The following is a 72,089-nucleotide window of genomic DNA, read 5'->3' on the forward strand; positions in this document are numbered from 1 at the left end:
TTTCACCTTCCATCATGATTGTGAGGCTTCCTCAACCACATGGAACTGTGAGTCCATTAAACCTATTTTTCTTCCTGGTCTTGAGTATGTCTTTATCAGTGGTGTGAAAATGGACTAATACAATAAATTAGTGGGGTACTGCTGAAAAGACACATGAAAATACAGAAGCAACTTTGGAACTGGGTAACAGACAGGGGTTGGAACAGTTTAGAGAGCTCAGAAGGAGACAGGAAAACGTGGGAAAGTTTGGAACTTCCTAGAGACTTGTTGAATGGCTTTGACCAAAATGTTGACAATGATACGGACAATGAAATCCAGGCGGAGGTGGTCTCAGATGGAGATGAGGAACTTTTGGGAACTGGAGCAAAGATGACTTATGTTATGTTTTGGCAGAGACTGGTGGCATTTTTGCCCCTGCCCTAGAGATTTATGGAATTTTAAACTTGAGGAAGATGATTTAGGGTATCTGACAGAAGAAATTTGTAAGCAGCAAAGCATTCAAGGGGTGACTTAGGTGCTGTTAAAGGCATTCAGTTTTTGTTTTTGTTTTGTTGTTGTTTTTGAGATGGAGTCTTACTCTGTCACCTAAGCTGGAATGCAATGGTGGAATCTCGGCTCACTGCAACCTCTGCCTCCCATGTTTAAGTGATTCTCCTGCCTCAGCTTCCCGAGTAACTGGGACTACAGGCATGTACCACCACATCCAGCTAATTTTTGCATTTTTAGTAGAGACAGGGGTTACTGTTGGCCAGGCTGGTCTTGAACTCCTGACCTCAGGTAATCCACCTGCCTTGGCCTCCCAGAATGCTAGGATTATAGGGATAAGCCACCACACCCAGGCAACATTCAGTTTTAAAAGGGAAACAGAGCATAAAAGTTCAGAAAATTTGCAGCCTGACAATGCAATAGAAAAGAAAAACTCATTTTCTGAGGACAAATTCAAGCAGGCTACAGGAATTTGCATAAGTAATGAGGAACCAAATGTTAATCACGAAGACAATGTGGAAAATGTCTCAAGGGCATGTTAGATGTCTTCAGAGCAGTCCCTGCCATCAAAGACCTGAGGCCTAGGAGGAAAAAAATGGTTTAGTGGGCCAGGGCCCAGGGTCCCTCTGCTGTGTGCAGTTTAGGGACTTGGTGCCCTGTGTCCCAGCTGCTGCAGCCGTGGCTAAAAGGGGCCAAAGTACAAATTGGACAATGGCTTCAGAGGGTGCAAGCCCCAAGCCTTGGCAGCTTCCACGTGGTGTTGACCTTGTGGGTGTGTGAAAGTCAAGAACTGTGTGGTTTGGGAACGTCCGCCTAGATTTCAGCGGACGTATGGGAACGCCTGGATGCCCAGGCAGAAATTTGCTGTGGGGGCTGGGCCCTCATGGAGAACCTCTTCTAGGGAAGTGCAGAGGGAAAATGTGGGTTTGGAGCCACCACACAGAGTCCCTACTGGGGCACTACCTTGTGGAGCTATGAGAAGTGGGGCCCCATCCTCCAGACCCCAGAATGGTAGATCTACCGAGAGCTTGCACCATGCACCTGGAAAAGCTGCATACATTCAATGCCAGCCAATGAAAGCAACCAGAAGGGCTGTACCCTGCAAGGCCATAGGGCAGAGCTGCCCAATGCTGTGGAAGCCCACCTCTTGCATCAAATGACCTAGATATGAGACATGGAGTCAAAGGAGATCATTTTGGAGCTTTAAGATTTGACTGTGCCACTAGATTTTGGACTTGCATGGGGTCTTTAGCCCCTGTGTTTGAACCAGTTTCTCCCATTTGGAATGGTTGTATTTACACAATGCCTGTACCCCATTGTATCTAGGAAGTAACTAACTTGCTTTTGATTTTACAGGCTCATAGGCAGAAAGGACTTGCCTTGTCTCAGATGAGACTTTGGACTGTGGACTTTTGAGTTAATGCTGAAGTGAGTTAAGACTTTGGGGACTGTTGGGAAGGCATGACTGGTTTTGAAATCTGAGAGCATAAGATTTGGGAGGGGCCATGGTGCAATTATGTGGTTTGGCAGTGTCCCCACCCAAATCTCAACTTGAATTGCAGCTCCCACAATTCCCTTTTGTTGTGAGAGGAACTCAGTGGAAGATAATTGAATCATGGTAGCAGTTTCCTCCATACTGTTCTCATGGTAGTGAACAAGTCTCACGAGATCTGATGGTTTTGTAAGGGGAAACCCCTTTCACTTCGCTCTCTCTCTTCTCCTGTCTGCCACCATATGAGATGTGCCTTACACCTTCTGCTGTGATTGTGAGGCTTCCCAGCCATGTGGAGCTGAGTCCATTAAACCAATTTTTCTTTTCAGTCTCAGGTATGTCTTTATCAGCAGCATGAAAACGGGCTAATACAACTCCCTATTCAATAAATGGTGCTGGGCTTACTGGCTAGCTATATGGAGAAGACTGAAACTGGACCAATTCTTTAAACCATATACAAAAATCAACTCCATATGGATTAAAGACCTAAATGTAAAACAAATGTATAAAAACTCTGAAAGATAACATAGCACATACAATGTGGACACAGGAACTGGCAAAGATTTCATGATGAAAACGCCAGAAGCAATTGCAACAAAAGCAAAAATTGACAAATGGGACCTAATAAAGTTAAAGAGATTCTGCACAGCATATGAAACTATCAACAGAGTAAATGGGCAACCTACAGAATGGGGAAAAATATTTGCAAACTATGCATCTGACAATATATCTAATATCCAAAATCTTCAAGGAACTTAAACAAACATACAAACAAAAAGCAAACCACTTCATTAAAAAGACAGCAAAAACATGAACAGACACTTTTCAAAATAAGACCCACATGCGGTCAATAAGCATATGAACAAAAGCCCAATATCACTGATCATTAAAGAAATGCAGATCAAAACTATGATAAGATACTATCTCACGTCAGTCAGAATGGCTCTTACTAAAAGGCAAAATAAAATAAAGTAAAATAACAGATGCTGGTGAGATTGCAGAGAAAAGGAAATATTTACACATTGCTGGTGGGAGTGTAAATTTGTTCAACCATTATGGAAAGCAGAGTGGTGATTCCCTAAAGAACTAAAAGCAGAATTACCATTCAAACCAGCAATCTCACTACTGGGTATATATCCAAAGGGATATAAACTCTTCTTCCATAAAGACACATGCACACGTATGTTCATTGCAGCATTATTCAAAATAGCAAAGACATGGAATAAACCTAAATGCCCATCAACAGTAGACTGGATAAGGAAAATGTGGCATATATACACCATGGAATACTATGCAGCCATAAAAAGAAAGAGATCATGTTCTTTGCAGAAACATGGGTGAAACTGGAAGCCATTATCCTTAGCAAACTAATGCAGGAACAACAAACCAAATCCCACATGTTCTTGCTTATAAGTGGGAGCTAAAGGATGAGAACACATGGAGAGAAAGAGGGGAACAACAGGTACGGGGGCCTACATGAGAGCAGAGGATGGCAGAAGGGAGAGGTTTAGAAGAAAAAGAAGAAAAGAAAAGAAAAAAAAAACTATTGGATACCATGCTGAGTACTTGCTTGATAAAATAATCTGTACACCAGATCCCTGAGTCATAAGTTTACCTCTGTAAACAATTTGCAAACGTGCCCCTGAACCTAAAATAAAAGTTAAAATATTTTTTTAAAAAATTATCCTTGGCCTAGTGCGATGGCTCATGCTTGTAATCCCAGCACTTTGGGAGACTGAGGCAGGCGGATCATGAGGTCAGGAATTTGAGACCAGCCTGACCGACGTGGTGAAACCCCATCTCTACTAAAAATACAAAAATTAGCTGGGCGTGGTGGCGTGTGCCTGTAATCCCAGCTACTCAGGAGGCTAAGGCCGGAGAATCGCTTGAGCTTAGGAGGTGGAGGTTGCAGGGAGCTGAGATGGTGCCACTGCACTCCAGCCTGGGCGACAGAGTGAGACTCCAACTAAAAAAAAAAAAAATTTATATATATATATATTTCCTTCTAGGGGGAATCTACACTGGGAATACCAAAACTCTTCATGTGAAACTCAAGATCTACCTTTGTGTGCAGCCTTATCTATGAACCCAGACTCAGAATATAATAGCCTAAACTCAGGGCGTGAGATAAGCATGCAGTTACAGTTAGCAGAACAAGGAGGATAGCTCCTTATACTGTCAGCCCTGCCCCCTGCTTCCCCAAATCGGCTTCTTTAGTTATTCTATTTCCCTTCTCTTTTCCATAAATCTCACTTCCCATTGGGGACTTTGTTCCATGACATTATTGGTCTTGGACTTGATTGTTCTTTAGATTTGACTTCAGAAAACCCAAGCCAGAGCACCTTTCCTGTACACCCACAGACACACATATGCACACACACATACACCACCTGAAAAGAGGTAAGAGTGAACAATGTATCTCTCAAGATACCATGGATTGCATCATGAAGCAAACCTGCCACAAACATGAAATGTCTTATCAGTTTTGTGTTTTATCCTAAAATGAATGTATAATTTGCATTCTGATTTCTAGCATATTAATTTTTTTCATTTTCAAGGTGGGTTTAGATTACTCAAAATTCCACTAAGTAACCTAAACAGGTAAGAGCTGAGCCTGATATGCAAAGCATGTCACTTTCAAGGTCTGGACCGAATTGAACTGAACTGATACGTGACAAATCAGATGCAGCAACCATGCAATTGCTGTTGTCTGTCTTGGTATTACAATATTTCAAGAGTCTCAGTTCCCTCATATGTAGATATAAATAGAATCAGCTTTTGATGGTGGTGGTTTAATGTTTTGTGGAGAAAGAGGCTGCTTGTTTATTTGTTTTTAGGTTTTATTTTTAGGTCAGTGTGATCACCTAGGTGAGCAGCCAAAATAACGCCAATGAGGTGGCAACATTTTCACCTTATTTTTGGTGGAAATTTTGATCAGCATATTTTCTTTCTGAGAAATCAAATAGCTTTTATTCATTTTTTAGGTCAAATGGTTTTGATCCACTGGTCAGTTTATTTTACTATTTGGGGAAAATACATGCTGTATTAGTCTCTTCTCACACTGCTATAAAGAACTACCTGAGACTGTGAGACTGGATAATTTATGAAGAAAAGAGGTTTAACCAACTCATAGTTCTACAGGCTTAACAGGTAGCATGAGTGGGAGGCCTTAGGAAACTTACCATCATGGGAGAAGGCAAAGGGGAAGTAAGCACCTTCTTCACATGGAGGCAGGAGGGGGGCGGTGGGGGAAGTACCACATACTTTTAAACCATCAGATCTCGTCAGAGCTCACTCACTATCATGAGAATAGCATGGGGGAAATCTACCCCCATGATCCAATCACCTCCCACCAGGCCTTACCTTCAACACATGGAGATTACAATTCCACATGAAATTGAGGCAGGAGGGGGGCGGTGGGGGAAGTACCACATACTTTTAAACCATCAGATCTCGTCAGAGCTCACTCACTATCATGAGAATAGCATGGGGGAAATCTACCCCCATGATCCAATCACCTCCCACCAGGCCTTACCTTCAACACATGGAGATTACAATTCCACATGAAATTTGGGTGGGGACATAGAGCCAAACCATATCACATATCAAATAAATGTATTTTCAGCAAAAAAACTATTTTAAATATGTCTGAAAAGCTAAAAACACCTAAAGAACTGAATAATTGGCCAGGCATGGTGGCTTACGCCTGTAATCCCAGCACTTTGGGAGGCCAAGGTGGGCAGATCACAAGGTCAGGAGATCGAGACCATCCTGGCTAACATGGTGAAACCCCAGCTCTACTAAAAATACAAAAACAAAAATTTAACCAGGTGTGGTGGTGGGTGCCTGTAGTCCCAGCTACTTGGGAGGCTGAGGCAGGAGAATGGCGTGAACCTGGGAGGTGGAGGTTGCAGTGAGCCGAGATTGCGCCATTGCACTCCAGCCTGGGTGACAGAGTGAGACTCTGTCTCAAAAAAACAAAACAAAACAAAAAAAGGAACGGAATAATTAAAATAATCCTAAAGAATTAAAGAAATGTGGGTGACACATGTTTTACCAAATGGAGAATATCAATAAAAAGATGGAAATTATAAAGAAAAAACAAATAGAAACTTTATAGTAGGAAAAAAATCCAAATAAAATAAAAAATTCACTTGAGGGGCTCAACAAGAGATTTGGTCAGAAGAAACCATCGGTGAACTTGAAAACAGGTCAACATAGATTAGTTACCCAGTCTGAGGAATATAAAAAAAGAAATAAAATTGAACAAGTGAAGATAACCAAATTTAAAAATGGATAATTCATTTGAAAAGACAGTTCGCCATAGAAGATATACCAACAGCCAATAAACACCAAAAAAATGCTCAACATCATTAATAATTAGGTAAAAACAAATAAAAACTACAAGGAGATGGCACTCGACACCCCCTAGGATGGCAACAGTAAAAAAGATAGTCAATAGCAAATGTGGGTGAGAAGGTGGAGAAATTGAAACCCTAATGCGTTGCTGGTAGAAATATAAATTGTAGAGACACTGTTGAAAACAGCTTGGCCATTTCTCAAAAAGTTTAGTATAAAACTATGATAAAACCCAGCAATTCCATTCTTAGATATGTATCTGAGGGAATTGAAAAGATACATTCACACAAAATCTTGTCTATGAATGTTTATGACAACATTATAATAGCGAAGAAGCAGTAGCAACACAGATATCCATTAACTGATGACTGAATAAATAATATGTGATATATCTGTACAATACAACATATTTGGCTTTAAAAATAAATGAAGGGTTGATACATGCTGCAACACGGATGAGCCTTGAAAACATCATGCTAAATGAAAGAAGCCAGATATAAAAAAAATTGTGTGATTAACATATATTAAGTATCTAAAATAGAAGTATATTAGTAGTTGTATTAGTCAGTTTTTGCATTGCTATACAGAAATACCTGAGACTGGGTAATTTATTTAAAAACACATATACCCTAGAACTTAAAGTATAATTTAGAAAATAAATTTAAGAAATCAGGATAATTCCCACATTCTCTGCAGTTGCCCATAATTTATAAACTATTTTTATTTTTCATTATTTCTTGATTATTTAAATTTTAAAAATTATGGTGAAAGTATTACATGAAAATAATTGCTAAATACTTCTATAAAGCATATATATATATATAATTATTCACTCTTTTCTCTCATTGATTTGTCCCATTTCATTGATTTGTGCCATTTGCTAGAAGAATCACTTTGTTTTTAACTGTTTTTTTCTGGTATTTACCTCTCATGTGAAAACAATATTCCTCTTGATAAATCAATTTACTTTCTATAGGATATGTTAGGATTTTTACTCATTTATACCTTATGCTTCATATTCCTTTCCTCACTTCTTCCATATATGATTGATTATGTCTAAACTTTTAGTTACATCTTTTAAAAATAAATAAATAAATAAACAAATAAATAAATAAATAAATAAAAAGTGGTTTAATTGGCTCATGCTTCTGCAGGCTGTACAAGCACAGGGCCAGTATCTGCCTCGTTTCTGAGGAGGCCTCAGGGAGTTTTACTCATGGTGGAAGGTAGGGCCAGAGTAGGCACATCACATGGCAAGAACAGAAGTAACAAGGAGGAGGTGCCACACACTTTTAAACAATCAGATCTCATAAGAACTCATTATCTTGAGGACAGCACCAAGCCATGAGGGATCTGCCCCATAAGCTAATCACCTCCCACCAGGTCTCACCTCCAGCATTAGGGATTACATTTCAACATGAGATTTAGAGGGGAAAAATACCTAGACTGTATCAGTGGTTGCCAGGGGACAGGAAAAGGGGTGAATTGACTGCTAGTAACTGTGGAGTTTCTTTGGGAGTAATAGAAATGCCCTGGCATCAGATAGTAGTGGTGTTTGAGCAACATAGTGAATATACTAACAACCACTGATTGGTAATCTTTAATATGTTAATTTTATATTATGTAAATTATATCTCAACTAAAAAATAACTATGCTTAATATTTTCAAGCCAATACATGAAAAGATGGAGATTTGACTAGAGAATTGGATTCTATTTTAACAAATCAAATAGAAATCCCAGAAATAAAAATGATTACTTAAAAGCAAAGAGGAGGAAGTGTCACACACTTTTAAACAACCAGATCTCATAAGAACTCATTATCTAAGAATTTAATATAGGGTTTAATCAACAGATTAGACAGAGTAGAGGCCAAGGTAGGAGGATCACCTGAACCCAGGAGGTTGAATCTGCAGCAGTGAGCTGTGATTGTGCCACTGTACTCTACCCTGGGTGACAGAAGGAGAACCTGTCTCAAAAAAAAAAAAAAAAAAAAAAAAAAAAAAAAAAAAAAAGAGGGGAGAGGGAGAGGGAGACAAAATTAAAAACAAAGAGAGAGAAGTTGAAAATCATTCAGCTAAAAAAGGAAAAAAGGATACATTATTCAAAAGATCCACAGTAATACCAAGTTTTCAACAAAAAATGATGGAAGTCAGAAGCCGGTGAAATGACATCTTTGAAGTGTCCAAAGAAAAAAACTGTCAATCTAGAATTCAATACCCAAGGAAAATATCTGTCACAAAAAAAGAAGGTAAAATAAAGATTTTTTTTTAAAAAAAGATAAAGAATATTTTGCTAGAAGAGATGCAATAACAAATACTAATAATCATCATCCTACTAGTAATAATAATAGCAAGTTTCTGCCCTTCAAGTAGAAGGGACATGATCCTAGCTGGAACTACATACAAACAGAAAGAATAAAGAACACTGGTACATATTTGGTTAAATGTACATAAATATTTACTGTTTAAAAAAACAAAACCACAATACGTTCTCATTTAATGTTATTAATAGGTTTTTGAAAATTTTGAATTTAGCAGGTTTTCAAATAATAGTGCTTTATTCAATGTGTCCTTACAATGTTAATGAGGGAAAAAATTGGATCTGTTATACAATGTTTCACTGGAAGTCTCAGTTTCCAAGAACGCGTTGACAATGTTACGTGAAGGCTTATTGTAAGGTATTATGAGGTTTACACTATATAAAGAATGTGTGAAGGTCCATTTAAATATATCTAGACATGAGCATAATCATTAAAAAAATTTATAACTAAAAAACTAATAAGAAGGTGGGAAGAAGATGGAATGATTAGAAAAATGAATCCAAAATAAGTCATGAAAGGAGTACACAGAATAAAAAGAAAACATAAGCTAAGAAAATAAAATGTGGGACAAATTTTTTAAAGACAGATTTAAACCCCAAAATGTCATAATTACATTATATATAAATAGACTAAGCCCAGTGAAAGTTTTTCTCACTTTAAATAAAAAGCTGGAAGTTATTAAGTTTAGTGAGGAAGGCATGTCTAAATCTGAGATAGGCCGAAAGCTAGGTCTCTTGTACCAAGCTGTTAGCCAAGTTATGTAAGACAAGAACGCAAAAATGAGAAGGAAAAGTTCTTGAAGGAAATTAAAATTGCTACATCTGTGAACACATAAATGATAAGAAAATGAGACAACCTTATTTCTGATATGGACAAAGTTTGAATGGTCTGGATAGAAGATCAAACAAGCCACAAGATTCCCTTAAGCTGACATCTAATCCAGATCAAGGCCCTAAGTCTCTTCTATTATATGAAGGCTGAGAGAGGTGAATAAGCCGCAGAGGAAAAATTGGCAGCTAGAAAAAGTTGGTTCACAAGGTTTAAAGAAAGAAGCCATCACCGTAACATAAAAGTGCAAGGTAAAGCAGCAATTGCTGATTATAAGCTGCAGCAAGTTTCCAGAAGATCGAGGTAAGATGTTTGATGAAGATGGCTATACTAAAGAATAGATTTTCAATGTAGATGAAATCGCCTTATGTTGGAGGAAAAATGCCTGATTTTAAAGCTTCAAAGGACAGGTTGACTCTTGTGAGGGGCTAAAATGGCTGGTGGCTTTAAGTTGAAGCCAACACTCATCTACCATTCCAAAACTTTTAGGGCTCTAAAGAGTTACACTACACCTACTCTAACTGTGCTCTATAAATGGAGCAAGAAAGCTTGGAAGACAGAACATCTCTTTACAGTATGGCTTATTTAATATTTTAAGCCCACTGCTGAGACCTACTGTTCAGAAAAAAAAAGACTCAAAGAACTACTGATCATTTACAATGTACCTGGTCACTCAAGAGCTCTGATGAAAATGTAAAAGGAAATTAATGTGGTTTTCATGCCTGCTAACACAACATCCATTCTGCAGCCCATAGATCAAGGAGTAATTTTGACTTTCAAGTTATATTCTTTAAGAAACACTTTTATAAGGTGATAGCTGCCATAGACAGTGAGTAGATCTGGACAAAGTAAGTTGTAAGCCTTCTAGAAAGAGTTCATTCTAGATGCCATTAAGAACACTTCTGATTCATTGGAGGTCAGAATATCAACACTAACAGGAGTTTGGAAGAAGTTGATTCCAGACCTGATGGATGACTTTGGGAGGTTCAAGACTTGACTTCAGGAGAGAAAGCAACTGTAGGTGTGCTAGAAATAGCAAGTGAACTAGAGTCAGTAGTGGCTCCTGAAGATGTGACAGAATTGCTGCAATCTCATGATAAAACTTGAAGGGATTGCTTCTCATGGATGAACAAAAAGTATGATTTTCTGAGATGGTGTCTCTTCCTGGCGAAGATTCTGTGAGCATCATTTATATGACAACAAAGGATTTAGAATATCACATAATCTTAGTTAATTAGGCAGAGGCAGCGTTGGAAAAGATTGACTTCAGTTTCAAAAGAAATTCTATTGTGGCATATCAAATTTATATCAAATTCTATTTGATATAAAATGCTATTATATCAAAAAAACCCAGGGCATGCTCCAGGGAAATTATTTATGAAAGGAAGAGTCCAATGGTGTGGCAAACTTCATTGTTGTCTTATTTTAAGAAATTACTGCAGTCACACCCACCTTCAGTAACCAGCACTCAATCAGTCAGCAGCCATCAGCCTTGAGGCAAAAGCTTCCTCCTGCAAAAAGATTACTACTCGCTGAAGCCTGAGATGATCATTAGCATTCTTTAGCAATAAAGTACTTTTAAATAAGGTATGCACATTATTTAGACATAATGGTATTGCATACTTAATAGACTACAGCATAGTGCAAACATAACTTTCATACATACTGGGAAAACAAAAAATTGTGTGGCTCACTGTATTGCAATATTTGCCTTTCCATGGCAGTCTGAAACCTAGCTCAGTATCTCTGAGATATTCTTTTAATGTGTAAGCTGCTTTCTTTTTATATCCTGTATTCAGTTTTCTGATGTACCAGGCTTTGGATCTTTTGTTGGTATTCCTCCATTCAGGATGCAATCCTTTCCTCTTGATGGTAACTCTTGATATTATAATAACTGTATTTCTCTGCTATTAGGACTCTAGTGTATTCTGTTCTCCTTTGCAAAATCTTTGATCCTTGACCCTGGCCTGTAAAACAGCAATGTTGACTTACATGTGAATTAAAAATTTCAATTATTTTCTATCTCTCTGCTATTGTCATAGGCTATTGGTGATTTTATTTGTTCTTGTTGACGTACATGTTTTCTGGGGGAGTGTATGTGGAAGAATTTGAAATTAAGTGGTCACAATCAGCCCATGGGAAACCAGAAGCTCTATTTTTTTAAGCTTTGATGTTTGAAGTTAAGAAGATTGGCGATATATCTGGAAAATCTTCAGATTGTATAATTAATAGTTTAGCATTCATGTTTTATATTATAATTTTATATCTTTGTGAAAAAATTATTTCCGAGGCTAAAACTATGAATATTTTTTCAGCAATCCTTTGCACCTAGATTTAGTTCTTCAGTATCAATTAATTTGAAGGTAATTTTGGTCTTTCTATTTTTCATATCATCTTTAATTGAAGAACAGCAAATTCACTGCGTGTTAGAAACCTAATCTCAGATTATCAGACAGATAGAATTAAATAAACAAGAAATTGTATTCCACTCCTCTTCTGCTGTATTTTATTGTTAGGTTTTTGCCTTCTATGCTATTAATGGTGTTTTATTTTTATTTATTTATTTTTTTTGAGATAGAGTCTGGCTCTGTTGCCCAGGCTGGAGTGCAGTGGCGCCATCTCAGCTCACTGCAATCTCCGCCCCCCGGGTTCACACCATTCTCCTGCTTCAGCCTCCCTAGTGGCTGGGACAACAGGCGCCCGCCACCAAGCCCGGCTAATTTTTTGTATTTTTGGTAGAGACAGGGTTTCACTCTGTTAGCCAGGATGGTCTCAATCTCCTGACCTCGTGATCCGCCCGCCTTGGCCTCTCGAAGTGCTGGGATTACAGGCGTGAGCCACCGCTCTGGGCCAATGATCTGCTTTTAACTCCTGTTTCCACATGAAAGATGTTGATACAAATGCCATTTCTCATTTTGGGGATTATTTCTTTCTTTTGTTTTCCTTCAAACATCTTTTATTTTTTCTTTTTATTTATTTATTTTTGAGAGAGAGCTTCACCCTTGTTGCCCCGGCTGGAGTGCAATGGCGCGATCTCAGCTCACCACAACCTCCGCCTCCCGGATGTTATTCTCCTGACTCAGCCTCCCTAGTAGCTGGGATTACAGGTGCCCACAACCATGCTGGGCTAATTTTTGTATTTTTAGTAGAGACGGGGTTTCACCAGGTTGGCCAGGCTGGTCTCGAGCTCCTGACTTCAGGTGATCTGCCCACCTCAGCCTCCCAAAGTGCTGGGATTGTAGGCGTGAGCCACTGCGCCCAGCCTCCTTCAAATATCTTTTTAACCTATGTAGAAGAATTGTACTAGTCACAAAGATAACTTTTTAGGGGAATTTGATTTTCATCTGAGCCATTAAAATATCGCAATCCTATATGCTTTCTACTTACAAAAACAAATCTGTCAATTAACTATTTTGTAAGAAAATGTTAAAAAATTCTCTTAATTCAAAAAAAGTCATCAACAATTTCTATAAGAGATCCTTATGTGTTCACAATAATGAACATGTATTTCTTTTTACATTTTAAAAAATTAAATTTGCATTATTTTGGCGATCTTAAAGATGATTACAAAGAATGAATAACTCTAGGTTCTAGAAGTTTTTAAAATAAAATGCTATAACCAGGATTTTGACATGATTGACAATTTTATTTTTTCTAAGGTTTATCATGATGAAATTAAAGTTTTTTATTATTTAAGAACATTGTAATATTCTTTATCACTGGAGAAATATAGATTAATCACCTGCTATATACACCAGGTCTTGTTTTAGATGCAGAAGATGTGGAAACAAATAATAAAGAGAAGAATCTTGCTCTTAAGAAGAAAACAGGGATTAGATAAGCAAATAAATGAGTTAATTGATAGATAAAATATAGTTGATTTTTGTTTAAGAACTAAAATAAGGTATAATACGAAAACATTACTGGGTTTGATTGGATGGTTAAGGTGAACAATATTCTAGGAAATGGAAACAGAAAGATGGTTAGTATTGCCAGAAGAAAGCTGGGGATGAAGAGAGTATTTTGTTTTCTTTTTAAATTTGATCATCAAATTAGATTAAATTAATATTCATGTCAACAATATTTGAGAATAATTTAAGAATCTAGTGATTATATAAAAATACTTCATTGACTGAATCATTTGTCTTTGGAAAGCTCAGTTGGCTCTTTTGGTTATGAGCTCTCTTGTACCGAATGCCAATGGCAATGTGGTTTTAAAGAAACGGTGCTCTCTTTGAATGAAATACTTCCCTAAGGATAGCTTTTCAGCACTAGCAGCTGGGTAGCTCTCTGGGTTAATGATAAGTGCTGAAGCAAGAAAATACAGTGTCTGCCTCTGCAGGCTTCCAAATGGTCCTTGAGGCTCTTACTGTGCAATGAAGAAGATAAAGTGTATGTTGCCTGTCGATGTTAAGGTCTTCTGCAGTATCTTTTCTACCTCACCATGTTTACAAAACAACATGTAAAACCATCTGCCATAGCAAAGAAAGTAAAACACTTTTCCTCAAATAAATTGCACATAAACATAATAAGATGTATGTGTGTGTATGTATGCATTATAAACTCCGTTTCTAAATGAAGGAAAAGGATATAATTTAATGTGATATGGATAATTGTATCCTTTTCTAAAAATTATGATGATGGTTCTCCTACAATGAGGAGTAGCTAGTGCTTATTGAATGAGAGAGAGCTCCATCTGGATGTTCAATGCTGTTCAAAACAATAGATTAACCGCTTGTTGGGAAGGAGTGGTTCGGCTATGCAAAGAAGGTAGGTGTAGATAAAAAGTACTCAGTGCAGCGAGAGAGGCAAATAAAAGTTAAATGTCAGAGCATATGAAGGTAGAGAAAGATTCAAAAATCACAAAAATATAACTGGAAAACTAAGGAACAGTGATATAAAATTTAAAAAGATACAGATAATAAATACAAATAATTTATTTAAGATATTAATGAAAATACAAAATTATGTGTATTATGATTTTGAGGGCTGACCACTCAAATAATAAGATAGAAAGCATAACTTTTGAAACTCTAAAGTAAATAGAATTGAACAGCAACAACAACAGCCAAAAAAAAAGAAAAAAATCAACACAAAAAGGAAAAAAGAAAACCAATAAACAGAAAATATAAAATAAAATAGCACAAATAATTATAAATATCCACTATTAAATAATAATAATGGGATAAATTTTCCTGTTTGAAGACACTCAGTTTGGGTAAACTAAATATTGATGTACTTCCCGGCTTAAGGAGACACACTTAAAGCAAAATGTGATTTAAAATTGAGTATAAAATATTGAAAAAGAAATTTCAGGCAAATACTAACAATAAGAAAGTGGGTATGAATATTTAATAAAATCAGTATTCAAATAAAAAGCTTTGAATAGAAGAGAACAAAGAGACATGTTATATATTGAAAAAGTGTAGTCTGATGAGAAGACAGTAGTAAGGGCTATCATTATTTTTTTCTTGTGCTAATTGAATTATCTCCCAACTAGACTGTCTTCTTTCACCCTTGACCCTGTATATCCTATTTTGAAAAGCAAAATCAGATTTTAAAACACCACTTCTTTATTTACTCTTCTATTGGCTTTCAGATTCATTCAGTGTGAACTTTCAAGTTTCTAGGAGATGCACCCTGACTCCTCCACCCCCATTACCTCTCTGATAATCTTATCTCTTACTGCATCCCTCAGGCTCACTCTGCTCCAGCCCAGTGACCTCCTTGCAGTTTCTTAGACATGCCACTCTCACCCTTTCACCTATATCCGTTGCATCGGCCATTTCCTCTGTTACACTCTGCCCCGAAATCCACAGGACTAACTCCTTTACATCTTTCGGAATTTACCCTATTTAAAACGGCTATCTTCCCTCCCCACAAACTCCACATGACCAATTCCACCTACCATATCTCTTAGTCATTAGTTTTGTAAAAACAACATTATGTTAGCTATAGGAGAGCAAACTAGGGGTGTGGACTTGATATTGACTGTCTAAGGTTGTCAGAATGAGCACAGGATGGAATTTGTTGAAAGATGCTGTGTCAGGAATACTTCTGTGCTCTGTCCATTTAAATTTCTTTGGACTCCACAAAGTCAAAATTGCCACCAAATATAAAGAGAAATGTTGTTTCTCCTTTCAAATCTTGTTATTATTCAGAACGAACTACGTATCTATGCACTTAAACTAAAAAGAAGAGAAATAATTCTCTTTCATCAGTAAGGTCATCATTTGAGTTGCATTTTGAAGATGATTCAGGAACTTTTTGAAGATATAAACAGATATTGAATAAAATACAGTCTCTTTGAAGTCAATTAAGAATGTAGATGAAAGCAAGGAAATACAAATGTACATTAAAAATTGAAAAGCCACATGTAAAATATTTTAATTTTTTTAAAAATCAAATTTCATTTCAGTTCTTTGCCTCTCTGAGTTTTACAGTTTTATGCTTAAGAAACTCCAGTGTAAAAGAACTTGATGTTCAAACTTTTATATAGTGTAATTGCAAAGAAAACAAGAAAAATCTCTATATACAGATATGTATATTTCCCTTCCTCATGATTACAAGGATGCATAGTTTTATATGTTTTGACCTTATTTTTCTTCTATATTTTCAACCCTTTAGTATCCCATCTCTGGAAGTAAAAATCCATTCAGATGTTTGGAATAATATATGCTACACTGTTAATTAAAAAAAATCATTGTGGAATAATATGTGCTACAATATTAATTGTGGAAATTATTTTGATATAAATCTGGTTTTGATTGTACTGCCAAAGGAGAAAGCTTTTCAGGAGCCCACTGGAATAAATAAATTCAAGGCCTGACTCATAGGATGAGGTATACATGCAAAGGGAGCAATGTGAAGACTGCCATGATTCTAATGGAAAGGAAAGCGTGTAATAAGGAGGAAAAAGTGATGGGTCCCTATCCTGGCCTGCTGTGAACATCAGTCAGTAGTGAATTGGCTCTTTTCTGAGACTGAAGATTGCTGCTTGATGCCTAGAATATCAACCAGAGAAGAGTTCAATGGAAACTCCTTGGAAATAGCTTATAGCACTTAAATGTTGCTATATTTTTACAAAGTTTGTTCGTAATATTAAAAATTGTATAATTTAAAGATTTTAATTCCTACAGAGGCTTTTTAAGTAGATAATTTAAAATACCTAACAACGGATTTTGATTGAGTAGCAAGCAATGATCTTCATGAAACTCATGCGATTGATCACATTTGAGACTTGGTAGAGAAAGTATCTAATAATAAGATCTTTCAGCTGGGCAGAAATAAGACAACGTGAAGCAATCACACAGTGCTAGATTACAGCCAGTGGCTACGAGTCTTCAATAAAAAGCAACTACCTCAGAAGAATCAAACCACTGCCTAAAATCTGGCCTTCACAGTAACGAAAGTGCAAATGACAAATGCAATATTTGATTCATATAGTTTTTCCTTTTTGCCATTCTCAAATATCTGACTATTTTAAAGGAATGGATTGGTTTAGGTACAGAAGCTATCTTTGGCAAGCTATTCCAATAATCTTTAAAATACTCATTTCCAGTGGCCTAGAAATATGATTTCCAGAAAATAATATGAAATTCAGAAAATGACTTACAGCTGAGCATGGTGACTCACGCCTGTAATCCCAGCACTTTGGGAGGTGGAGACAGGTGGATCACTTGAGGTCAGGGGTTCAAGACCAGCCTGGCCAACGTGGCAAAACCCTGTCTCTACTAAAAAATACAAAAATTAAGTGGGTGTGGTGGTGGATGCCTGTAACACTAGGTACTCAGGAGGCTGAGGTGGGAGAATCGCTTGAACCTGGGATGCAGAGTTTGTGGTGAGCTGAGATCACACCAGTGTACTCTAGCCTGGGTGACAGAGCAAGACTATGTCAAAAGAAAGAAAGAAAGAGAGAAAGAGAGAGAAGAAGGAAGGAAGGAAGGAAGGAAGGAAGGAAGGAAGGAAGGAAGGAAGGAAGGAAGGAAGGAAGGAAGGAAGGAAAATGACTTACACAAAAAGCTACTAATTGAAATTTTACATAAGAGAAAACACACACAATCTCAACTGCATATAGGACTCTACTTTATATAGATATGTGGTCTTTTATATATAGTACATAGGTTAGATAAATAAATACATAGACAGACGTAGAGACAGACATGGATCCATGTCTGTATATCTAATATAGTTTAGTCCATTGGAGCTGCTATAACAAAATACCTCACACTGTGTAGCTTTTAAACAACAGAAATGTATTTCTTATAGTTCTAGGGGGTTACTAGGAAATCTGTGATCAAGGTTTCAGCAGATTCAATGTCTGGTGAAGATCCATTTCCTGTTGCAAAGATGATGCCTTTTCTCTCCATCCTCACTTGGTCGAAGGAGCAAGGCAGCTTTCTGGGATCTGTTTTACAAGAAAGTGAATTAATTCCACTCATCATGGCCCCTCTGCCACGATCTAATCACCTCCCAAAGGCCCCACCTCCTAATACCATCCCAATGGGGATTAGATGTCCAAATATGAATGTTGAGAGGACACAAACATTGAAACCATGGTAATCTATATTTAGATCTATATCTAATAGATCAGATAAAATTATTGACACTTTTACACAGATATACACTGTGAATTATTTCTTCACACAGTAGAATACACTCATTATTTACACTTCTACACTTCTATAAGCTTCGTTACTTATTTCTCTAATAACTTATCTTTATGAAAACGACATTTTGCTAGATATTAGGGAAAAACAAATTTAAAAATTTCCAATTAATGCTATTACTTTCTCTTCCAGCTTAATCTCCTTCAGTTTAAAATAAACTTTCTCAAACATTTAGTCAATTTAACGTCACATCCCTCATCCAGCTGTTTCTGTATTTTTCCTCCTCCTGCCTGAGACAGTATTTCTAATGAAGAGAAAGTTTATTGTTCTGTGGGGTTGATGGAGGGTGCCAGGTTTTGTAGAGCAGCTGATAGCTGGTTGATATTCACCAAGTGTGGTTGGATTGGTCCTATCTGTGGGCTTCTTGCTGGTGTCTGCCACTGTAGACCATGGCTGGTGTAACCCGTGTTATGTTCACTTAGTTTAGGCAGTGCTCTGGGGAGCACAGCTATTTCACCTTGTTGATGGGCCTCATTGGCTTCGTCTCATATCAGGGACACTCTGGTTTCTGGCAGAGATTTCTACTTAGTCCCCAGCCCAATAACATATTCTACAGTTCTTAGCTGTGGAATTATCCTAAGTAATACTAACCCCTGAATCTTCCTGGAAATTTCCCTGTTTATTCAATTGCCCTCTTAATCTCCACTTGGGAGACTGGAGGAGGAACTACGGAGCTCTTCCTCGCCAAACAGTGAGTAGAAGCTGTGTTGAGATTGCCTCCCAACTCAGTAATCTGACCACTTGCTGTGCTGTCTGTTGCCATCCCACATTGGCAAGGTCACTGGGGGTGGGCAAACTCCACCTGAAGTTCAAAACAGGAAATGGGTAAAAACCCTTCAGCTTATCGTTCTTTACTCCCTGGAACTTTTGTGCATATGGGAAAGTTTGCACCCAAATGTGTGAATACTTGCTTCCCCTACTTCTGACTTTCTTTTCTCTTCCACAACCACTGTGGCCAGGGAGAATAGGCTTCCCCCTTCCATATGACAGGACATATCTTGTGTACCATCTCATAGTTTTTCCATGGTTGATTTTAGTAAACTTGACAGTGAAGGCCACCATATCTGGATAGAAAACCCTTTCCCTCTTGTGAAGATCTGCGTACAACAACTACAGCCATGTTAAGGGAAAAGAAAAATAGACAAAACATAAACTGTGATAATCAAAACTGAGAAATTACTGCCTCCTCTGTAAAACATGCTCTTCCAGAGGGATGAAGCAATACAATTTTTGGAAGAAATTGGGGAAGTTTAAATCAAGGTTGAAAAATTATGATCTATTGAATATTATTAATATGAAAAAGTAGAGAAGAAATTTTAAAGAGAACAAATGAGAAAAAGGAAAGGTGTTGAGGGTCTGCAGGCAGACAGTATGAGAAAAGACCATTTTTAATATATATTTTACTTTTCTAAATCCGTCTTTAAGCTTAGTAAAATGAACCCGAATTAAATTAACTATCATTTATTATATTGACAATATATGACAAATATGTGTTCTTATGAAACATAACCAAGGCTAAATATTTTAGGGTAAAAGTGAGTGAGTCATGGCTTAGAAAAAAAATCTTTAGTGATTAAATATTAAAAACAACAGGACCCTTATTGATGGATACTACCTTGTTGATTAATTGTGGCTTCATAATTTCAGTTTAGGAGGAATTTAGGGAAAACAACCTTGTTGAAAGAAGTAAGGGAATAGTAGGATAACAATAACAAAATTCTGTTTTATTGTACTGTCAATAAAACTGAGAAAAAATCAATTTCACGTATAAAAAATGGTGGTAATAAAATTGGGGTAGTAGCTGAAAACCTTTTGAACCCTGCCTAAGTGTCATCAATTTTTCTGATGGTCAATGAGGTCAAATTTTTTGGGAAAGGTGAACTGACTTGAGTTTAATTTACATGGATTAGAGTGCAGTTTCAATAACATTTCTGGTTTCCAGTGACACAAAGATAACTGATATTTCAGATTTTTTTTTTTTTTACAAAAGATGATATGAATTATATGACATATCTGTAAGGGAAAATTATTTGATAAAGAAAATAATAAGAAAATAAAAAATAGTGCATCCTAATTATGAAAAGTACAAAACTGGGACTTTCACATTATGTATCAAATTATCTAATTATATGTGTATATACACACATAAATATATATATGTATATATACAATATAATTATATAAATCTCTAATTATATGTAGTTATATTTATATATAATAGATACAAATATATAGATTTGTATAATGATATCTAATTATAGATTTGTATAATATATTTATGTAAAATTTTATAATATAAATATATTTTATATTAAATCTATAGAGATTTGTATAACTATATTATATATTTATGTGTATATACATATATTGTCTCTTTATATGTATATATACACTCATATATTCTATTTAAGCTAATATTTTTAACAGTTGAATTCAAATCTACACTTTTGTGGATTTAAAAAATCTTTCCAAATCTATCAGTTCACCTTATATACTTTGAAGATATGATTATATGGCTTTTTAAAAATCATAGTTCAGTATCTTTACTTGTCTGTTTTTGTAATTTTTTCCTTAAATTACATTTTAGCTGATTTTAATGTTATTTGGTTTACTGTTTTTCAGCCGTAGTTTGTCCAGTTATCTTGTTGAAAGCCTGTTTTTTAACTTTAGACATATGTCTTATAGATAGTTCATACCTCTTTTGCTGTAAATCCAAATCTCTTATTATCTTTCTTTAAAACCTAGTCTGTTTATATTTATTGTTATAACTGGTGTATTTGAACCTATTTCTACCATCTTATTTAAGTTTTCTGTTTCCTTTTTTTCTCCTGCTTTTTTTTTTTTAACCTCTTATTGAACTGTGAACTTTTTTTTAAACAACTTCTCTTTAGTGGTAGACCTTAAAATTTTTATAAACATATTTGTAGTTTTCCCCACAGATACTCACAGAAATTAAAATTATTCTGTAATGCTATTTTCACCTTTAAAAAGGTATACAAATACATAAACATAATGTTCCTTTACGAAGATATACAAATGCTTAAACATAATGGTAAGAAACTCCCTTCATTACTTCCAAAATAACTATGCAATACCATGATAAAAAAGTCTGTTATTCAAAGGTAGCCAGAAAGCAAGATTGAAAATTCAAGTACTCCTCGCATGAAACTATGTAATATGATCTTCTCACAAAGTATCATTCTTCTTGTTTAGTCCTTCACTGTCTATTTACAGCATGTTATACACTGTATTTTGTCACCTGTTGGTGAAATAGTTAAAAAAAAAAAAAAAAAAAAAGCAGTGTTACCACTATGTAGTCAGTCAGTGTTACCAAAGCATCAATTCTCAAAGAATTTGCTTAGGTCAGTTCTATGGCTTGAATGTATCCCCAAAAGTTCATGTGTTGGAAACTTAATTTCCAGTGCAACAGTGCTGAGAAGTGGGATCTTTAAGAGGTAAATATGTTGGAAGGGCTCTGCCCTCATAAATGGATTAATGCCATTTAGTGCCATTATTGTAGAAATGAGTTGGTTATCTTGGGAGTGCATTTCTAATAAAAGGATCTCTCTCTCTCTCTCTTTCTCTCTCTTCTCTTGTAGGCATGCTGTCTTACCCTTTTACCTTCAGCCATAGACACAGTAAGAAGGCTCTCTCTAGAACTGTAAAAAATAAATCTCTGTATTTTATAAAGTAACCAGTCTCAGGTATTCTGTTATGGCAGCACAAAATGAACTAAGGCAGTAAGAGTTAGACACTTAAAGAGTATAATTAGTACCATAAATTATATACTCCATTGTTCTCCTGCCAATATAATTATTGTTGAAATAATTAGAATTTTTGTAAGTGGATGTTCATTGTCAGGGCAAGAAACTAGTTAGATTCATGATTAGCTTTCAAATTTTAATGACCTCATTTATTTGAACAAATGTTTTTTATCTATTATAAAAAGAACTTATAAAAGGTATACAAAAAGCAATGAAGAGGATGAAGTTACATCCACAATTATATGCATACATAAACTACTGAAATTATTGATGCAGCCAGCATAAGACATAATTTTAAAAGTTCTAGTAGTACCATACGGTGAACAATTTGCAGAAATTGTAGAACACCATAAGCATATGGATATATTCCATATGATCTGAAGAAACTTCAGGGGCAAAGAGTATCATATCAAAGAATATGCTCATTTAAGTGGCAAAATAGGTAAATATTAAATATTATTGGCTTGAATACCGTGGTGTTGGTGGTGATTTACATGTGTATGAATGTGTGTAAGAGAAAGAGAACACAAAAAATGAGATGATTTAATTAAAATCAAGCATATTCATTATAAATATTTAATTTGGCTCTCAGAAGATGATCCTGTCAAAGCTGACTGGCAGAGACCATGGTTTTGATTTCAATATTCTTAACATTTTCCAGTAAAAGAAGCCAGCAATGCATAACCTTAATGACAACCCTTAATAAAATATATTTTAAATTTTGATTTCAATTTTTATTTAAAATATTGACTATTCAATGTTTACTTTGTTTCATTTTAGCTCACTAATGTATATTTGATTGATTTAAACTATTTTTGTCTTTGTATCACTCATATTTGTAATAGTTATTTCATTAATTAATAAATTATTCAGAATATTTTTTACCAAGTTCTTTCAGATTCGTACTTTTCTGTCAAACTCAAAATTTTCTCCATTAGACACTGAATGTTGATAATTTTAGTTTTTAGTGCAATGAAAATTTCTAAACACATGATGTGTCAAAGATAGACAAGTTTTTTCTTTTCCAAATGTAGTGGTCTTTCACAAAATTGAAGGCCCTTGTGCTAGAGAATAAAAACATGAGGAGTCTCATGATTTCTAACCAACACATTTGCTACAAGTGTGATCATTATATTTAAGGCAATTCACATCAAAATCTTTTACAACCATTCTTCCAATTTTTGAGATTTGATTTCTGTTTCTATTCTTAGGTTTCCATCTGCCTGTGCTTTAAATATTTTTTCATAACCTGTCTGATATAGTTGTATTTTTGAAAAAGTTCTCATCAACTCAAAGGATATTAGACCTGGAAGGACTTTTGGAAATACTGTAGCCCAGTAGAAAATTTTTCCATCCAACACATCCGAGGGCTATAACATGCTTCTGTTAGCAACTGTGGCTCACTGTACTGTACTGTACTGTTCAACGGTGAGGCCATGCACTGCTGGGGAAAGGAGCAGGGAGGGGCATTGAACAGAATTTGCATTGGCAGTGAGTGTGTATAGTTTTAAAAAGCCACCCAAGAGATTTGGATGTGCCTCTTCCTGTTGAGAATTCTCATTCTGCAGGTAAAGTCATGTGGGAACAAAATAATTGTAGCTGTCTTTAGTGGAACTGGAAATAGAATCAAAGGCCTCTGACTCACAGTCAAATGCCTTTTCTTCAGCACCATATTCAAGTTCTATAACATTTAGACTTCTTTGATCTTCCAAGGAATATAAACATACTTTGGTTAACTTAATTTAAAAAGACATTTTTAACTACATAGCATAGTTCATGGAATTGAGGGGAAAAGTGGAAGAGCCAGGTTTCAGAGCAGCTCTGGGCACTCACCTTCAGGAATGAAAAGACATTCATTCACTGCCAGTCTGAATCAGAGCAACAGTCCATATATCATTCTGCTTAAAAATCAAATTCAGTCAAGCGGGGTCATGTGCCCATCCTTTGGCCGGAGTGGGATGGAGTAGTCTGATCAGAAGTCCCATCAAGACTGAGGAAGAATTTGTTTCTCAAAGAATGATTAGGGTGTTGTTACCCAAGGAAGGAAGAACTGGTAGCTGACAGCCACAGCAATACATGTCTGCTAAAGCTCCCTTCCTGAGAGAAGTCTCATTCCAATAGAGTCTTCAAAGCTTCCTCTGTGACAAACAGCCCTGGCATCTTTTCTGGATGGCTGGGCAGTGGTCACAGCAGAGATTCTGTTATCCAGCGCTTGTCACTCTCCCACTTGAGGCATCCTTTCCCCTCACCTGCACGCGGCAGTTGGGATGAAGCACACAATGGGGGAGATATTCCTGGAAAGAAGCTTTGCAGAAATGAATAAGGTAAGAATGAACAAAAACTGAACAGGATACACTTAGCATTGAGTGGAAGAATTTGTGGGAATTTGTATCCGTTTGTCTCTGCTCTCCCAGAGCATTTCCTGAGGAGCAGGTATAGAATGTGGGAGCTCATGTGCAGCAGATTAGTGGTGAAGCAAAGGCTTCTGAGGAGCATATCACATACAGATGGAGAACAGAAATGTGCAATGGCCAGTCTAGGTGACTAAAGACTTTTCTCCTGGCTCTGCTCTTCTTATGAGTCTAAATGAAGCCACCAGAGACTGGAATTTTTGGTGGAGAATCAAGTGGGAGCAGTGAATTCTCAGGGCAGGGGATGGGCAGTTGTGGTGAGATGCTAGTTTCCATCTTGGTAATGGGGTCCAGGTGGAAGGGAGCACCTGAAGGAGTTGAAGGAGTGGGGCTCAGCTGTGGGAAGCTGTTGTATGTAAGAACCACTCTCAGGATGTGTGGAAATACAGCCATACGCAACCTACAAGGTTGTGACCATTGGGAGGACTTTCTGCATTCAGGATTCAGCTGTGGAGTCTGGGGGCAGCCACCGCAACTGTGTGGCTGAGGTGAGATGGATTGAAAATTAGTAGCATATGAGCAAAGTCTATATTCAGAAAAAAGTCACCCCCTCATTTTTAAGAAAATACCAGAAAAATATGAATGTAAAATGGAGTGATGAGATTGATAAGTCATTGCCTTGAGTTATACCTAGAGTCAAATTATATTGGAGCTTCAGCTAGAAATTCCATCTTAAAGTTCTCTTCTGGGAGGGTTATTTTTCCTGAGTGCATGTATTAATGCACCATGCTATGAAAACACACTTACTGAAGAGAATTTTAGCCCCTGAGCCTGACGAACTCAATACGTTATTTTTTAAAAGCTATAATATGGAAGAAAAGTGACAAACCAACTACCTGGGATGCTAATGGGTCAAGGCATTTATGAGACGGGCAGTTTTGAGAGCTGTATTCTGCAGCACAAAATGCAAAAATGTTTTTCCTACGTGAAGCACAGCAATACAGTTTTACAGACTTCTGTAGGATTTGGTACTACTGAAAACCCATAGAGCCACACAGGCTAGGAAAGCTAAGTAGGAGCCAGCTAAGGAGAAAGCCAAATTAAAATAAATGAAGAGCAACTAAAACTTCTGAGGAATCTTATCTAAGCGCTGAGCTGCACACCCACCATAACGAGCTTCCTGAGCTTCCCTGGAAACACCAACAAGGTCTCAACATCACCTCAGCCAAGGCTGGGTCTGCTTAGCTATGAGGGAGATTTCAGCCATTAGGGGAAGAGATTCAATTCCTCAACAGAGGAAAATTTTCTGTCCCCTAAACATCCTGTAGAAACTCTTTTTACAGTTTTTAAAATTATTTTACCTTTCTCTTCACAAGATATATTTACTCTGGGACTCTCAGTAAAAAAAAAAAAAAAAAAAAAAAATTAAGAAATCAATGTACATTTCCTACGACCACCTAAACATGAATCACCCTCAAAATGTTGTCAGTTTGTCTATTGTGTAACAAATCATCTATATTTTAATAACATAAAAATAAAAGTATATCATGTAATGCTTTAAACTTATAAGTAAAAGCAGTCAAAACAGTTTTCTCTCAGGAAATACGGGACAACTTATTCTGAAATATGAATACCCTTATCTAGGCTAAAAGCTGCCATGTGCAAACTGTTCCTACAGCAGCAACATTCAACTCTCTGTGCTCCATTTCCCTATGTTATCCTTATACTTCAGGCTTTCTGCCATTCCTCTATTTCTCTGCTTGGTTTTTAATTCTTGCAAGTCATTGACAATCGTGTTGCTCAATACATCCTACTTATGGGTAATAGGAAGAATTTGTGAAAACTAGAGCTAGAGTTATGTATATCCATATAAAATCCTATACAAATAAAAGCCATAATTATAGTGGTCAAATTTTCATAAGAAAAGCATTGAGAAAATTCCAAGTTGTGAGACTGGGCATCAACTAACATAGTTGCGTGTTTAATATAATCACAAACGTTAGAAAATTTTTGTGCTAATGACAATCCGCATTTAAAAAAAAAAAAAAAAGCCTGCCTGTTTTGAAAAAGATGCACAGCCTTCACTGGGAATATTGTATTCTAAAGTCATGCTTCTATTTAGAAAGAAAATAACAACTCATTTAGGAGCTCTAAGCTGGGAGTTTTATATTTCTCTTTTTGCCGATAATTGTACCCATGACTTCCATCCCTAAGTGGGCAGGATCAGGACAGTGGTTTCATGATTTGCAGCTGGGAGTGGGTGGTGATGCCATTTAGCTGCAGGACCCAGAGCACAGTGCAACCAAAGCCAGTATTCTGGCATAAGTCAGGCTCAAGAAGCATGTGACTGTGTCCAGTCTAAAGAAGACGATGGAGAGCAGGAATGGAAACCAAATCAATGGCTTTGCAACTGGGGTCAGAGAAGCATAAGCAAATGAGCTTAGGAGCCTGGGGAGTTACCTGAGCAACAAAACTCGGGGGATGTAGTTCTCTCTGGAATGTCAGCAACAAAGCTGGTGGGAGGCAGAGGAGCTATTACGGTTTCTGAAGAGTCAGAAACAAAGTAGTCATCACAGGCACATTTTTAGAATAAGATAAGATAATGTTCATGACAGTACTTTGTAAAGCATAACACAAATGGGAGGTGTCATTATTGTTATTAATATAATTACCATCATTACATACCTCTGAACACCTCATAAATCTATGTGATGGAAAAGAATGAAAAGAAATGATAAGAACCTCATTCTTCATGCAACAATTTAGAAGCAAAATATCAGGCACATTTATAACTGGAAGTAAAATAACTTAACTAATATGTGAAAAATCTAAATTCAAATGCTATCCTATGTGCACATTCAGGGGAAAATTATGTTAATAATGGAAGGCTAGAGTATCTGTGGACCTATCAGGTTGAAAATTATCAGAGTAAAACAATCCTTCTCTGAGAAATGTGGAAAGACCTCACAGACCAGGAGAGATTTCAGAATCTCTTTAAATTTTATGAAAGCCAACCGTATGGCTCAGGTGAAAACCATACATTGTCAAGCCACACATTTTAACATATCAAATGTTCTCCATTTCTTTTGATGTGTTCTGTTCTAGCCAATGAAATTAAAATTCTCTGAAGGCAAACCCTAACTTTCCCTGATCTTGCATGCTTCCCAGAATAGTGCTCAATACTCTGTAGGTATTCAGCGAGTACTCAGTGATTATGACTAAAGTGACAGCATGGTCAGAGCATGATCCAGTTTTTACAAAGGAAGTAACCTAGGTGGAGTGCACGGGTAGAGTGAACAAGAAACAGGAGACAAAGTAGGATACATGGGGGAAAAAGTGAGCCAAAGAGGCCTTTGAAGAAAAATGGTTTAAAAAATAACCTTTTTTAGAACTGTAGAAGCCACAGTAGAACTTTCTAGAATAAGACACTAAAGAATAAACAATAGACTGAAATGAGCTATGACAGCAGCTAGTGGATAGACAGAGGGAAGGATAGCATATTTCCAAAGGCAGGAAGTCCAGTGAGGAGAAATTACAGAATGGATTCAGCATTGAGGAGGAAAGTGCTGTCGAGGAGAATTTGCTATCCACATTGGACTTGCAGGTCAGAGGGTAGAGAAGAGACAGAGAGTAAATGGTGATATTAGAGTAACAGGATGTGAACACAGGACCCTCTGCCTTAGTTTTGTCTGAAGACTCAAAGGAGGAGGACAAAAGAGAGGTGACAAGCATTCCTCTTAATATTTCAAAGTATAATAGATCCTCTGTGAGAAATTAAAAGGGATACAAAGACGGGGGAAAAATCTAGGGATATTTAGGATGCTGAATTTACAAAGAGCCTAGATTAGTTTTGAAGATAACTTCTTCAGCAGAAGTGAATCAACTGCTATGATAATCTTTGCCACCCCATCCCCAACACAGGGCAGGGGAGATGTGTGGCTGTGCGTATTCCCCACTTAAAGCAGAGACCAACTGGCATCAAGAAAGCCAATTGGGAAGGTTAATTTAGAGATTCAGAGTTCATGAGGTAGAGGTACTGGTATCAAATCCACATCTAACAAAGCCAAAAGGCAAAAGGTGGTGGCTGGCCAGCTATCCAGGACAGCAAAAAAGAAAGGGCTGCACTGAGAATGGCTGTACTTGTGCTGAAGGCAGAACTGAATGTGGAAGGAGTTGGTCTGGAGTACTTCCATCCTGCCCAAGAGGAGGATCACCTAGGGTGCAGGGGACTGGAATCCAGCAGCATCAATCTTAGCTAGCACCCACACCATATTATGGCAGTAAACTTCCATCTCTAAAAAGAAGGGAAAGAATCTAGAGAAGGAGAGTGGGAAGAGGCCAAGCACAAGAAGGGTAGAAATGGAAGACACTACCTAAGCAACCCACCACTCCTCTCCCTTTGTCCACTATAGGCTTCTAAGCCAAGGAGGAAAAACAATGTGTAAATGATTCAGTCTACCTGTTAGGAGTTTTTATGTGAAAATAAGCTATTTGTCAGGACCCCAAGGCCTTGTAACTATGGCCAATAGATAGAAGTTACAGGGTTAATATTTTGTCTCAATATAAGAAAAGACATTCTTAAAGGAATATCAAAATATGCATTAAATTTCACTGAATTTTATCTCGTGAATAGTTTCTTAGCATCATAGTAAGAACATAACATTTCCAGAATGATTGGACAGTCACCCTGAGTGCTGAAGGGGCTCTAGAGATGGAGATATGGTAGAGATGATTCACCCACGGGCTGAAAAATGGACCACATCTTTGAAGTCTTTCTAATTTTTCTACTGTTAAGATTCTATTAGCACAATTCATAAGACTTTATTCCTGCCTTCTTTCAAGTGCTGTATTTCACTTTACAGGGTATGGTGATAATTTCAAACTACACAATAAAACTTTAAGTGTTCATTATATAAATTTGTCATAAACCTTTAATGGCCTTTGTGAATGCTTTTGAAAATAATTTGGCTTGCTCTTTGCTCTTAATTGGAAATCATGCTCTGAAATATAACCAGACAACTAAATTTTTACAAAGTTTCTCCGTGACTTTCAAGACATTCTCTGTATTTAACATCATTTTACTTAAACTGATTCAATGTAGTCACCTTCAAAATGAGAATTGTTTTTCCCTGATTTTGTGCATTATGCTTATACTATTCTTTTTTCACAGTCACTATTGATTTCACCCCCTCCCTTAGTAAAAGAGAAAATTGAGGTCATAAAGAGCAAATCCTGGCTTTTGTCCCCATATCTAAACTACCATAGACTCCTTCACATCTTCTGAGCTGGTAGTAAGTGGTGGACTGGAGGTAGGGCTTAAAAAATTACACCAGGGAAACCAACCAGCAGAGGACCCCAGATGCCGTCCCCTCACTCTGTTGTCTTAGCCACTGTATTGGACAAAACCTACCATCTCAGGGCCTCTTGCAAAAAACACATTTTCTGGTTCCGTATGACTGTGACAAGCACAACAGGGTGCTCATTTATTTAGCACAATTCTGACAGAAGTTATACTTTTCTCTCTATTGGTAGGCAATAGAATAGATGAGAAATGAACAGCATCAAAAGCCTCAATCCACTTGGTCAAACCCTTTGTAAATATATTCTCGATTTTGAAAAATGTAAGTCTGCAAATATCCCCATACTTTAGCAGATTATAATCTAATCCTGAGTATATAATCGATTTTGGCCAGAACAATGTTGAGAGCTAAAGGAATTCAGTAAAAGGGAAGAATTAATTCTACAAAATCCATTGATATGACCGGATATGTAATTTATTTTCTCTCTTATTTGTCCCCCATGGAGTATTTACACTTAAATCAGTAAGCTTTTGTAAAGTGCCTATTGACATTTCAGATCTATCTATTAAAGATATTTGTGAGGAATGTGTGTATATTATGTGTACTTTGATATTCATCTATGCAGTTATTTAAAAATATGTTTATTCTATGTATAGTCTAAATGTACATGTACTCCAGCATTGTGAAGATGAAGAAGATTTTTTTTTTTTTAAGACAGAGTCTCTCAGTGTCACCCAGGCTAGAGTGCAATGGTACAATCTCAGCTCACTGCAATCCCTGTCTCCCAGGTTCAAGATATTCTCTTGCCTCAGCCTCCTGAGTAACTGGGATTACAGGTGTCCAACACTACGCCCAGCTAATGTTTTGCATTTTTAGTAGAGATGGTTTCACTATGTTTGCCAGGCTGGTCTCGAACTCCTGACCTTGTGATCCTCTTCCCTCTGCATCCCAAACTGCTGGGATTACAGTAGTGAGCCACCACACCCAGCCAGATGAAATTCTTTATCAGGTCAAGTCTGTACCTGCAAAGGTGTTTTTAGATACACACCTTCCCCTTGTTCTGTATCTACTATTGTAAAAAGGGTCAAGATGCTGATGTCACACAGACATGAATTAAAACCTCAACTTTACTCCATACTAATCAAATGGTTTTAGGGGAGGTTCTTACCCTCTTTGAGTGTTAGTATAAAGTAACATATATAAAATCCTTGGCATACATGGATTGATGATTTTTGTAGCTGGTTAATGGTCCATGTACTTTTGTTTATGTTTGAACATTTTCTAATTTTCTAATAAAATAATTTTAAAATCCCTGGAAAGTGCAGAATTTTACATTTAATTTTTTTTTTTTTTACCATTCTCAAACCTCATTTTTTCCATTCTAAACTTAATTGATTTCTTTTCATGAGCTGTTACACTGACCACCTATACCAATATTGTAAAATTGATCATATTTTGCCTAAGTGCATTTGAACTGTTTCAAATAATTATGGCTCAGCTCAATGTATAATTAGATATGTAGCAAATATATCTTGATGATGATTGTTTCCATGCTTAAATCAATCAAATCGTTATGCAAGGGAAATGTCATATTTGCACCTTTTATATATTAGTTCAAAAATAAGCTTATTAAGGAATGTATATTGTCATCATAGAAAGAGCTAGTATCTTTTATAATCATGAGACTTGATTACTGATCATAAGTGACTCTGGTCAAGTAGTCCTTTTAACCTCTGTTTTGAAATTGAAAATTTATAGATAGTATCTACTTCTATTATTCTATGGCAGACATTCTCACAGAGGAAAAGGAAATAATCATCAGAGTCCCCCTAGTTCATATAGTAGATGAAAGATTCACATATCCTCCCTCATTAGCTTCCTTAATCTCATATCTCTTGTTTTCTGGGTTCCCGTGTTGCCTGACTATTAAGTTGAAACTGTGATATTGTTAGAGAAAACTGGTCAGGTCATCTGCTGAAGCTATGTGAAATATACTATTCATAACAATAACAAGAATTATTTTTAAAGGGCCAACAGCTTTCTAAGAATTGTAAGTGTGGCTGGGGAGCGTCACAAGTAATAGCAGGGGCTGCAAATGAAAATATAGTTTTAACATGTCTTTATAAACATGGCTGTGACACCTCAGACTCAGCTTGTCTCAGCAAGCATATTGTCGTACCACCAGCTTTGATCCCCCAAAATTATATTCTCTGTTTCTCAGCCATTAGCACCCTCATTCTCCAGGTTACTTGAGTTTGAAGACACAAAGTTAATGTTGACTCTACTCAGGCATTGTCCGTAACCAGTCCTTGTTAATTCTTCATTCAAAATGTCTCCAACATACATACCTATTTCTTTATCATTGACTGCTTCTAGCAATAATTTTACTTAGATCTTTATCCCTTCAAATTTAAATAACTCCAATGATATCTTTACTTTAATTGTCTTCCAGTATTAACTTCATCGTGTCAGTCACAGTCTTTTCTATTGCCTCAATGGATTAAACTCCAACTCCCAATAGGGCTCCAACTTACCCTCAAACCTCTCACTAGTCTTCTTGAGGATTACTCTTCTCAGTAATTCTCAGACACACTCTACTTGGTCATTCTTTCTTTGTTACATTTTCCAGGAAGGTTCAGGTTTCCCCACATCTTCTTCCATCCCCACATTTACAAATCTTACCACTCTTCAAATATAGTGCCACTTCAGCCTCTAGGTCTTTTCTATAATTTCAAGCAACATTGACTTTGCTCTTGCAACACCGTCTCTCATTAACCCTCATTTGGCTATCTGATTGTATTATTGTCTTATTTCCGAGGTGTATGTGGTAGTGAGCATCCAAGAAGGCTCCCGACATCTATAGCCTTCTTCCATATTGAATCAAGGCTGACCTTTGGGGCCAACGGAGTGTGGCAGAAATGATGATGTGTTTCAAGTCAGATCATTCATAAAATGCATTGCAACTGTCACCTTGCTCTCTTGGGTCACTCACTTAGAAGACATATCATCAGGACACCCAGGCAGCCCTATGGAGAGGTCAATATGGATAGGAACCAATTAGCCAGCATTAACTTGCCAACCGTGTTAGTAAACCTCAGTGAAGTGGATTCTCTAGTGCTGTTCAAGCCAAGAGGAATAACCACGTGAGATCCCCTGTAAGTAATTATCAGCGTCCCCCTAGCTCATATAGTAGATGAAAGCCTAGCCAATCCATTTCCACACTCCTGATTCACAGAAACTGGGAAAGATAATAAGAAATGAGTATTACTGTTTTAATCCACTAAGCTTTAGGGGTGATGATTTAAATAATTAATAGAAAAAATAGTAGTGTATAATTTGCTCCCCATCTACATTGCAAGCTCCTCAAGCATAGAACACTTCTTTGAAATTTTAAAATCCAGGCAATAATTTATATATTATTAAACATCACAGCATAATTAGATACTGAGTGTGGAATTAGAAAAAGGAAGCAACATTTATTGACTGCCTACTAAGGTGCTTTGTATATACATGAACCTCATATACATAAAAATGGCTACCTATATGTAGAAACAGATAGTCTCTAAAGAATAAAACATTGTACCCAAACTGCAAAGTAATGAAGTTAATTTTTTTCTTTTTTTTGTCGTCATTTCCCAGACTTGTTTTTTAAGAGAGATGATGTGTGTGAAAGGATTTAATAAACTATAAATTGCTCTACAGACATGTGACATTACAGCTTGCATCAATTTATTTTCCTATCAAGTTCTTTAAAGGATAATTAATACTTCTACTCTGGTCTTTCTTTTGCCTTTCTAAGACTAGAATTAGATATGACACTATGATATAAACACTTCTGATTTCCTGAAAATCCATTAAAGGGCAAAATAAAGGATGTTTTGTTATTAGTACTTGCTGTGGTCTGAACGCTTGTGTTCCCCAGAGTTATTTTGTTGAAATCTAGACCCCAAGGAAATGATATAAAAAGGGAGGACATTTGGGAGATGATTGGGTCATGAGGATGGAGTTCTCATGAATGTCATTAGCACCCTTATAAAAGAGGACTCAACTAGAAAGTGCCATCTAGGAAGCAAAGAGCCCTCACCAGATGCTGAATATTCTGTGCCTTGATCTTGGACTTGCCAGCCTCCAGAATTGTGTGAAATAAATTTCTGCTGTTTATAAATTACCTAAGGCATTTTTATATAGTAACCTGAACTAAGACAGTACCACATTGTCCCATTTGCTGTTGTATGCCCAGGAGACAACAGTCTGTTTAAAACTGTATCAATCAAGTTCTCAGACTTGACTGGGATGAGATAGGATGAGATGGCCCCCTTAAGTGGGTCATTGAGGAGAATTTAACATGGCTAAGGAAAACAAGTGCAGAAAGAGGAGAGAACCATTAATGTAACTCAGAGAGAGTAATGTAACTGTAGTAGAAGCCCTGACAATGTGATCTTTGGTAGAAAACACAACCAACTGGTCTCAACGTAGCATGAAGGGGCCAAAGAAAATCAATTCATGAACTTCATCCTCCTTGTACATCTTTTTCTCCCACCCATGGCCCACACTGGCTGAATGCAAATCAAAGCCAGAGAGAAAGGGTGCTGGGTAGTACAGCTGTTACTGGTCATCCTCCTGGGACACAGAGCAGGATGAAGAAGAGCAGATAATTAACTGAGGGTGGACAATGGAAAATGCCCAACTCAAAATGTAGTGTTATTTGTATAATAGCAAATAACTCCAATGGTGTGTAGTAGGCACAGAAATAAGACATATATTCCAAAGGACAGCAAGACACTGAAGCTCATAATAGGCAGTTTCGAATTTAAGGCAAAAAGGAGAAATAAGAGATTATGTCCTCAATGGCATGAAGATAAGGAAGTTTCATTTTTTTTTAATTATGAAAAATTGCTTTAACTTCCAAAGGGAATATTAAATGCATAACTATCTTATGTCAATGCTCTTCAAACTGGTTATATAAAATTTAGCTATTTAGCTATATAAACATATCCTTACCCAGAGGATATTGAAAAATCATCTTAGAAACAAGCTTCAGTCCAACTGACAGTATCATTTCTGTATCCATTTATAACTTCCTGACTTGACAATTTTTAAAGAACAATTTAATAGCCTTTGCTTATATCTGATAATGAATAAAAGGTTCATATTCTAATAACCAACAAAACTTTAAAACATCTTTTCCATTTGAATCATAAAATTTATTTAAAGCTATAAAGGGAAATAATTTTTAGACTTATAACTTTGAAAAAGCTACTCAATGGCATTTTAGTTTAGTTCATGAAGTACATTTGGAATTTTAAATTGTGAAAACTCACACTTATAGGAAAGCTGGTAATTTTCTTACATTTTGCATAGGTGTGCAGAACTTGCACTAAATATACATTTATGCTGTAGCCTTTTTTTTTATTTGCTCTCATTATGTCAATAAGATAAGATAACCCTTTGAAATATTATTAAATTGTATGGCTAATTTTAGAAGCTCTTCTAGAACTAAGTAGGCTCTGACAGGTGTCTCCTAGTTGTAGGTCCAGAGATCATATTATCACAAATACAGGTACTATGTCAAATTTAGTGAAAATGCCTAAGATTGCTCAAATTACAGCCAATGGTTTAAATACCTAGTGCATGTCTTTTGTCTCAATATATCATGGCCATATATGTGGATATGGTTTCATCAGAAAGAGATCTCCAATGTTTCTTATCATCTGTACCAATCACAGTGGCTTTTCTTTTTCAAATTTAGAAAACTTTACTGCCGAAGACAGGGGTGAGTGAAATAAGACCCCGGGTTAGCTGCGGATCGCACAGTTAGCATCTGTACACTTTGCCTTGCCACTAGGCACAATCCTGCATTTCCCACCACTTCCCTAACTCCTTCCCCAAAGAACTTACAGCCTAGTCTCCACTATTTCCTTTGGCAAATGATTGCTTCTTCTAGATGAGTGGTTCTCAAATTTGAGCAGCAGCAGAATCACCTGAAGGACTTATTAAAACATATCTACTCTCAGAGTTTCCAATTCACTAAGTCTGAAATGTGACCTAAGGATTTACATTTCTAATGACTTCCCAGGTGATGTTGATGTTGTTGGTGGGGTCAATACTTTCAGAACCATTGCTCTCGCTTATCCCTAGGAAGTGTTCTAGCCTGAAGGTAACACCAGTCAAAAAATTGCCACATTCATACTTTCAAGACATTTGATTTTCCTGAAAATCCACTGTCTGGGACCAAGTGTCTTTGCTTACACTGCATTCACACCACCTTCCTGGGCTATTGCAGTTTATCTGACAACTTGGTAGCTGCCATTAGAGGAAGAAATGTTAGTCAGATGAAAAGCAACTACAATGTATGTATATACATTCACCAGAGTGCCTTATCAGACATCATTCTTACTACCACTTTTGCTTGTAATTGTTGCCTCCTTAAGAGTGGAAATTAAATTACAACAGATGATGCAGTTTCAATAGCAGTGCCATTATTCTGAAGCATTGCCATCAGAACTATAGATATAGCAAAAAATAGTTAATTTTTTATATGTAAAAGGAAAAATGTTATTTGAAGCTTCTTGTATATTATGTTAAATAATTTAGGAACTTACATGATCACTTTGCCATGGCCACCTTCCTGTTGTGGAAGATGAAAATGAGTGATTTTAGTTCATTTTAAAACTAATCAGATTAAAAAGAAATACTTTAGTTATACAAAAAGGAGCAGACTTTGGTGGCAGCAGCCTGTGGCGGCAGCAGCCTTTAACTGTTGAATATTGAATATTATTTCAGAGGCCTGCATTAATAACCTAAACAAATTATTTGTATATTTGCATGGTGTGAAAAAGATATAGACAGAGTTTAAATAATATACTGTGTGTGTATGTGTGTGTGTTTGTGTGTGTGTGTGTTTGTGTGTGTGTGTGTTTGTGTGTGTGTGTGTAGGCATCTCCAGAATTAAATAGTTCTAAGAGATTTTCATAAGCAATTAATATTCATGAATGGTCAAATTCAAATGATTTTGATGGAATAATAACTAAGATTGAGATAAAGTTGTAAAGTGGGTATAAACACTTGTACAGCTTATAATAAAATAAGACATTTACTAAAAATGGTGATGTCCTGGAAAACAACTATTCAACAGTTTCCAGAATGACTATTTCTTACCTGAAGATTCTCTAATCTAGTAATTCTCCAATGTGGTTATAGCCCCAAGTTTATAAGTTGACATCAAATTCAACAACTTCTTTGGGAGGCAGCCTAAATAAAGTAATAATCCTGATTCTTGTTTTTTGGTATCAAAAAAGGATTTTGCATATTTCTGCTGCTTTATTTTTTAAAATTTAGAAAAGGAGAGTTGAAAACTTACTTGGAAAGAACAGTCTACATAGTACAGTGCTTTATCAGGGGAACATTACCTATGGCATTTCTGCTTCTGACACGAATTTCATCCTTTTTAAATTTTATATTTAACTCTAGGGTGTCATTCATATACTTACAGTCCCCAAGAGAAAGACTTGCCTTAGGATAAAAGGACTGTCTGGTAATTACATGATGTAACCAGAAGCCACAGCAGACTCGCAGACATTCAGTTCATGAAAAAGACTAGTTGTCCTCAAAACACAGGCTGTCGAATTGACAATGAGTCACTGTGTGTTTGTCTAGCAACTTGTATATAAAAATTGCATTTCTGGAAGCGGTATATGATGAGCTAACTTGACTGATTAAACATGCAAATTCAAGTGCAACATCTTCTTAGGTGGTACTTTCATGTAAGCCTAGTTTTGCTAACATTGTCAGCAACTTTTCTATTCACAACAGCAGCAGTCCAATTGAAACGGCCATCAGAACAGAGTTGAGCTGCATTAAATGCTTCCCATTAATGTCATATTTAATTTGGAAGTACAGTGTTCAAGATGTTCATTACTGTCCTGTGAAAATCATCATGCAGCTTGTGGAAACCAAGTTTTATAAATTATATTTTCATCTTTTAGGAAAGAAAAAGAACAATTTGCTTATATTTCAAAACCACACTTCTAGGTTATTTATATTCCTTAAAATCTGCAACATGCAAGTCACTACATTTAAACCAGTTTCCTGCAGCAATCTTTCAAGAAGGTGTGAGGAGAAAAGAAGCAAATTGTGACTGCATGTCTTCCAGTAGGAAAAGGATATAATTAGACTTCAATTATTCTTTTGGATTTTCAAGATTGACAATGTTGTTGAGTCTATTTTCCCACATAATGGAGAATCAGAAAATAGGAAGCTTTGGTGTTAATTTAAAAGAAATCTACTGAAGAGGTCTACCATTGAAACAAACTGCAAAGTAGTCAGGGCAATACTTCAGACTTCCTGCAAGCATCATTTCAGCATGTGACTGAATGAATGGTGAGTTTCAATTTGAATTTTTCAGGCTATATGCCCTTATTCTGACTCTCAAAAAGCAGAGAATGTAGTGAGAATGTAAATTAGCACAACCACTACGGAATATGGTTTGGAGGTTCCTCAAAAAGCTAAAAATCAAGCTACCACATGATCCAGCAATCCCACTGTTGGGCATATATCCAAAGAAAGGAAATCATTATATTAAAGAGCTAGCTTTACTCCTGTTTGTTGCAACACTGTTTATAATAGCTAAGATTTGGAAGCACCCTAAGTGCCCATCAACAGATGAACAGATAAAGAAAATGTGGTACTCATACACAGTGGAGTACTATTCAGCTGTAAAAAGAATGAGATCCAGTTATTTGCAACAACATGGATGGAACTGAAGATCATTATGTTAAGTGAAATAAGCCTGGGACAGAAAAGCATCACATATTTCACTTATTGTGGTATCTAAAAATCAAAACAATTAAACTCATGGACATAGAGAATAAGAAGGTGGTTACCAAAGGCTTGGAAGGGTAGTGTAGAGCAGGGGTGTCGGGGGTGGTGGTGGGGGGTGTGGGGGGATGGGTAATGGGTACAAAAATAGTTAGAAAGAATGAATAAGACCTACTGTTTGATAGCACAATAGGTTGACTATAGTCAATACTAGGTTAATTGTACATTTGAAAATAACTTAAAGAGTAATTGGATTGTTTGTAACTCAAAGGATAAATGCCTGAAGTGATGAATACCCTATTATTTGATCATTTCACGTTACACATCTATATCAAAACATCTCCTCTACCCCATGAATATATACACCTACTATGTACCCACAACATTTTAAAATATTTAAAAAAAAACCAACATACAATTTCTTAATTATCAGGGTGGCAAACATTTAAGTGTAATAGTATCAGGTTTGAGGAAAGTTACAGAAGTGTGAGAATTCTCTACACCACTGGAAATGGAACTTGATGTGACAGCTTAAGACAGTAATTTGGCATTAAAATTGCAAATGCACATATCCTTAGAATAGACGTCTCACTTCTAGGTTATTACATAGAAAGTAACCGAGACATATGTACAGATATAAAGTAGATTTAACTCTTTAAGAAACATTACTTTTTCATTTCATTTTTATATTTTGGCCTAAGTTCAAACTTACTGAGGAGTTTCAAGAATAATACAAAGAATTCACCTAGGTAGATCAAATGTTAGCCCATTTACCCGTGTTCTTTTGCTCTTTCTCTGTCTGTACCAAATTATTTTTGTGAACCAATTAAAAATAAGCTGAAAACATGATTTTTCCTTCACCTTTTAGATACATTAGTGAGTTTCCTAAAAACAAGAATATCTTCTTACTTAATCAGACTATAATTATCAAAATCAGGAAATTGATATTGATAGTACATTATTATCTAATCTACTAACCTATGCAAATTTCATCAATTGTCCAATCTTAATCTTTGTAGTACAAGTAGGTGCCATCTCGACACTGCACAGTAATGCCATGCATCTTTATCTCCTTTAATCTGGAAGACTTCTCTGTTTTTCAGGACATTTAACACCTTTGAAGGGTACGAGTCAGTTATTTTGTGCAAATTCCCTTCATTTGAATTTTGCTGAAGTTTCTTCATAATTAGATTCAGCTTATGTGTTTCTAGCAGAAATTCCACGGAAGTCATGCTATGTCCACAGCTCATCTAACAGAAGGCATATGATGTCCATTTTTCTCACTAGAGCATCATTCATTTTGATCACTTGGATAAGATTATATGACCAGCTTTCTCCCATTTACAATTTATGATCTATCTCTTTGGAATTAAGAGGTATTTTGGGGAGTAAGAGTCACTAGCCTGGAGCAAGATGGCCCAATAGGAACAGCTTCAGCCTTCAGCTCCTAGTGGGAGCGACACAGAAGATGGGTGATTTCTGCATTTTCAACTGAGGTACCGGGTTCATCTCACTGGGGAGTGAAGGACAATCGGTGCTGGTCAGCTGGTGCAGCCCGATCAGTGAGAGCTGAAGCAGGGTGAGGCATCACCTCACCTGGGAAGTGCAAGGGGGAAGGGAATCCCTTTTCCTAGCCAAGGGAAACTGAGACACACAACACCTGGAAAATCAGGTAACTCCCACCTTAATACTGCACTTTACCAAGGGTCTTAGCAAACGGCACACCAGGAGATTATATCCCACACCTGGCCCAGAGGGTCCCACGCCCATGGAGCCTCCCTCATTCCTACCACAGCAGTCTGAGATCTAACTGCAAGGCAGGAGCAAGACTGGGGGAGGGGTGTCCACCATTGCTGAGGCTTATGTAGGTAAACAAAGCCACTGGGAAGCTCGAACTGGGTGAAGCCCACTGCAGCTCAAGGAGGCCTGCCTGCCTCTGTAGACTTCACCTCTGGGGACAGGGCATAGCTAAACAAAAAGCAGCAGAAACATAAGCAGAGGTAAATGACTCTGTCTGACAGCTTTGAAGAGAGCAGTGGGTCTCCCAGCATGGAGGTTGAGATCTGAGAACGGACAGACTGAATGCTCAAGTGGGTCTCTGACCCTTGAGTAACCTAACTGGGAGACATCCCCCACTAGGTGCAGACCAACACCTCACACCTGACATGGCTGGGCACACCTCTGAGACGAAGTTTCCAGAGCAAGAATCAGACAGCAACACTCGCTGTTCAGCAATATTCTCTCTTCTGCAGCCTCTGCTACTGATACCCAGGCAAACAAGGTCGGGAGTGGACCTCAAGGAAACTCCAACAGACCTGCAGCTGAGGGTCCTGACTGTTAGAAGGAAAACTAACAAACAGAAAGGACACCAACACCAAAACTCCATCAGTATGTCACCAGCATCAAAGACCAAAGACAGATAAAACCACAAAGATGGGGAAAAAGCAGGGCAGAGAAGCTGGAAATTCAAAAACTCAGAGCTCATCTCCCCCTCCAAAGGAACACAGCTCATCACCAGAAATGGATCAAAGCTAACTGGAGATTGACTTTGATGAGTTGAGATAAGAAGGCTTCAGTCGATCAAACTTCTCAGAGGTAAAGGAGGAACTATGCACCCAGCACAAAGAAACTAAAAATCTTGAAAAAAGAATGGAAGAATGGATAACTAGAATAACCAATGCAGAGAAGGCATTAAACAAACTGATAGAGATGAAAACCATGACACAAGAATTATGTGACAAACGCACAAGCTTCAGAAAATGACTCGATCAACAGGAAGAAAGAGTATCAATGATTGAAGATCAAATGAATGAAACTAAGTGAGAAGAGAAGTGTGGAGAAAAAAGAGTAAAAGGAAATGAACAAAGCCTTCAAGAAATATGGGATCATGTGAAAAGACCAAATCTACGTCTGATTGGTGTGCCTGAAAGTGAGGGGGAAAATGGAACCAAGTTGGAAAACACTCTGTAGGATATCATCCAGGAAAACTTCCCCAACCTAGTAAGGCAGGCCAATATTCATATTCAGGAAATACAGAGAACGCCACAAAGATACTCCTTGAGAAGAGCAACTCCAAGACACATAATTGTCAGATTCACCAAAGTTGAAACGAAGCAAAAATGTTAAGGGCAGCCAGAGAGAAATGTCGGGTTACCCACAAAGGGAAGCCCATCAGACTAACAGCAGATCTCTCAGCAGAAACTCTCCAAGCCAGAAAAGAGAAGGGGTCAATATTCAACATTCTTAAAGAAAAAAATTTTCAATCCAGAATTTCATATCCAGCCAAACTAAGTTTCATGAGTGAAGGAGAAATAAAATCCTTCACAGACAAGCAAATGTTTAGAAATGTTGTCACTACCAGGCCTGCCCTGCAAGAGATCCTGAAGGAAGCACTAAACATGGAAAGGAACAACCAGTACCAGACATTGTAAAAACATGCCAAAATGTAAAGACCATTGATGCTAGGAAGAAACTGCATCAACTAACGAGCAAAATAAATGGCTAATATCACAATGACAGTATCAAGTTCACACACGACAATATTAACCTTAAATGTAAATGCACTAAATGGTCCAATTAAACCATGGGCAAATAGGATAAAGAGTCAAAACCTATCTGTTTGCTGTATTCAGGAGTCCCATCTCACATGCAGTTCCATGTCACATCTCACACACATAGGCTCAAAATAAAGGGATCAAGGAAGACCTAACAAGCAAATGGAGAACAACAACAACAACAAAAACAAAAAAAAAAAAAAAAAAAAAAAAGCAGGGATTGCAATCCTGGTCTCTGATAAAACAGACTTTAAACCATCAAAGATCAAAAGAGACAAAGAAGGCCATTACGTAACGGTAAAGGGATCAATTAAACAGGAAGAGCTAACTATCCTAAATATATATGCACCCAATACAGGAGCAGCCAGATTCATAAAGCAAGTCTTTAGAGACTTACAAAGAGATTTAGACTCCCATACAATAATATTGGGAGACTTCAACACCCCACTGTCAACATTAGTCAGATCAACAGACAGAAAGTTAACAAGGATATCCAGGAATTGAACTCATCTCTGCAGCAAGCAGACCTAATAGACATCTACAGAACTCTCTACCCCAAATCAACAGAATAGACATTCTTCTCAGCACCACATCACACTTATTCCAAAATTGACCACATAATTGGAAGTAAAACACTCCTCAGCAAATGTACAAGAACAGAAATTATAACAAACTGTCTCTCAGACCACAGTGCAATCAAACTAGAACTCAGGACTAAGAAACTCAATCAAAACCGCTCAAATACATGGAAACTGAATAACTTGCTCCTGAATGACTACTGGGTACATTATCAAAATGAAGGCAGAAATAAAGATGTTCTTTGAAACCAATGAGAACAAAGATACAACATACCAGAATCTCTGGGACACATTTAAAGCAGTGTGTAGAGGGAAATATATAGCACTAAATGCCCACAAGAGAAAGCAGGAAAGATCTAAAATTGACACCCGAGCATCACAATTAAAAGAACTAGAGAAGCAAGAGCAAATGCATTCAAAACCTAGCAGAAGGCAAGAAATAACTAAGACCAGAGCAGAACTGAAGGAGATAGAGACACAAAAAACCCTCCAAAAAATCAATGAATCCAGGAGTTGGTTTTTTGAAAAGATCAACAAAATTGATAGACTGCTAGCAAAACTAATAAAGAAGAAAAGAGAGAAGAATCAAATAAATGTAATAAAAAATGATAAAGGGGATATCACCACCAACCCCACAGAAATACAAACTACCATCAGAGAATACTATAACCACTTCTATGCAAATAAACTAGAAAACCTAGAAGAAATGGGTAATTTCCTGGACACTTACACTCTCCCAAGATTAAACCAGGAAGAAGCTGAATCCCTGAATAGACCAATAACAGGCTCTGAAATTGAGGCAATAATTAGTAGCCTACCAACCAAAAAAAGTCCAGGACCAGATGGATTCACAGCTGAATTCTACCAGAGGTACAAGGAGGAGCTGGGACCATTCCTTCTGAAACTATTCCAATCAATAGAAAAAGAGAGAATCCTCCCTAACTCATTTTATGAGGCAAACATCATCCTGATACCAAAGCCTGGCAGAGATACCAAAAAAAGAGAATTTTAGACCAATATCCCGACCGAATATTGATGCAAAAATCCGCAATAAAATACTGGCAAACCGAATCCAGGAGCACATCAAAAAGCTTATCCACCATGATCAAGTGGGTTTCATCCCTGGGATGCAAGGCTGGTTCAACATACTCAAATCAATAAACATAATCCAGCATATAAACAGAACCAAAGACAAAAACCACATGATTATCGCAATAGATGCAGAAAAGGCCTTTGACAAAATTCAACAGCCCTTCATGCTAAAAACTCTCAATAAATTTGCTATTGATGGAAGTTTCTCAAAATAATAAGAGCTATTTGTGACAAACCCACAGCCAATATCATACTGAATGGACAAAAACTGGAAGCATTCCCTTTGAAAACTGGCACAAGACAGGGATGCCCTCTCTCACCACTCCTATTCAACATAGTGTTGGAAGTTCTGGCTAGGGCAATCAGGTACGAGAAAGAAATAAAGGCTATTCTATTAGGAAAAGAGGAAGTTAAATTGTCCCTGTTTGCAGATGACATGATTGTATATTTGGAAAAACCCATCATCTCAGCCGAAAATCTCCTCAAGCTCATAAGCAACCTCAGCAAAGTCTCAGGATACAAAATTAATGTGAAAAAATCACAAGCATTCTTATACACCAGTAATAGACAAACAGAGAGCCAAATCATGAATGAACTCCCATTCACAATAGCTTCAAAGAGAATAAAATACCTAGGAATCCGAGGGATGTAATTACAAGGGATGTAATTACAAGGGATGTAAAGGACCTCTTCAAGCAGAACTACAAACCACTGCTCAGTGAAATAAAAGAGGACACAAACAAATGAAGAACATACCAAGCTCATGGATAGGAAGAATTAATATTGTGAAAATGGCCATACTGTCCAAGGTAATTTATATATTCATTGCCATCCCCATTAAGCTACCAATGACTTTCTTCACAGAAATGGAAAAAACTGCTTTAAAGTTCATATGGAACCAAAAAAGAGCCCGCATTGCCAAGACAATCCTAAGCCAAAAGAACAAAGCTAGAGGCATCACGCTACCTGACTTCAAACTATACTACAAGGCTACAGCAACCAAAACAGCATGGTACTGTTACCAAAACAGAGATATAGACCAATGGAACAGAACAGAGTCCTCAGAAATAATACCGCACATCTACAGCCATCTGATCTTTGACAAACCTGACAAAAACAAGAAATGGGGAAAGGATTCCCTATTTAAGAAATGGTGCTGGGAAAATTGGCTAGCCATAAGTAGAAAGCTGAAACTGGATCCTTTCCTTACTCCTTATACGAAAATTAATTCAAGATGGATTAGAGACTTAAATGTTAGACCTAAAACCTTAAAAACCCTAGAAGAAAACCTAGGTAATACCATTCAGGACATAGGCATGGGAAGGACTTCGTGTCTAAAACACCAAAAGCAATGGCAACAAAAGCCAAAATTGACAAATAGGATCTAATTAAACTAAACAACTTCTGCACAGCAAAAGAAACTGCCATCAGAGTGAACAGGCAACCCGCAGAATGGAGAAAATTTTTGTAATCTACTCATCTGACAAAGGGTTAATATCCAGAACCTACAAAGAACACAAAAAAATTTACAAGAAAAAAACAAACATACTCATTTAAAACTGGGCAAAGGATATGAACAGACATCTCTCAAAAGAAGACATGCATGCAGTCAACAGACACATGAAAAAATGCTCATCATCACTGGCCATCAGAGAAATGCAAATCAAAGCCACAATGAGATACCATCTCATACCAGTTAGAATGGTGATCATTAAAAAGTCAGGAAACAACAGGTGCTGGAGAGGATGTGGAGAAATAGGAACACTTTTACACTGTTGGTGGGATTGTACACTAGTTCAACCATTGTGGAAAAGAGTGTGGCGATTCCTCAAGGATCTAGAACTGGAAATACCATTTGACCCAGCCATCCCATTACTGGGTATATACCCAAAGGATTGTAAATCATGCTGCTATAAAGACATCTTTTCTTTTCTTTTCTTTTCTTTTCTTTTCTTTTCTTTTCTTTTCTTTTCTTTTCTTTTCTTTTCTTTTCTTTTCTTTTCTTTCTTTTCTTTTCTTTTCTTTCTTTCTTTCTTTCTTTCTTTCTTTCTTTCTTTCTTTCTTTCTTTCTTTCTTTCTTTCTTTCTTTCTTTCTTTCTTTCTTTTTCTTTCTATCTTTCTTTCTTTCTCTTTCTTTTTTTTTTTTGGCTCTTGCTCTGTTGCCCAAACTGGAGTGCAATGGCGTAATCATACCTCACTGCAGCCTCAAACTCCTTGGCCCAAGCAGTTCTTCTGCCTCTACTCCTGAGTAACCAGGACTACAGACATGTGCCACCATGCCTGGCTTTTTAAATTTTTTTCACTTTTAGTAGAGACGTGTTCTCGATATTTTTCTGAAGCTGGTAGTGAACTCCTATCCTCAAGTTATCCTCCTGTCTTGACCTCCCAAAGTGCTGAGATTACAGGCCTGAGCCACCAAACTGAGCCAGTAACAATTTCGAAAGGAGAAAGTCAATGTTTTCTCATGGGAGTGAACTGCAAAATCAGTAAAACCAACCGAAGAGCTTTAAGCAGGACACATGAAATGTTTCATGATTTTTGTAAGATGGATTTTAATGATTTCATTAGTCTGCTCAACTAGCCCAGAGGACTGGAATGATAGGCACAGTGAAAGTGCTGTGGGATGAGCCAGGTTTTAAAAACCTGTTTCAGTACTTGACTGGTAAAATGAGCTCACCTACCTGTGATGTTTAAAGGGAATCCCAGGGAGAAATTGTTTTCTCAAGTAGTATTTGGCCACCACCATAGCTATGACTTGTTTGCAAAGGAAAGGCTCAACTCATGGAGAATAAACATCACTATTACAAGAACATATGTATATCCATGGGATGGCAATAACAGAATGATAACAACTTGCCATTATAGTGAAGGGAAGTGAAAGTTAGCTTGGAGGAGAGTTTAGGGGTTTACTGAGGGCAGACATTGCAAAGCTTATGTACCTGAGAAGCAACAGTTGGAGAAAGACTCCAATAGTATTATCTGCTCCATTGAATTATTTGTCTGGATTGCAGTGAGTCAGATTCTGTATGAAGGTTAAAGTCAGTCTTTAAAGAGTGCTGGGTACAACTGAATGTCTACTTGGACGTTTCTATTATCTTGTCTGGGGGTTTAAAGAACAATTTTGTTTTATCTCATTCCTCATTTCAGCCTCTGAAACTGTTTTTAGAAATAGTGAGAGTCTGGAAAAGAGATCTTCAGATGGGAAAGGGAATGAGGAAGAGGAAGGAGCCCGGGAAGAAGGAGGGGTAGTGGGTTGAGCAGCCATAATTGGGGAAGGAGTCACCCTGCAGCAGCTGGAGCTGCCACACTTCTTAGGTAATTGTGTAGAGGAGTACGCGTTCGCAAACCAGACGTTCCGGTAAGTCCTGCTCTTGCAAATGAAACAGGGCGTTTCTTCCCTGCAAACAGGGAGGACAAAGGAGCCAGCTGCAAACAGCAGACCCTGGGGGCTTGTTTATGTGTAAACATCTTGAAAATTCAGAAAGTCAGGGAAAGGTCAGAAAAACAACAATGTGTCTTGTGACTTAACATCATTCCACAAAAGACTGTATAAAATAAAGCAGAGTGCGCTAATCTGGGTGGCCGCCATGTTTGTCTTGTCTTGTGTTGTCTTGTGTGTTCATTCCTTTGTTTAGGAAACTCGTGGACCCCAACATAATTGTCTTTGCTGTCCTGTGTCTTGTCAGAGAAATTTCTCTGGACTTTGATAATGACTATTTCTTGAGAAGCCTGGGTATCCAAGAGGACCAGAACAAAGTCTTCATTCTTAACAGGCTCTTCAGAAGAGTTGAAGAATCATTTTTGGCTGTAGATCATGCTGAAATCACAGGCAACTCTGAAGGCATGTCTGCTGTCTGTATAAATATTACCCCCTTTATATTTGGCTAGTGGACAGGCTTGAGTGAGGGCATGCAGTTCTACTTGTTGGGCAGATTAGGCACCTGGCAGAGCGCCTGATTTAATGGTTTCTATCAGAGAACTCACCATGTAGCCTGCCCAATAGGAAATAGCAGAATCTCTGATAAAAGACTCATCAGTCTTCTATAACATTCAGATTGAGTAAGGATAAAATTCAGATACAGGATAAAATTCAGATTGAGTAAGGGAGTTTCCTTTAGTCTGTGTGGGGCAAAAGAAGGATGTCTAAAAGCAGTATAGTCATGGAAGATACCTCTTCTGGTAAAGGAAAGAAGGTGCCAGGGTTAAGGAGGTTACAGGGAGCTAAGGCTAGCTTAGGAGAGGAGGAGAAAAGTGTCTTATAGCAGGTCAGAGTGGACTAGTTGAAAGATGCTGAGTGTGGTGCAGGGTGAGAAAGGCCTCAACTGAATGAGGAACATGTATAGTGAGAGGGGCTCTCATTGTTATTTTTTCAGAAGCTTTAAAGCTTTAATGAGGGTGAAAATGGCCATGACTGTCCTAAGATAGGGTAGAGCTACAGAATTGAATTGTTGACTCTAATCTCAATGTGTTGATTGTTACCCCCATAAGGCTGAATTAGGATTCCCAAGGTATTTCCTTCTGGTTTTGGGACAAAAAGGGAAAAGGGGAGATCACAACTTGGGTGTCCCAGAGTAGGGGGCAGTGAGGCCAACTGAACTTTTAGGTCCTTGAAACCTCTCTACCTTGTGGGATTCAAATAAGGGGGTCAGAGGGGGAAAACTTTAAGTAAAGCATATAGAGTTTGTGCCATTAAAGAGTGGTTGGAAACCCAAGCTCTGTAGTAAGTCACAGAAACTCTCCATGCTGCTTCTTGATAGTGCAGAGAGGCAAGGAAAAATGCCTTAAAGGTGAGAAGGTTGTTGTTTAGCCCTGAAGGGGTTAATAGATATCTGTGAAATTTAATAGTATTCTGACAAATCTGTAGCTTGTCTTTAGAGACCTTGTGTCCCTCAAGGGCCAGCTGGTAGAGCAAGTGAACAGGTCAGTAAGACAGGCATCTTGTGAGAGACAGCATAAATGTATTATAACAGGGTAGGATTGTTGGGGAAGCTTATATCCTATAAGTCAACTCATGAGATTTGAGAAACATAAGTGGGAGTTTTCTGTATATTCCCAGAGAATGACTGCATTAGTGAACGATTGGCCCTTTCACATGAAAGCAAAGAAAAATTGACTTTCTGGATTGACAGGGCTGCTGAAAAAGGCATGACAGAGATCAATAGCTGAGAGACACTGAGTGTTAGAAGGTCTGCCAGACAGGTATGTGTGTGGGTCTGCCACAACAGGGTGTCAAGGCATAACAATATTATTAATATCATTAAAGTCCTGAACAAACTTCCATCACTTTCTATGTGGTTTCCAGACAGATGATGCAGGTGTGGTACAAGGGATAATGCAGGGCATTATGAAGCCCTTGGAGAGGAAATCATTAAGGATGGACTCTATTCTGGCCAAAGCTTCAGGATTGAGGGGATATTGTCTTATATTAGGTAGAGCTTTGTTGGGCTCTATCTGTATGGTAATTGGCAGTGCTGAGTGAATCAGATGAACATCAGTGTTAGATTGGCCCAGAGTGTATCAGGCAATTTTTTAAAAGCCTGGTGCTCAATGGCAACTGAGAAACTAGTGACTGACATGGGAAAGACATGAGTAAGGTCAGTGGTCAAGATGTCCAAAGGATAGACCTCTAGAATGGTTCCTCCCTCATGAGAAAAATAAATATGAACCTGATGCCTTTAAAGGAACTCTCTATCATATGGAGAAGAGCAGAGGAAACAAGAATGATGATGCCCCAGCTTTGCCTTAAAAATAGTCATAGGTTGGGCAGGGTGTGGTTGGTCATACCTGTAATCCTAGCACTTTGGGAGGCTGAGGCAGGCAGTTCACAAGGTCAGGAGATCAAGACCATCCTGGCTAACAGGATGAAACCCTGTCTCTACTAAAAATACAAAAAATTAGCCAGGCATGGTAGCACACTCCTGTAGTCCCAGGTGCTTGGGAGGCTAAGGCAGGAGAATCACTTGAACTGGGGAGGCAGAGGTTGCAGTGAGCCGAGACTATGTCATTGCACTCCAACCTGGATGACAGAGTGAGATTCTGTCTCAAAAAAAAAAAAAAAAAAAACAAAAAGAAAAAAAGAGAAAAAAAGTCATAGGTTGATTAGTGACCCTGACCATTTTTATGGTTTGGTTACAACCATAGCATAAAATACTGTTATGGGGAACCTAGATTCTAAGGGAACAGTCACTGATCAGCCCCCAACAAAAAACTGGCAGCTCCTGGGGTGGTGGACATACAAATGGTTGGGGTTAAGCACTGAGAGAGTGGACCCAGTATCTATTTGAGTTCAGAATGTTTCATTATTAATTTGAAGATCAAATTCTCCCAACTGATTTACCATTAGGAAGAGAAAAATTCTCTTCCCCTCCTCATAGTACTCCATTCTTGTAATGGGAAAAAAAAAAAAACTGTTCTGGCATCAGTCTACTTTAGTAGACTTTAGAAAGAATTAGTTTTCTTTATCATGATCAGAGTTTTTTTGTTTTTGTTTTATTTGCTTTGCTTTGCTTTGTTTTTTGCCACCTTGTCTATTTCTCACCATCCCGTTTAAAGTGACAGACTTCCCTGTAAAAATAACAATCTATGAATTTTTATGTCAGGCTCTGCTCTCTTCTGCTCCTTAGGTGGGGCTTGTTGTTTAGTGGATAGCCCCTGATACTGCTTAATGTGTAGGGCCATGAGTTTTGCAGTTTCTTCCTGGCAATGAGTATCTTAACTACCCAAGTATCTTTCTTTTTCTGTTGTTTTTGAGAGGTAGTTGAACAACTAAACCAATTCTTGAGGCCTTTTAAAGTCCAGCCAGAATCATGGCTTAAGTGGAGTACTGGTTCATCTGCTTGACCAGAGTACTAAGGGAATCATTGAGACATGAAAGAAGAAGTGAGTGGGAAAGCTTGGCATTATCATCATTTAAATCTTTGATGTCTGAATTCTCTCTGAAGGTTTTTTTAATTGATTGAAAAAAAGATCAAAGACTGGCTCATCCCTTTTCTGGATATATCGTTGAATAGCCTTCCAATCTATTTGACATGGAAAAATTACTAGGATGGCCTTAATTAATTCTGTAATTACCTCCTGAGCCCTCCTAAAGTCTGCTTCCCACTTAAGTACAAGATCAGCTTCAGGGTGTGCCAACCCCTCTTGGTTCATCTATTCCCTGGCTAAAATAGTCCCCCTAACATCTGGAGAAACTGACAAACACTGAGAAGGCCTGGTTGATATATATTTATAATGAAGCCAAAATGGTGTTCAAATTCAACTGAGTCTGTTTTAGGGTTAGGGAAGTCCTTGATAATAGGCATAAGATCAGTTTTGGATCAGAGGGAGGAGAATGACTCTACTGCCTGGTGACCCCCTGTAATTTGAGCAACTTGTAAGGGGGCAAGAAGAAGGGTGGGGGGGTGATGGAGAAAGGAGGGGGTGGCTTCAGGGAAGAAGAGTAAGGGAAGAAAGAAAGCTCAGAAAGGGTGAAAGATGGCAGAGAAGGATACAGTGTTGTTGGCATTAAAGGTGCAGTAGAAAGAGAATGGGGAGACACAGTGTTTTCCTCTGTCTCAAGGTTGGAATCTAACACAAGGTAGCTCTCAAGTTTTTAAATATACTGGTCAAGTTTCAAATTAGACTCCTGCAGCCTTGAATTTGTCTCCTTTGAGGAGGCCATCAGAGACTCCAGAACATGTTTAGAGTTCTCATAATACCAATTAATTACAAAAGGTCTCACAGTGCTATTGAGAGGTCCAAACCCTCTCTGTTCTAGTTGTGCAAATAAACAAACTTGCTTAAGCATGCCAAAAGTTCCCCCATTGTGACCAACAAAGCTTTAAATCCTCCTGGTTAGCTTTAGTCAGGATCTCAAATATTCACAAGAATGTTTTCCTAGTTCTTAAACATGTAAGCCACCAGGGTTTTGATGGTGGCTGACCAGAGGCTATTCCCTTAGAACCCAGGTTCCCCATAACAGCATTTACCAGAGGTGTCCCTTTGAGGACCCACTGAGTTAAGTTGAAATGCCCCCCACAACCTGCTCCCCACCTAAGACCCAGGGCCAAGAGAAATTTATCTTCCAAGATGCAGATGGAAGGGAGAGGTAGGAAGAAATAAAGATTCAAGATCTTCAGCCTAAAAGTGGGAGATCTTGGGACTTACCTGGCTCTTCCCCAATGGAGCTGGGGAGACAACTGAGCTGTCAGTGGGCTCGTGCTTGCATTATCTTCAATCATGCTGTGGGGAATCTGGAGATCTGTCAGAAAATCTGTAAATTTAGAAAGGTGAACTTTATTTATCAAGCGGGAGTATGGGAACCTCCAGCTGACACTGAAAAGCAGGCACTTCTAGGGAGGAAAATATGAGACAGTAATTTATGCTGAAAGGATTGGCTGAGTATCCACATTTAACAGATTATAGGATAAGCATGAATATTTACAAAGGGGGGCAGGCACATGTGTATAAGCTAGCATGTATGTCACGTATGTCTCATGTTCACTTTGGGGTGCAGATTTAACATTGAAGTGTATTACAATTAGGCCCTATGCTTAAAAAGGTGAAGTAGAGTACACAAAGGCACTCAGTGCACAGCCTCTGCAAACTGGCACCAATTATTCCATGATCGGTGGTCTCTTATAAGGAAGGAATATCTGTCAGCTGCTATTTTGTTGAAACTGCAAAAAGGGAAGGGCAGTGTCAGGCTGATGGTTGAAATCAGCAATGGAACATGTCTTTCAAAAAGCTAAATTCTGTTTGACCCTTAGGAAAGAAAGTTTAACGATGGTTAGCAAGACAGTGGTATAACAGGTGTGTCCAACCTGTTTCATCGTGGCTGGGCACTAAGTTTTTAAGGTTTCTCTGGGGTCCTCTTTGATGAGAGAGGATTTATTCAGTCCACTGGGGGACTTAGGATTTTACTTTGATTTCTCAAACTGCCTCTTTTCCATCTCAGGTTGTTTCCAAACCCCCAACCAGCAAGTAGTAAGCCACACATCACTAACTCCTCTGGGCAAAGACAGACAATTTGACCAAGTTCAATTGGGCAACTTGACCAGGTTGAACTAATCTGTTTCCTAGGAATTACATATTGAGATAGAAAACAGGTGAAAAGTTTGCTGCAGGTGTTGGACTAGCGAGAACATTTAAGTTTGAGGCTGGTCAGTCATAATAAATCTTGTACATTGACAAACAAGTAAAGAAACTGGCCTCAGGCAGAAAAAATATGATATAAAAATGCATATGTACATCTTTTGCATCAAATATAATGTAAAAATACGAGCAAAGCCAAGAAAGCAATCGAATAAAAGCCAGAAAGTAAGATAGCAAAACACAAATAGAGAATTAGACTGCGCAGAAGTATGAAAGAGAGTGAGAGGGAGAAAGAGGCAGAGAGAGAGAGAGAGAGAATGTGCAAGCACAACTTGGATAAATAATGATGGGAAGAGAATGAACCTTTTGTTTACCCGAGAAAAGAAATTGTCCTGCAGAAATACCACCAGACAAGTTTGGCAGAAAATAAGCAGCGTAAGAATTGTAAAGTTTATGCCATGAAGGGTACCTTACATCACTCGGCTGGGCCAGGTGCCCAGATACTTGTTCAAACATTATTCTGGATGTTTCTGTGAAGGTGTTTTTTAAATTTAAATTTAAGGTGAGATTAAAATTTAAATTGGTGAATTTTCAGCAAAGCAGCTTAGTCTCTATTTTGTGGCTGGGCCTCAGCCAGTCAGTTGAAGGTTTTAATAGAACAAAGACAGCCCTCCACAAAGAAGGAAGGAATTCTGCCAGCAAACTGCCTTTGGGCTTGAACTGCAGTTCTTCCCTTGGTGTCCGGTGGGCTGTCCTGTCAATAGATTTTGCACTTACCAAGCTTCCATAATAGTGTGAGCCAGTTTCTTCAAATAAATCTCTCTCCTTCTTGCTCTCTGTATCACTCTCTGTTTCTGTTTCACTCCTGTTGGTTCTATCAGGAAAGCCCTGAGTGTACACAAAATAAGAAACACAAGAATTAATCATTTTTAATTCTTATATTTTGTTCCATCATGATAATATTTGCATATTTGATATTTTCTAATATTCCTATAAGTTCTCTCAATGCCCAATTGATGAAGAAAAATTGTAAATTGGACATCATAGTTGACAATAATTGCTTCTTGGGGAAAAGGGTTCAGGTTGTGACTATACCTCAAGGATGCAGGAATTACTCTTCGTATACACTGAAAAATGGAGGTAGGAGAACTTCACTTCTTATCAAGCAAGGAAACTTCACAGAATAAGGTTGAGATATCATTTGTTCCTTTATTCACCAAATATTCATGGAACACCAATTAAGTACTAGACATTGTTCTAGGCACTTGCAGTATGAAAACATGGATTTCTACCTGATAGTCCCCTTGGAGCTTACATTCATGAGGCAAAAGAGAGAGAGTTAACATTAACATGTAAAGTGTATGTATGTTAAAAGGTAACGAATGGGCCGGGCATGGTGGCTTACGCCTGTAATCCCAGCACTTTGGGAGGCCGATGCTGGCAGATCACCTGAGGTCAGGAGTTCGAGACCTGGCTGGCCAACATGGTGAAACCCTGTCTGTACTAAAAATATTTTTAAAAATTAGCTGGACATGGTGGTTGGTGCCTGCAATCCCAGCTATTCAGGAGGCTGAGGCAGGAGAACTGCTTGAAGCCAGGAGATGGAGGTTGCAGTGAGCCGACATAGTGCCACTGCACTCATGACAGAGTAGGACTCCATCTCAAAAAAAAAAAAAAAAAAAAAGAAAAGATGATGAATGCTTTGAAAAAAAGCCAAATGGAGGAGAAGAGGGGGTTGCATTTTTAAATGTAGATGTGAAGGTAGGTCTAATTGAGAAACTAATATTTTTGTAAGAAATTAGTGTAGTGATTCCTCAAGGATCTAGAACTAGAACTACCTTTCGACCCAGCAATCTCATTACTGAGTATATACCCAAAGGATTTTAAATCATTTTATTATAAAGACACATGCACACATATGATTATTGCAGCACTGTTTACAATAGCAAAGACTTGGAACCAACCCAAATGCCCATCAATGACAGACTGGATAAAGAAAATGTGGCACATATACATCATGGAATACTATGCAACCATAAAAAAGGATGAGTTCATGTCCTTTGTAGGGACATGGATGAAGCTGGAAAGCATCATTCTCAGCAAACTAACACAGGAACAGAAAACCAAGCACCACATGTTCTCACTCATAAGTGGGAGTTGAACAATGAGAACATATGGACACAGGGAAGGAACATCACACAAGGAGAGGGTGGTTCTTAAAGAACTTTGTGGATCTTCACAGGTTGTTTTGAGGGTTTATCTTTTACTAGTAGTGAAATGGAGAATCTTTGAAGGATTTAGACAGAGAAGAGAAATAAAGACAACATTGTATCAAATTGTTGTGGGAAGTCAGGGACCCCGAACGGAGGGACCTGCTGGAGCTCAGGCAGAGGAACATAAATTGTGAAGATTTCGTGGACATTTATCATTTCCCAAAATTAATACCTTTGTAATTTCTTAGGCCTGTCTTTACTGCAATCTCTGAACATAAATTGTGAAGATTTCATGCACATTTATCACTTCCCCAATGAATGCTCTTATAATTTCTTATGCCTGTCTTTACTTTAATCTCTTAATCATGTTATCTTTGTAAGTTGAAAATGTACATCACCTCAGGACCACTCTTGTACAAATGGATTGTAAAACATGTGTGTTTGAACAATATGAAATCAGTGCACCTGAAAAAGAACAGAATAACAACAATTTTCAGGGAACAAGGGAAGATAACCATAAGGTCTGACTGCCTGCCGGGTCAGGCAGAATAGAGCCGTATTTTTCTTCTCGCAGAAAGCCTATAGATGGATGTGCAAGTAGGAGAAATATCGCTGAATTCTTTTCCCAGCAAGTAACAACCTTGGGGAAGGAATGCATTCCTGGGGGTGGGTCTATAGATGGCCGCTCTGGGACTGCCTGTCTTGTGTGGTTGAGATAAAGGTTGAAATATGCCCTGATCTCCTGCAGTATCCTCAGGCTTCCTAGGATTGGGAAATTCTAGCCTTGCAAATTCTACTCAGACCCGTTGTCTGCTCTCAAACCCTGTTTCCTGTTAAGATGTTTATCAAAACAATGAGTGCGCAGCGGGACATAGACTCTCATCAGTAATTCTAATTTTACCTTTGCCTTGTGATCTTTATAGCCCTTTGAAGCATGTGATACTTGTGACCTAATCCCTGTTCGGAAACCCCCTCCCCTTTTAAAATCCCTAATAAAAACTTGCTAGTTTTGTGGATTGGGGTTGCCATCATGGTCCTACCAATATGTGACGACACCCCCGGAGGCCCAGCTGTAAAATTTCTTTGCACCTTTATCTTTATTTCTCAGATTGGCTGACACTTAGGGAAAATAGAAAGAACCTACACTGAAATATTAGGGACTGGTTCCCCTGATATAAATGCTTAAGCATTCACCTCCAAGCTTCAATAACCATGAACCTCCCACCATCTTTGTTTCGGGCTATCCCCTTCTATACTATTTATTTCATTTTTTTTAAAATGTGTGTTTAATTGTGAAATGCACGGATCTTATGATCACAGTTGGATAACGTGAGACAAACATATATGCCTGTGTAGTTAACACCCAAATGAAGACACACAACAGTTCTGTCAGCCCAGTAGCTTACATTATGTTTATTTCCAGTCCAACCTCTTCAACCTGACAGAAAACCACCCTTCCTGCATCTCAAATCATAGATAGTCTCCCCTTCTCCTCTGCCCGCTTGTACCATAACTTGGCACTTGGTTCCAGGAACACAACTTTTGTGACTCTTATCTCATCTACGGTGATTTCATCCCCCTCTGGAATTTATTTTCTTAAACTTATTTTGGGTCCATATTTTTTTCAAAACTTGATAAAAATTGTAATTTTGATTTTTTCTTTTTTTCTCTGCTGTTACTATGAAAGCAAATGTCTTTCTCATGTCTTCCTGTATTTGAACCAGGTGTGGTAATCCCTGGCTGGTTGACAGCCCCCAGACAGTGGGAATAGACAGAAAGGAGATGAGGACGAAGGACTAAGACATAGGGTGCTCTCTCTGGTGCCTGACAAAACCAGAATAAACAGTTCATGGGATTGTCAAGGGAGACAGACACACAGTGAGTGTCAGGAGACAAGAATAGATTGCATTTAGAACTCCTCCTTGATCTATGTTGGTGGAGGCAGGCAGTCTGAAGAAAAGTGACTTTAGGTCCCTGTGAGTGGGCAGCCTCTTTAATCATTGTTGAGGAAGAAGCTTGATGTGATTCCTAGCATGCAGAATGCTCATCATCAATGTTCAAGATGTAAAAGGTGTTGGGAGGAAAGGTCTTTGTCTCAGTGGTAGGCATTTTCTTGAGAATATCATTTATTATGTAACATAATCCTGCAAACAGAACAAAGCTATCTCTGTTGGAAAACTTCAGGGACAATTGTCTATTTCTCATAGTTCCCAATCACAAATTTTCTACTTTATAAAAGGAAACAGTACTTCATTTGAGATCTAGTTTAAGAAAAAATATTTCTCTTGGGTTTGGCCAACAATATTACCCCAAAACAAGTGGGTATCTGATGACTTTTCCATTCCCACTTCTAGTCCTCTGTAAGGCTCAAAGGCATTATCTGCCCCTAGATTTGCTACAGTATGTCAATAATCTGAAAAAGTCTTTTTAAACAAAACAGACAACTTTAAGTAGATTTCTGTTACTGGCACCCAAAAGATTCTAAGAAAAGGAACGAAAAACCCACTGATTATGAGAGATGATGAAATTTGGTTTAAGATTATCTGCACCATGTCTGGCTCATATCTCTGGTTTCTCATTTTCATTTTTTCATCTCTCTCTAAACCTACTTAAATTGCAACCACCTGCCTGAAAACTGATATCACACACCTGAATATGGACTTTTATTTTCCTCCTTGTTCAGGACAAATATTTAGCACAGACCAGTGGCTGTGTTTAAAACTTATTTAGTGTTGTAAACTCAGTTATTAAGTGTGAAGAACTTTAAAAAAAACAAAGTTTTGAATTTTTCTTTGTATATAAAGACAGCTTTAACAGGTCAAACTCCCAGTGGAATATCTAGTAACGTCTCTATTATATGATTGAAACTCTTAATTTCAAAGCTCTTGGAACTATTTAAAATGAGTTCTAAGTTTCCTACATGTAGGAAAGCTTTGATAATTCTGATGATTTAGATAATTCTTGGATGATATACAAAAGCTTTTTTTTTCTTGTTTTAAATACCGTTTTTCTCATAAAATAGCATAGACTAAAAATCAATAGTGTCCATACGTAGTATAGCAGGCACCACTGTAATGAATTCACTTATTTGTTTAACATATCTTTCCAGTGTCCAATCTGAGCAAAACACTGAGCTAGGCACCATGCTTCTATTAAAATAATTACAACTACCTTGGATTTTATGCTAGGTAGTATCTGAATGTAGTTTACTATTGATTACACATTTCCCTAAAATCTTTTCTTTTTTTTTTTATTTTAAAGAATATTGTATTGAACTTAGTACTAAAGTACAGCTCTTTGGCAGTTTTGTTCATTAATTCAGTACCTGATAAAATAGTAGAACTAGAATGCATTTGAGATCTGAATGAAATCTCCCTGGCATGTAGTTTTGTTTACATGAGTCTGAACTACACACTGAACTTTAAATTCTTGATTTCAGGCTAAAAGGGGATAGGGAGAAGAATACAAAATGTGTTTAATAAGAAAAATTGATAGACAACAAACATTGCATGACATGGAACAAAAAAAAAAAAGTAGAAAAAAGGAGACAGATTTACAGATAGAAAGCAGTGGATAATTAAATAGTCATTTTTAAAGAGTGCAAAATGGGAAAATTCAAGTTACTCATTGTCTTAAATACTGTGAAGGTCTGTAAGACTGGAAAATCTGGGTACAGAAACACCATCACCTTGGTATTTTCAAATTATGTCCAATTTTTGCCTGGAAAAAAGTTTAAAAATATAAAAATGCCTGGATAAATAACAAACATTCCTCTGTAACTTTGGCAGTATTTGCTATGTAACATAAAAACAAATCAATCGCACCCAGATTTGGTAACTTTGAATTTTTGAATTTACTGAGTTTTGAAACAAAAACTCAGTAAAAACTGGAAGTTTAATTTATATCATCAGAATACGCTGAAGCTTTGGTCATTTACAAATGACCTTTTTTTATTTTTATTTTTTTCAACAACCCAGCTATTATTGAGATGAGCTCTATGTTTAAGGAAGAACTACATTATAAAATTCCAAACCAAATATGTGGCTTTAGTTTATTCAGTCAAAAAGCAGATCATCTTATTAGACAGAAAACTATTGAAGGCAAGGATCTCTTCATCCTTTGTAATTCCCTTAAAAAGGGCATTATTTGTTCTCAAAGACATACACCAGCTCCCAGAGGTCTCCACATTATTTTTTAAATGGGTATAAGTGATTTTTAGTCCATTCTAAAGTTCTTTAAGAGAAAAACTTTTATCATGTTATATACTTCTAAATGTACTTTTATTTATTCTAAACATCTGAAACACCTTTATTCATGCGATGCCATTTACATTCCCTTGATATTTATATTTCCGTGATTATTGACAGTAGTTTAGTATTTTTATCTTTGTATTCTCAATTTCTCCGCATAAGATTCATGTCTTATGGAGACCTCATGCATGCCTAGTCATTCTCTTATCTCTTCACTTATCTCTTAAACATTTTCTTCAAAAAAGTTTACTCTAGACTTTCCAATGTGAAGCTCTTTCTTCTATGAAATACAGAGAAAGTGGTAAATGGAACTGCTTTTTTGACCTCTGTTAGTGATGACCTGTGCTTAGATGCATATCCAGATGTGTATTCAGAATCCAGACGCATATATCAGGATGCATATTTCAAGACTGAATGACTTATTCCAAGTTGCCTGGAGTGCTGCTGGTGTTAGCTGGCAACACTCCCCAGAAATGGCTCTCCCCCGAAGAGAGCTGCTTTCCCCACCTGCCTTGAGGTAGCCTGCAGCCAATGCCCAATCAATGAGGGGTTATAAAGTCCAACCTCCTTACCACAACTGACCACAACTCTGCAGGCTGATGCAGCTTAGAGCCTACTGTGAAGTCAGCTTATGCCTTTATTGACACTGAATCTTAGACCACATTTTCCCTTTGCCAGTTCTTCCTCCTTCCATGGCCTCACAGGTGTTGATCCCATGATTATCACTAAAAAATACCACTCTGACTCAGCGGCTGCTTTCCCAAGAAATCCAACTTACAACAGCCGTCTTGTTAAAGCAAAGCCAGTCCCTTTCTTGATATTGTTAATAGTTACTTGTTGTTATCATTTATGTTTTTGTAAGGTACACTTAACTGAAAGAAGAAAAAATAGGGACTTGCAATTTTCCCTTATGAACTTGATAGTTAGGAGTCGTTTTTGACTATTTACCTAAGATCTCATACAGACATGGAGTAAAATAATTTCAAGATTCTTCCCTCTCACTTTTTTTTTTTCAGGCCAGATACTAAGAGGAGGAAGAAAATGGACAAAGACAGACATACAGAAAGGACCAATGCTATGGATATTATGAACAGCAACCTCAATTTCTGTCATGACTACAAGGAATGGACAACATTAATAAAATGTAACCTTGTTTAATGACAACATTAAGAATCTATCAACATGATTTAACAGATCAATATGTTAAAGGAGAAAAAATATGTGAATGCTATCAATAGCTGAAAAGGATTTTCAGAAATCTGTAAGTAGAGGAAATGTGTTCATATTTTTCTATGTTCTAGAATAGATATTTCTGACTAGACAAAAGTTGAAATCCATGTTTTATATTTTTATTTAAATGATAGACTCAGTAAGTAAGTAGTCAGAAGACATATGATATGGTCTGGATCTGTGTCTCTGCTCAGATCTCATGTTGAATTGGCATCCCCAACGTTGGAGTCAGGGCCTGGTGGGAAGTGATTGAATCATTGGGGTGGGTCCTTCATAAATGCTTTAGCACCATCCTTTTGGTAGTGTTCTCGTGATAGAATTCTCACAAGATCTGGTTGTTTAAAAGTGTGTGGCACCTCCCCCTCTTCTCTCTTCTTCTGTCTCTGGTCATGTAAGATGTATCTGTTTCCTCTTTGCCTTCTGCCATGATCAAAAGTTTCCTGAGGATCTCCTGGAAGCTGAGTAGGTGCTGCCATGCTTCCTGTAGTCTGTGGAACTGTGAACCAATAAAACCTTTTTTCTTTATGAATTACCCAGTCTCAGATATTTCTTGATAGCAGTGCAAGGATGAACAAATACAACACATGAAAGAGAAGGGTGGAAATGCATGGAAGGATATATCCCAGGTGTATCAGATAATGTTGCTCCCCAACTAGATGCCCCAGATCCTTTGGCAGCTCTGTTCACCCCGTCCCAGCTCCAGCATGCTTTGTGCTGAGATCCACCTGTGACATTGGAAGATTACTTTGGACACTGGAACTAACTCATTCTTAAGAGAGTTGGAAATACCAACTTTTTTTTGTTGTGGCTTTTGTACTGGACTGAGCACAAAGCCCTAGCCTCTAAGCAGATACATTCCCAAAGCATTACATACACTACAGAGCTTTCTCAGGAAGTTGAAATTACATGCTTGCCTGACTCTTTCCCCATTTCTGTCCTTTCTCCTCCATTCCCTCACTGCTTGCTCCTGGCAGTAAATCTTTAATATATCATTTGTTTCTGAAACATTTTTTCAGGGTTTGCTTCAGGAAGAATTCAACCTAAGCCACCAGGCTAACCTTGGTTACCTTCAGGAGTAAGGAATGTACCGATTATTACTTATATATGTTTACATTGTTGCATTAATTACAATAAATCTTATTTTTCATTTGAAAAACAATTCAAACATTTTAAGAGAAACAACTCATTTTCAGTATCATTTACTTGCCATGCTTTGTTTGAGACAGCCAAGAGAGATTTTCTCAGTTATAGCTTCTCATTTACCATATACAAAGGTAAATGCATATAACTCTATTTCTGAAGCAGAACTCAATGTTATATTGCTGTATTTTCATTTATGATTTTATGCCAGAGTACATCAGAATAAAGCAAGACATTCTGTACCTGGCTTCATTTGTTCCTGCTTTAAACTACACGAAAGAATCAGAAGCGAAGTTTCAAGGTTCATTTTACTTCAACTTCCTTTATCACTTGCAAGATAACAATTCCAAAAGCACTTGTATTTTATCATCCTATTCTTTCCTCAACCTCCCATTCAACTTTTCCCCTATTATTATCAACGAGTGGCTTATAAAAATATTTTGTAAGTGGGAATGTCTAGAGAAAGCTTTGTTTTTAACTATGATTATAAAACTCTCACATATGCACATCTATTTCCCAATGGTTTTTGCTCTGAAAGGAATATGAACATGCTCTCCCCGCCAAAGAAAATGAATCCTCTTGGCAGACGGTCTCTAAATTTAAGCTGTAGTCATATATCTGTGCTAAACTGGATCAAAAACATCTAATAAGACAATTGTATTTCTTGGAGTTTCCACCCTGTCTTAGGTTCAAACTCGAGCAATTCATTCCAAAATAGGTAACCACCAGGGCAGACACAAAGCAAGATATCACTGATTTACTTTGTTAACTATCTTTTGTAATGTATAACAGCTATTTAATTATGTTTACTATCATCACACTATATTTTATATATTATAAAACAATTTTAAGAAAAAAATTATAATGATGAACTATTTTACAGGAATTGGAGTTTTTTTCTGACAAAATATCTGTATGGTATTTTCATCCAATTTGACAAAAGCGTTCTTATTCAGATGAAAATATTTTATGACTAAAAAATCAGATACAATGTATATAGGTAAAATTTCCCCAGATGATATGAAAACCAGTTAATAATTTGCTAGCATATTTAGAAACTATTTTTAAAATGAGGAAAAATGTCTTTTAATATTTTTGGCATCCAACTACATGTACTTATCATTGCCATGCTCTTCATCCATGGATGGATGGATGCCTATTTCTTTAGGCACAATTCCAGTGAACATGATATAGTAGAACAGAAAGTAGTGAGGGAAGTCTTATAAATGTAGATATTTGTAGACAGATTTAGTGTTTATGGAAAAATTTCTCTTTGAATAATGGATTTGATATCTCTTTAAATTTTCTTATTGGGTTATAATTTACATGCAGTAAAATACACAATGCGAGCGTTCACTTCAGTGAGTTTTGGTAATTGTATATACCCGTGTAACCAGCAAACCAAAACAAAATGCAAAACAATATGATCATTTCAGGAATTTGCCTCATCCACTTTTGAGTCAATTCCGCCTCAGCGGAGCCATCCACTTTCTGGTCTCCATATCCGTAGGTAAGTTTTGCCTTTTCTTATACATTATGTAAATGGAAGGATGCAGTATGTATTCTTTTGTGCCTGCCTTTCTGGTTGAAAATGTTTTTGAAAATCATCCATGTTGCTGTGTGTACCATCAGTTCATTCCTTTTTAATGTTGAGTTGTATTGTTACATAAAAATACCACAATTTGCTTATCCTATCTTCTCTTGAAGGACATTTACATTGTTTTTGGCTATTGCAAATACATCTGCTGTGAACGTTTACATGTGAGTCTGTATGTGGACCCATGTTTTGTTCTCTTGAATAAGCACTTGGGAATGGAATTGTGGGATCATGGGGTGGTTATATGTTGAAATTTTAAAGACACTGCCACACAATTCTCCAAATAAGTTGCGCTATTTTACATTACTACCAGCAATGTGTGACAGTCTCATCATCATTTGATGTAGTAAATTTTTTTACTTTAGTTTTTGTAAAGGATTAGTTTAGGGGGTGGGTCATACTTTACAATTATAGGATCTCTGGTAAATGTTGAAAAAAAAGTGTAAACGTGGACATCTTTGTCTTGTTTATAATCTTAGGGGAAAAGATTTAATGTTTTACTCCCAAGTGTGGTGTTAGCTGTAGCTTTTTGATAGATGCCCTTTATCAGATTGGGGAAGCTTTTTTCACTTCCTTTTATCTGAGAATCTTTTATGTGAAATGGGAATTAAAATGGATGTTGGCTTTTGCCCAGTGCATGTTTTTTTGCATCTAGGATCATGTGGTGTTTTCTTTCATTCTTTAGTCTAATAAGCATTTATTGATTTTCTAATGTGAAACAATCCTTGCAATCCTGGAAAAACCCCACTTGGTCACGGTATTCTACCTTACTTAAGTATTGCTATAGTTAATTAAACAGCTGGTGATTGTTAAGTCTATGTTTATGAATTGTCTTCTCTTGTTATTTCTTAGGTTTTGGTATCATAGTCTTGGTATATTGGCCTCATAAATTAAGTTGAAAAACATTGCCTCCTCCTGTTTTCTGACATTTATGTAGTATTGGTATTATTCCTAAACCTTTGATAGAACGCAAAGCAATCTGGGTCTATTTGAATTTTCCCCTTCTCATTGTATCTGTCTTGCTAATTTGTGTTTTTCAAGGAATTTGCCTGATTCATCTAATTTGTTGAATTTATTTTCATAAGTTATATAATATCCCCTTGTGTCCTTTTAATATATGTAAGATCTATAGTAATGATACTCTTTCATTAGTAATTCATATTTTTTCTCTTTTTGTGAATAATTTTATTGGTATTATTCAAAATATCCTTAAAGTTTCATAGAACCAATTTTAACTTTGTTGCTATTTTGTATTTTGTCTTTTTTTCTATATTTCTTGGTTCCTAATTTAACATTGTGGTAAGAGTACATACTCTGTGTGATTTTCATTTTAATTTTTTGCATTTATTGAGACTTTTCATAGTTCATCGTATGGTCTACTTTGATGAATGTTTCATGTGCCCTTGAAAAAAATATTCTCTAGTTGTTAGGAGTAGTGTTCTGTTAACGCAAATTTGGTTATGTTGGTTGATTGCAGTGTTGACAGCTTCTAACACGTCCCTGATTCTTTGCGTTTTACTAATTAATTATTAAACCAAGGACTTCTACGTAATCTTAAATAGGAGATAAGAATTTCAACATACTATAAATATGCTAATATAGAGAAAGTGATGGTCAAAATGAATGAAAATATGAAAAATTTCAGTAAAGAATTGGAAACAAAAGAATTAAATGAACATTCTAGAATGAAAAAAAAATACTGTCTAAAACAAGTTCACTGAATGGGCATAAGAGCAGACTGATCACAGCAGAAGCCAGTTTTAGTAAACCCAAAATGTCAATAGGAAATATTTAAATTGAATCCTTTTTTGCCCCCCATCCTTTCTCTCTCTCCATCTCTTCAATTTTTCTTTTTTCCTATTAGAGCAAATCTTTAATACATGTGGAACCTGCCCATAGCCAGGTACTGATGAAGAGGGAAGTGATATCATGGGCTGCAGGAGGGGGTAAAGGTTCTAGGAGATGCCGACAGCCCATCGGGTGGACAGCACAGTGGGACCCACAGCAGCCACTGGAAGTGGAACAGACAGTTGTGCTGTGGGAGTGAACTGGTTTCCACCTGATACCAGTGGTCTCCGAGGTTGCTGAGAACTTCCTGTGTTCCCCCATCAATTTTTAGAAAATCTTCACTTTATCCTCATTCCATTCGTTGCCTTCAGGGTCAACAGCGTGGAAATGCACCTTGTCTCCTTGATAGCCTCCTGCTGCATCTCACTGGCTCTGACCCCAGTGTGTTTGATGACATTCATCTCAGAGAAGGGGCCATCAGCTTCCATCTTGCTCCTCTGCGGGCTCCAAGTTCACACACAGCTGGTCCATGTCTTTCCCCAGGACGACCAAGCTTCACCTGTTCACAACGTCAGGGCAGGACCTCAACCTTCTCCCCACTGGCCACTCTCTCCCCAGCGCTCACGGCCATCAGAAGGGTGGGGCCAGGCCACAGACAAAAGCCAGACCAGATGCCAACCCTCCCAGGGCTGACTGCCACCTCCAGTTCTTTCCCACAGTCCGAAGAGTGGAAGAACCAGGAGAGCACTTGAGGCCTCCAAGAGGACTCAGCTCAAGCCACAGTCATCTTCTTTCTGGAAGAAGCTGGTGAGCCGCCGGGGTGTGGCACCACTGCATGGCCCAACTGTGAGGGCAGAGGTGCTGCCGTCTTCCCTCTGTGAGGAAGTGGTTGCCTGAATGCAATTTTAAAACAAACTTAAAAACAACCAACTCTGCAGAAAAATGAACTTGCCACCATTATTCACCAGGTTAGCATTATTCAGACTAAAACACTCACACAGACAAAAAGGAAAATACTAGGATATTAGTCTTCATTGCTAATAGGCAAAGGGAATAGGCAAGCCATGAAAGACTAAATAGGAATTGCTTTAAAACATGACAATAGACTTATTTCACTAGTAATCAAAGAACTGAAAATTATAATTATTTATTTTATTGTTATTAATCTCATTTGCATACTTAAAACAAACACTATTCAATGTTGTCCGGGAAGAGTGAAATAGGCAGTCTGATCTATTAGCGCAATCTCTTTAGAAAACAACATATAAAAAGCATGAGAGTAGGAACGAAAAAACCAATCATGCAGGTGGTTAGGGTTGGGCCTCAGTGAAACTCCTTCAAATCAAGAATAGCCTGAAAATCAAGCTGCAGGTCCCAGATAAGAAAAAGCCTGTCTCCGTGAATGGAGACATCTACTCTATGAACCCAGATGAACAAATTCAACTCCCTTGTTGGACAGATTTCTCTTTCCTTGGCATGCCTTTGTTTGTTTCATGTGCTTCCTCCGAATTCTTCCTTACCTTTCACCTATTTTACACATACCTATCTTTCTGTGATTGGTGTGTGCTGAATCTTTAGTTGCATAATGTGGAATGTCACTCCAGCCCCTGATTGGTTGCAGGGCAAGCCTTCACCTCTGCCTCCAATTGGTTCTTTTCACTACCGTGTCCCTTGCTGAGTGGTGCTTTCTCCAAGATGGCCCACAAACCAGTAGACGCACTCCTCCCACTTCCAAGTCCATAAAAACCCTGAACTTAGCCCTGCAGCCACCAACCCTCTTTTGTGTCTCCTCTCCTTGCTGAGAACTTTTCTGTTGCTTAATAACCTGAATCTGTCTTATTCACTCTCTGGTGTCCACATCCCTTATTCTTGGTCATGAGACAAGAACCCAGAGCTCACTGGTGGTGGAGGTAAAAGAATTGTAACACTCCCCACCAACTCACTGAACAATAGGAGTGAAAAAGCTGCAACATAAGCACCAGGAGACTTAAAAATATGATACCCTTTGTTTCACACATTTAGGACTCTTTTATCAGGAAATAGTTGGAAAGATATCCAAAGATATGTACACAAAGGAGTTAATTGTAAAAAACATAATTGTTAGATAATTTAACCTAAAAATATCCTAAATACTTAACGTGAGGGAAACTAAGTTGGCATAGTCATGTAACGGAATATTAGACCTCTATTAAAATTATATTTATGAAAGTGTTTATAATACAACAAAGTGCCTATAAGTAAAATGTAAATGATGTAACATTTCAATTTATGATGTGCCCTCCGCTATGTTAAAAATTTCTTTCAGTACTGGAGAATATGTGCCAATATTAAATATTGTTCTGGTAATATCATCATGAATAATATTTTTTGTTTATAATGTTTTAGTGCTTCAAACTGTCTTTTACAACGATAAAAGGAAATTATACATATAGTATATGTATTATGTTTGTGTGTACATAATGCATATGTATTTAAACATCTGAATGATGTTTAAGGTCCAAATTTGAACTTAATTGCATTAGCTTTGCTTTAATAAAATATTCAACACTGCACTAGAGAATGGATAATAAAACAAAATACGAGAGAAAAGCCTAAAATTCCACATGGGAAAATATTATAGTAAAAAAGTTAAAAATAAATGTAAAAACATTTCATAGAACAACAAAAAGTCCCAATAAATTTACTGAGGACAGAGGATAGAACTAAAAGTCTTAACACAACAAATGTAATGCAACTTTGACATGCTCAGAATATATAAATAATGTGTATGTAATACACATGTATGTATATAAATACAGATCAATACCTGAAGTTAGAAGTTTATTTAAGTAAACATTTTTTCAGACTAAGACAGTTCAACTTGAGGCATTTTTATAAATGTTATTAATTTTTTAAATTAATCTGTCTCTGAAAAAAATTAAGAGGAAGAAAGATATGCTGAATTTAAGACTCTAAAGAAAGAGTGTTTTTATTGCTGTAATTAGATGTAATCAAAAAGTTGGAAATTATGTACCCAGAGATTGAAGGCTGATTTAATACTCACGAAACAAGGCTCAGGCTATGATTTATAAATTTATAAATTAAGTAATTTTCTCTGCTGATAATGGTTTCTAGAAGAATTGGAGCAATGAGAAAATTTAAGTATGAGAAAAAGAATTTTAAAAGGAAACGTAGATGGGGCTTGATCTCATCTTTCTTCCCCAGATAGCATATGACTGAATTTATAGTTCTCATCCCCAGCCACATTACATATGTGAATTTTGACACAACCACTTGTTTAACAAAAAATGAGGGACTGAGGCAAGTGTCTCAATCAGTAGAGGATTGTTGAGTCAAAGTGTGAGAATGTGCCCAGGAAAAACAAAAACCACAGAAGCACCTGTGACCTGTGTTTTCCGAAGAGGGTTTTATGAACTCAGCATTTAAGGGGAGAGAGCGTGCCAGTGTGGGGGGAAAGGGACGATGGGGGTAGGCAGTGAGGCAAATGGTTACAATCTTGTGAGGCTCTAATTCTTGATCAGCAAATCTATGTTTTAAATAAGATAAGGTAAACACTGAAAAGAGAGAGCAGAGGAAAGATTCAATTATGCAGCTGTCTCAGGGTAGGTGGAAGAATGATTGATTTCATCTTGTCCTTGTTTGGTACCTGGCAACATAAGCTCTTAATGGACAGTGTCAGTGTGAGTCTAACAGAACTCAGTTTTAGAAGTTTAACTCAGGTTGCAGACCTACAGTTACAACTGGCACGTGTTTGCTTTATAGGAGGTTATGCATCCTGAAACATCCAGGGGCCAGCAAGGAATTTCCTTGCGAGCAATTTGTGAGGGTGTCCACATGGATAGGTATAAGGTCCTTTGATGTTGTGGGAAACCGGCTTGTGTATACAGCTATGACACAGAGTTGTGAAGTTACAGCTATATGTTTACAGTAAGAAGAATGGAAGTGTTGAATGACTCAGTTCCCAGGCTTAACTTTTCCCCTTGGCATAGCAAGTTTGAGAGTCCTGAGATTTTATTTTCTTTCACATTCTGAGGAGCTGATTGTCTTTGGACCAGGCTCAAAGCATTCCTGAACTTGAGTTTTCTCATTTTTAATGTACCTGATGTAAAAGCTGCAACTCTTATTATAGTTCGTTAGTCATCTGTAATTTATTTTTCAATATTTAATGAAATTCTATCTCCGTTTTGAAAACATGGTAGGATTGTACTCGCTTGCTTTCTTGTGCCTGATTGAGGCCGTGTGACAAGTCCTGGTCAATCAACTGTGAGGAGCAGAACATCCATTGCCCATGCAGCACCTTGCAAAGCTCTCTTTGCCTCTCTCATGATAAGCAGAAACCCATTGGTGGCTGTTGTGTCAGACTGTATCATGGAGTACAGTCGACATGGAGCACTCTCAGCCCCTGGCCAACCCACAATGGACATGTAGCAGAACAAGAAATAAAGTTTGTTGTGTAAAACTACTGCAATTAAGTGGTTATTTCTTAACACAGTATAACTCAGTCTATATGAACTGATGCCTAAACAAAATATCAAGCAATAGAAAATTGGCTAAGTGATTTATGATGCAACATAACTTGAAATAGTGTATAGTCATTAATTTTAATGTCAGATTACATTTTTGACATGAAGAGATGGTTATATTACTGAAAAAAAAATGCTTATACAGATATAGATATGTAGATACATAGATAATATGGTACTATTTTAAGATATTTAATTCAAATTTATGTGCACATATTTGCAGAGACAAAAATTAGAAAGTTTTGTACTAAAATATTACACAGAAAAATACTATATACTAAAATATTAGTATTAGGATAGCAAGGTAGTGTTTTCACGGTGGTATTTTCTTTTTGCCTAATTCTATACTCTATTGTTTTCTATAATGAATGTATAAAACACTAATGAAATAATGAAAGTTTTTAAAGAGAGCAAAGAAAAATGTTGGCAGTGGGCTTCGATGTATGTAGCTGTATTAAAATACCAATTTCCCAATCCCCAGTGTTCAAATCAAACCGTGTAGTAAATGCACTTGATAAAAATTGGAAGACATTCTAGGGTAAAATGCGGTTTCACTGGCAAAATTATCATAGCTTGAAATGTCTTGTCTTCAATTCAAAGACAACGGTTTCAATTATAGAGGAAAGTTCTAAAAACGTGACACCTTCCCATGGAGATAATAAGGCTTGACAAGTAGTAGTTTCCCTTAGGCCTTTACTGATCTTGTTATTTTTCTCCTTAAAAATGGCTCAAATGGTCTGCTCTGCTGAGAAACCCCTACAGTAGACATCTGACCTCGTGTGTTTACGTTAAATCTCCATTATGATAGAAGCTTCTGGGACTTGTCAAAAAAGAAAAAACTGCCTCAGGGTGTTTGTGTTGGTCACACTTTAAGGCAGTTTATATTAAGTAATGTGTAGAAGCTTCTGGCAACTCCAGGAGAGATTAGTCCAACTTCCTGGATTGTTCCAATGCTAAAAATATCTTAAGTCTTTCTTATCCCCCAATAAACTAGACAAGAGAGCCTCAGAAGGAATATTGATGGAACCAAATTTTGGCATGCTTCTCTTAGGCCTGAGGGCACAAAATTAATAAAGTTTAATGTAACCTTTTAATCAGTTAAGAGGATCAGTGGAGGAGAACTGTTTAAAGGCTTTCCTTTGACAGAGTATTTTTTAATTGATGTGATAATGATGTCAAGTGCATTTTCTTCCTCTTTAAAAAATGCCTAAAGCCTTTTCAGCAGTGCCAAAAGAGCAAAATCTAAAACCTCTTTAAAGGTAGGTCAGCTCCCAACTTTCAAAGAGTTAACATAGCATTCTGCCTTTTAGAATATTGCTCTTTAAATGTGAAGATGGGATGCCTGTTTCTCCGCCTAAATAGATTAGAATTATAGGGCTTTACATAGTATTGCAAAGTTGTGGGACTTTTTCCCCACTCAATTCATAAGGTTGTTGTTTTGTTGTTTATCAAAATAGTCCAAACTTTGGGAAATACCATGAAATTGTCTTGCAATAGCCAAAGAGCCACACACTACTGTGTTTTTCACATCTCAAAGATGTCCAGTGGACCTAAAAGCAGCTTAGGTGCTATTCCCAGTGTCCAGTGGATGAAAAGACACTCTTTCTATTATTCTGATCCGTCATTGAAGCCTCACTAAAAGCCACTGCCTTATTTCAGTTGTGCAGCAAGGAACAAAGGAAAGGTCTGGCTCTACTCATTGGAGTGAAGCAGAATGGGGAAGTGTGGTGCCTGCTCCCTGTGGCAGTCACTGTCTATGGCCAGCTGTGATCTCACCAGGGTTATCAAGTGTGGTGCTAACCAAGTGATGACAAGTGTGCTAAGCTAAACTAAATTTGGCCTGAGGATGCCTCTGTACTTTGAGTCCCTATGTGAAGAACTGCAACCTAACTTATAATAGTGCTTAAACTAACTGAAAGCCAGGAGTCTACTGTTGTAACAAATAGTCGAGTCTCAGCCAATCATAGCAGCCAGGCTTCAGTCAACCATAGGCTGCCAGCTGATCAGATCATATTCAAGTAAGGCAAAGGCAAAGTTGTAACCAGGCAAGCTGTTTCTGTACCTCACTTTCATATTCTGTTTATAAATGCAGCTTGGCCATGTTGTGGGAGGGAGTTATCTCAACCTCTTCTGATTCAGAGCACTGCCCGATTCATGTATTGTTCTCTGCTCAACTAATATCTGTTATGTTTAATTTATCTAAAGTTTTTTTTTTTTAAACAACTATAAGGTGGGAATGAAAGAGAAAGCAAAAGTATAAATGACATTTTAGATTTCAACTCTATGAGCAACTGGTATCTAATAGTGTAATGGAGAAGTCAAATCTGATTCCTAAGTTGTTTTTAAATCACAGATGATTGAGGCAAAACTATAAACTGAAAGAATAGTCTAGAAATTCTAATTTGAAAGTAAAATTAATTTCTTTGAGAAAATTGAATTTAACTTCCAGGCTGTTAATGGAAAGAGGTGGTTTTCATTCCATAGTGTTACCAAAGCAACAATGTCTTGGCAAGTAAGCCATTAGAGGGAGAAAGTAAAGATGACATTACAATTTAGGTCATGTAGGTGTTGCTATTGACAGCGATAAGGTAGTGGTAAGAAAATTAAAAGGTGGTAAAGAAGAAAATACTGAAGAGAGAAGAGAGAACTGCTAATTGATAGAGT

Source organism: Macaca nemestrina, chromosome 5 (assembly GCF_043159975.1).
Source record: "Macaca nemestrina isolate mMacNem1 chromosome 5, mMacNem.hap1, whole genome shotgun sequence".
Lineage (NCBI taxonomy): Eukaryota > Metazoa > Chordata > Mammalia > Primates > Cercopithecidae > Macaca > Macaca nemestrina.